General features: G+C 47.6%; 2 protein-coding genes across 6 annotated transcripts; both read right to left on the bottom strand.

Moving 5' to 3' along the window:
- Nucleotides 1-26,096: 26,096 nt before the first annotated feature.
- NDUFS5 (NADH:ubiquinone oxidoreductase subunit S5) lies at nucleotides 26,097-37,279 on the bottom strand. 3 transcript variants are annotated; one of them, XM_040974427.1, is made up of 3 exons: nucleotides 37,186-37,279; nucleotides 28,871-29,088; nucleotides 26,097-26,275 (listed from the first exon to the last, which is right to left on the bottom strand). In XM_040974427.1, the coding sequence occupies exons 2-3, from the start codon at nucleotides 29,084-29,086 to the stop codon at nucleotides 26,171-26,173; spliced, it is 321 nt and encodes a 106-aa protein (XP_040830361.1). In that variant the 5' UTR covers nucleotides 29,087-29,088; nucleotides 37,186-37,279; the 3' UTR covers nucleotides 26,097-26,170. The 3 variants fall into 3 exon arrangements, with proteins under 3 accessions (XP_040830361.1, XP_040830359.1, XP_040830360.1); XM_040974425.1 differs by lacking the exon at nucleotides 37,186-37,279 and adding an exon at nucleotides 30,226-30,283; XM_040974426.1 differs by lacking the exon at nucleotides 37,186-37,279 and adding an exon at nucleotides 30,104-30,201.
- Nucleotides 37,280-44,364: 7,085 nt separating this feature from the next.
- On the bottom strand, nucleotides 44,365-57,292 carry AKIRIN1 (akirin 1). 3 transcript variants are annotated; one of them, XM_040974257.1, is made up of 5 exons: nucleotides 56,934-57,292; nucleotides 52,202-52,342; nucleotides 47,735-47,869; nucleotides 46,419-46,490; nucleotides 44,365-45,849 (listed from the first exon to the last, which is right to left on the bottom strand). In XM_040974257.1, exons 1-5 carry the CDS (start codon nucleotides 57,148-57,150, stop codon nucleotides 45,839-45,841), a joined length of 576 nt encoding a protein of 191 aa, XP_040830191.1. In that variant the 5' UTR covers nucleotides 57,151-57,292; the 3' UTR covers nucleotides 44,365-45,838. The 3 variants fall into 3 exon arrangements, with proteins under 3 accessions (XP_040830191.1, XP_040830192.1, XP_040830193.1); XM_040974258.1 differs by lacking the exon at nucleotides 47,735-47,869 and having other exon boundaries at nucleotides 56,934-57,270; XM_040974259.1 differs by lacking the exon at nucleotides 52,202-52,342 and having other exon boundaries at nucleotides 56,934-57,270.
- Nucleotides 57,293-70,532: the final 13,240 nt, after the last annotated feature.

Here is a 70,532-nt window from a genome sequence, read left to right as displayed (position 1 = left end):
CCAAAAGCCGTAACGGCCATGACTGGTCCAGGCTGACGTCAGGGGCCTGAGCTTCCTCCCCATCTCTCATGCCTCCCAGGAGGGACCAGGGGCCCAATCACTTGGACCATCTTCTGTTGCTTTCCCAAGCAGGTTAGCAAGCAGCTAGATTGGAAGTGGAGCAACCAGCACTCAAACCAGCATCTGTATGGCATCACAAACAGCTGGACCACAATGGCAGCCCCTAAATTTATCTTTTGATTCCGTTTCTTCACGATCTTTTCAAAGTTCCCTTATATTCAAATTGAAGGATACCGAAAATATCTTTCTTTTGTTTGTTTTCTCTTTGACTAATTTGTATTTTGGGGTTGTACACTCTTCATGAAATGAGTTAGGAAATGCTTTCTCTCTTTTGTTTTCTGGAAGAGATTTGCAACACGACATTAATTCTTCTTTAAGAATTTGATAGAATTCCCAGCTGAAACCACTTAGGAATGAAATTTTCTCTTAAGGGAGGTTTTCAGCTATGAATTCAATTTTCTTAGTAGCAAAAGAAGTGTGAAAATGTTCTACTTCGTATTGGGTGAGTTGTAGTAGTTTTTAATTTTTTCAACAAATTGATCTGTGCTTTCTAGGTTGTCAGATGCGAGTTCTTGCCTTGCTCACAGTGCTCTGCTGTGCGCCCATGGGGTGTGTAGTGATGTATTCTGTTTTAGTCCTGATATTCATCCTTGGTGTCTTTCTTGCTCTCACTCTTGTTTTCTCTCTGTTAGTTTTGATAAAGGGGTGCTAAATTTACTGATCTTAAGCAACTAGTGTTTTGTTGTTGTTTCACTGGTTTTCCCTGTGATTCTTCTATTATGTGTATTTCTGCTCTTAATTATTTCTTCCCTTCTGCTTGTTGGAAGTTTGTTTTGTCCCTTTCTAATTTCTTGATGTGGGAGCTTATATATCGATTTGGGTCTTCTCTTTTTGTATTCATATGTCTATTTATTAAAATTATATGTCTTGTTATTTGAAAGGTAGATTTGCAGAGAGAAGGAGAGGCAGAGAGAGATCTTCTATTTGCGGATTCATTCCCCAAATGGCCACACTTGCTGGAGCTAAGCCTAATTGGCCAGGAGCTTCCACCCTCTGGGTCTCCTGAATGGGTGCAGGGGACCAAGGACTTGAGCCATCCTCCACTGCTTTCCTAGTTCTTAAGCAGGGAGCTGGATCAAAGTGGAGTAGCTAGGACTAGAACCAGCACCCATATGGGTGTGCCAGCACCACAGGCTGAGTATTAACCTGTTGAACCACCATGCTGATCCACTTTTGCTTTTGTTTCTTAACATTTTAATATTTGGTTTTATTTATTTTCATTTACTAAAAGAGAAAAGAACTGGCCTTGTGGCATGGTGAGTAGAGCTGCTACCCACAATGTAGGCATCACATATGGGCTCTTACTCAAGACCAAGTTGCTACACTTCTGATCCAGCTCTCTGCTGATGTGCATGGGAAAGCAGTGAAAAGTCGTTCAAGTGCTTGGGTTCCTACAAGACTCATGATTAGGCCTGGTTACACCCTGGCTATTGCAGCCATTTTTAGTGAGTAAACCAGCAGATGGAAGATCTGTCCTCTGTCTCTGTTTCATCCTCTCTGTGTGTAATTCTGACTTTCAAATAAACAAATTAAAAGAAGAAGAAGAAGAAGAAGAAGAAGAACGACTAGGCGCAATAGCCTGGTGGCTAAAGTCCTCACCTTGCATGCGCCGGGATCCCATATGGGAGCCAGTTCATATGCCAGCTGCTCCACTTCCCATCCAGCTCCCTGCTCATGGCCTGGGAAAATGGCAGAGAATGGCCCAAAGTCTTGGGATCCTGTACCCACGTGGGAGAACAGGAAGAGGCTTCTGGCTCCTGATTGGCTCAGTTCCAGCTGCTGCAGCCACTTGGGGAGTGAACCAGATCTTTCTCTCTGTCTCTCCTTCTCTATGTAAATCCGACTTTCCAATGAAAATAAATAAATGTAAGAAAGAAAGAAAGAAAGAAAGAAAGAGAAGAAAGAAAGAGAGAAAGAAAGAAAGAAAGGAAGAAAGGAAAGAAAGAAAGAAAGAGAGAAAGAAAGAAAGAGAGAAAGAAAGAAAGAAAGAAAGAAAGAAAGAAAGAAAGAAAGAAAGAAAGAAAGAAAGAAAGAAAGAAAGAAAGAGGAAAGAAGGAAAAGGAAAGAAAGAAAAGGAAAAAAAGGAGAGAGGACGAAGTTTTAGACCTGCTGGTTCATTCTCCTGAATGCCCACAGCAAGCATGAATGAGCCAGGCCAAAGCCAGGAATCTGCCATCCCACCCAGATCTCCCACGTGGGTGGCAGAGGCCCAAGCACTCAAGCCGTTGTCTGATGCCCCCCAAGAGGCATGAACTGAAGCTGGATTAGAAGCAGAACAGCTGGGACTCAGACCAGCGTTTCAGCATTGTTAATGACATCCCAAGAGGTGACTTAACTGACGTACCACAGTAACTGTCCCCTCTCCTCTTTTTACATGTGTGCGTGTGTTACCATCAATTTGTAGCACTGATTTATCTGCCTCATTATTTTAATGTTTTATTTTCCTTCAACTTGATGCATCTTTTACTTCCTCTGAGAATATGTCTTTGGCATATAGGTTAATTAGAAATGTGCTACTTATTTTTCAAATAGTATTCCTGGAGCTTATCTTTGTGTTATGTATTTCCAGTTTCAGTCTATCACGGTCCTAACACTCCCTATGATGTTAGCCCTTCTAAAATGCTTCAGATTCGTTTTATAACCTACGATAGGGTTGATCTTGCTAAGTGCAGCATGGATGCTCACACTGTGTTTCCGTGTTGCTGGATGGTGGACTCTGCAAACACCAATCGCCTCTTGTAGGTTGTGGTAGGACTGAGTTCTGTGTCCCTGTTGATGTTCTGTCTCTTCTAGTTTGATCTGTTACTCACAAATGGGTATTACCTATTTCTCTTTTCAGGTCTAGCTACATTTGCACGTATTTTGTGATTCTGCGTTTTGGTTTATACATATTTAGGTTGCTATGTATTCTTATGGATTGACCCTTCTTTCCTCATATAGTATCCCTTCCTTGCCCTAGTAATTTTCTTTGCTCTAAAATTGACTTAATCTTTTCATATTATAGTATATATTATAAATATCACATATATTGTTTCTGCTTCTTGTGATTATTTTCATTCATATCTTTTCAAATCCTTTTACTTTCAACTTACCTATAGGATTACATACACACACATTATATAATACATATAAATAAATCAAATATGTATTTGATTTATTTGAAAGGAAGAGTTACAGACAAAGAGAGCGAGAAAGAGGTCTTTGTCCATTGGTTCACTTTCCAAATGGACTCAACAGCTGGAGCTGGGTCAGACTGAAGCCAGAAGCCAGGCACTTCTTCCTGGTCTCCCAACTGGGTGCAGGGGTCTTCTGCTTTTTCCTGGACACATTAGCAGGGAGCTGGATTGGAAGTGAGCATCCAGACATAGAACCGGCACCCCTATGAGATGCTGGCACTGCAGGCAGCGGCTTAATCAGCTGTTCTAGACATCATGTAGCTGGATAATGCTTTTAAAATTCATTCTGCTAATCTTTTTCTTTTCATTGGTATCAGGCAATATAATTATGAACACATTAAGACTTAAGTGAAAAAAGAAAGACTTCAGTGGGTTCTGTTCTCTTTCATTCCTCTGTCATCTTTTTCCAGTATCCTGTAGGTTACAAATAAACTGTACAGCCAGACAAAAAGATTTTCTTTCTTTGTATCCTTGCTCTATACACTGTTTTCTACTTAAACGGTTTAAATTTATCTTTAAGCTTTTGGGATTATATAAAGAGACAAGCACCGGCCCTAGCTTAGTCTGCACCTCCACATCTTGCCCCCCGGAAGGACCTCGAGAGCAGTGGTGCAGCCGGCCCGCCACCTCCTCCGCTGGGAACAGCTCCTGCAAGGCCAGCCTGAGCCTCTGCTTGGATGGGTGTCACACTCTCCAGAAACGTGCTTGGGATGGCATGCCTGGCTTGCTGCTTTTCTTCCTCACTGATTGGTCCAAGCAGACACCACCCACATCTCCACACATGGAAACATTTCCATGCTGGCGACTGTATTCCCTGTTCTTTGAGAAGCTTTTTGAAGTCAGCCAGGTGCTTTCACGGGGACTCTATTCCTTCCTCTACTGCTCCTTTTTTTTTTTTCTCCATTTGAGAAACAAATTTTTTAAAAACCATGAGCCTTGCAATAGCTACATATGCTAATGAACAAAATGTAAATTTACAAACTGCTGAAAGCAATAACATCAATGTCACCAAGTTTAATATGGGATTGAAAAAGTTACAATTATCCAAACAGCATGGTGCTGGCAATATGATAGCCATTCAGATGAATGGAGTAGAATTCAGAATTGGGGCGTGGCGGTGTGGCCTAGTGGCTAAGGGCCTCGCCTTGAATGCACCCGGATCCCATATGGTCGCCGGTTCTAATCCCGGCAGCTCCACTTCCTCTCTATCTCTCCTCCTCTCTGTATATCTGAGTTTATAATAAAAATAAAATAAATCTTTAAAAAAAATCAGAATTGAAAATAAGCCCAAATATCTATGCTTAAATTTCCTTTTTTATTAATTTATTTTATCTTTGGTGTTGTTTATGTAATTGAGAAGAGTATATAGCCACATGGACACTGATAAGAGCGGGAAGGGTCGAGGTATGAGGGAACGTGGATGAGACAATTGCATCCAGTTGGTTTTTCTCTTTCTGTATTTGGAAGAAGGTGAGAAAGAAGGGGAGAGGGCCACTCACAGCCTAACTGCACTAGCACCCAGAAACAAAGGATGACCACTTAATGCCATCCCAGGGCCCTCAGTGTGGAACATGTTCTGAGGGCACTGCTTAAGTGGTTTCGATAGTTCTGAAGTGTTGCTGATTTCATTGCTCCAAGTCGAGGAAGTCCTTCCAAGGTCTATTGGCTGACATTGTCCACCCTAGAGGATCCACTCACCCAGATACTTGCTGTTGCAGCGTGGCCAGGAGTGCTGTCCAACTTGTTCTGCCCTCCATTCTCGGACATGGAAGGCCAGACATCCTCTGCAGGCTTCAATGAGCTGTCATATCCTCTATGTGGCATCTGGGCATGCTGCCCACTGCACAGGCTTTAGCAACTGAGAAGACCCAGTTTCGATACATGCATTCCACAGCCAGACCACAGGTCCTGTGATTTTCCCTGTGGTTGGAGTTTTGAGTCCAGTGGTCCAGTTGAGGGGTCCTCAAAGAAAACCTCATCTGAAGTGACTCCAGATCTGACACCAGGGTGTATCAGCCAGTGTGGGGTTCAGCTCAGTCACCCACAACAGCCTACACACAAACTGATGGTTGCAGTTGCACGTTCAGTTCTGTTCCCAGCCCCATCTCATATACAAACCAATGGATGCTGCAGTACAGCCCAACCCTGGCCACTGCATACTCAGCCCTCATGCACACATGTGAGAACTGCAGCTTAGAGTGGTCCCCAATACCCCCCGCCAGGCCTGACCCCAGACCTGGTTCCTGCCCATGCCGGTATGTGCAGCAGACTGGTCCAGTCCCTTCCGCATTCCTTTTGGCTTTTGTACACCAATGAGTGCTGCAGCTTAGCTCAGCCCAACCAACCCCACTTATGCCAGTGGGTGCTGCCACCTTGTCCATCCAGACCTGCCCCTAGCCCTGGTTCTCATGCTCAAAGGTGGGAGCTGTAGCCCATCAGAGGGGTGCCCACATTTTCCCTACTAAGCCTACTTCCAGCCCCAGATCTTATACTTTGCAGGTGGTGCTGCACTTTCCCTTGGCCCTTGCACTTTCCAGCTGATTTTGAGGCAAAGCCTGACAAGCCAGCACTTACTCTGGCTCATGTATGTGCCAGCAGATATGGTGGCCTAGCCCAGCCCAGCTTTCCCCCAGGCCCAGCTCACATGCAGGCTAATGGGTAAAGTAGCCCTGCCCAGCCTAGTCCACCCCTGGTGAGCTCTCATGCTCACCAGAAGGAGCAGCAGCCCAGCAGGGGAACCCCCGCAACGCCCTCCTATGTGGTTCATCGCCCTCCTTGGTGTCTTGTGTATACCAGTGGGTGCTGTGGTCCAGACTTTCATGGTCTGTCTTGCCTTGGCATTCACTAGTGGGTGTTGCAGCCTGGCTCTGCCCAGCTGGTCCCCAATTCCAGCTCATGCTGGGGGGGTGCTACAACCTAGCCCTGGCCAGCCCCTAGTCCCAGCACTAATTTGAACTTGCTGGTGTTGTGGTCCAACTTGGCCTGTCCTGCTCCCCATCCTGGTTCTTATTCCTGCTAATGGGCACAGGAATAAGAACTGGCCCTGCCTGGTCCACCCCTAGATGACCCACACATATGTCAGTGGATACTATAACTCCACTTGGTCTGGGGAGCTCCAGGCCTCAGCTCTTGTGCTCACCAGCAGGGACTGTGTCCTGATAGAGGCCACCTCCTAGTCCCAGATCAAGGTTAGTGCTTGGCCCAGCCTGACCTGGCCCACACTCAGCCCCAACTCTCATGCTCACTCGCAAGAGCTACAGCCTAGTAGAGGAGTTCCCCAAGTTCCCCCAACACTCTCACATCCAGATCTCACACAGTCAGCAGGTGCTAGAGTCCTGCCCAGCATAGTCTAATCTCCCAATCTTAGCCTTCATGAGTGCCGGTGGGTGTTGCATCCTGACCCGCCTCTACTTGGGTGCACCTGTGGATGCTATAGCTTGGGCCAACACAGCCTACTTGAAATTCCAGTTCCCATGAGTGCTGGTGAGCTTGGTGGTCATGTCCAGTTTGGCCCATCACCACCCTCAGCTCTTGGGCAGACCTGTGAGTATTGCAGTTCCACAGGGATGAGCCCACAAATCCCTCACAGAATCTGCCCCCAGACCCAGCCTAATGTGATCCATATCCTGCTCCAGTCCTCCCTAGCAGGTTCTGTGGCCCCATCCTGCCATGCAGATCCCCCAGCCCCAGCTTTCATGTGTGCCCATGGGCTACGATCAATGCCAGCTAGCCCAGACCAGCTCAGGTCTCCCACACAGGCAGATGTCCTCCGGCTTCCCTGCTCCCCATATCACCCAGTCTGAGCCCCCTCGTTCACCTGTGATTGCAGTGGGCTGGTCAGCAGACATCCCCCAGAAGTCATTCCTTACCCATAATGTACTTCCTCAGCAGTGCCCCCATCCATACATCCTCAAATCCTGCTCCCAGGGCAACTCACAGCAACCATATTCATGGCTGAGTCAGTGTGGGCCAGGGGCTGATCTGGTGGTGCGGTGTGCCAACCTGGGATGCCGCCCACCTGCCCTGGTCTGTGCCGCATTTTTCCCTTTCCTCTTGCCTGTTCTTTGGATCTGTGCTCATGTTCCAGTCCCCAAAGTCCTCTCTGAGTCAGCCCCCCAGGAATCACTCCTGGAGCTCCTCTGTGTCACCTTCAATCGCACCAAGCTCACAGCTGTTGGTCATCTCAGCCACAGCCTGATGGAGGCTTGCACCTGCCTCCTCCTCAATTTTTTTTTTTTTTTTAAGATTTACTTATTTTTATTGGAAAGTCAGACATACAGAGAGGAGGAGAGACAGAGAGGAGGAGTTTCCTGGAGTTGAGAAATGTTGCAGCTGCCTTCACGACAGCACTCAGACTCACATTTTTTCTTTTTAAGATTTATTTTGTTTTTATTCGAAAGGCGAAGTCACAGAGAGAAGAGAAAGTTCTTCCAACCGTTTGTGTGTTCCTCAAATGGCCACATCAGCCAGTGCTGAGCCCGTCTGAAGCCAGCAGCCAGGAGCCTCTATAGGTCTCCCATGTGGGTGCAGGGGCCCACCCACGGTCTTGGGCCATCCTCCCCTGTTTTCCTAGGCCACAAGCAGGGTGCTTGATAGTAACTGGAACAATTAGACTTGAACAGATATCAATAGGGCACTAGCACCACAGGCAGCTTAGCCCACAATGCCATGGCACCAGACCCAGTCTTACTTTCACCTTGTGTCAAGATTAACGAATAATTTGACCCACCCAGGAAATTCAATGTGTTAGTCAGATCCAGTCTTTTCTCTTGCTCCTTACCTAGAATTTTTCACATTTTAAAATTTATTTTTAATAATGCTTAATAGTTGAGAAGGATACACATCCATGTGGGCTTCTAATTAAGATGGGAAGGGTCAAGGCATGGGGGAACTTGAATGGGACAAATGTTACAGTTCTTTTTTATTTTCCTGGTCTGCTGGGGGTCGGGAGGAGGCACAGAATCACTTCTTGCTGCCAAAGTACACCTGGGGATGGAGGATAGTGTTAGAGACCCTGATGTAGGGGAAAATGTCCCAAGAATATTACTTAAGTGGTTTTTTAATAGTTCTGAGCCATACACTTGCTGCAAAGCTTGGCCAGGTTTGCTGTCCAACCCACCCTGCTCTCCATCCCTCAACGAAGCATCTGTTCTCTGTTGGCTTAGTGAGCTGGCTGTCATGTCCCTCGCACGCATCCTGGCATGCTGTCCACTGCACAGGCATCAGCTGAGAAGGCCCAGTCCCGATATATGCACTTTAAGGATGGACCCCACATCCTGTGATTTTTCCCTGTGGCTGGATTTGAGTCCAGCGATATCACTGGGCAGTCCTCCAAGAAACGTTACCTTGGGTGACCTCAGACTTGACTCCTGTGTGTGCCAGCTAGCCAGGGTCAGACCATTAATTACCTCCAGTTCCACCTCTGCTTTTCAAGTGGTAAGATTTCATCTTATTTAATAATCCAGTAATATTTCATTGTGGAGTTATACTAAATTTTCCTTTCATCATTTGATAGACACTTATTACATTGTTTCCATTTCCTGATCATTGTGAATGGTGTGGAAATAAACACGGGAGGCAGCGGTCTCTGATAGATGGATTTTCTTTCCCACTGACATACCTAGAAGGGAGATTATTGGATCACATGGTAGTTCTATTTTTACTTTTTTTGAGAAAAATCCATACTGTTTTCCACATTGCCAGCCCTTCCAACAATGCAAATAAGTCTCCATCATTGCAAATAAACTCTTAAAAAAAATTTACGTATTTATCTGAAATGCAGGGTTACAAAGAAAGAGAAAGGGGGAAAGAGACATTACATCTACTGTAAATTATCCAAATGGCCAATTTGGGGCTGGGCCAAACAAAAACTAAGCAGATGGGAACTTCTTCTGGGTTTCCTACGTGGATGCAGGGACCCAAGCACTAGGTCATCTTCTGCAGTTTTCTCCAGGCCGTTAGAGGGAGCAGAATCAGAAGTGGAGCAGGCAGGACTTGAACCAATGCCGATATGGAAGCTGGCATCACAGAAGGTAGTTTAACTTGTGATTCTACAATGCTGGTCCTGCAAGTAAACTTTTTTGCTTCAGTCATAACCATTGTGTGCTAAGACAAATGTGCTTGTGTGTGGCATTCAGTCCAGGTTCCTTAGAAGTTTCTCCATATTGGAGCTGGTGCTATGGCTCAATTGACTAATCCTCTGCCTGCAAGCACCAGATGCTGGCTGGTGTCCTAGTTGCTCCATTTCCCATCCAGCTCCCTGCTTGTTGCATTGGGAAAGCAGTAGAAGGTGGCCCAAGACCTTGGGATTCTGCGTCTGCATGGGATACCCAGAAGAGGCTACCTACTCCTGGCTTCAGATTGGCTCAACCATTGTGGCCATTTGGGGAATGAACCAGCAGGTGGAAGATCTTTCTGGGCTATTCTGGAACTTTCATTGTTCTTGTTGCCAGCAGTGATCCCGTGATCTCATTCTGCAGTTGGCAAGCAGCTACAAGCCCCGATTGTCCATCTTTGTGGTCAGTCCTTGACCTCCAGGCCCGTGATTCCACACCGTCTCCTGCTGGCCATGAGAGTGGTGGATTTTCTACGTGCCACAGGAACAAAATCCAGAATAAGAGAAAATGAGGCAATCTAGAGACCTGGCGTGTGAGGCTGCTGCTGGCAGGTCCAGCTCCTGGCTAACGTGCCTAGGAGGGTGTGGAGGATGACCCCAAGTACTTGAATTCCTGTCACCCACGTGGAAGATGAAGAAGGAGTTCCTGGCTCCTGACTTTGGCCTGCGCCAGCCCTGGCTGTGGCAGCCATCTGGGGAGTTAATCAGCGAATGAAAGATCTCATTCTGTTTTCAAAAAAACAAATCAAACTTTAAATAAAATAAGAGACTTCTCAGAAAATGCTGGGTAATGATTCTCCCTGGAAACATGTGGCTGGAGATGAGTACCTGCACCCCAATAGGTGGATGGGCCCTGGGTCCTCGACCCCCTTCATCCAAACTCCCTGAAGATCTGTACTGCTCCTTCTTCACACATCACCCAGGAGTCTGAACTTGCTCCCTCCGTGTGGGAACCTGGGTCTCTTCTCCAGGAAGCGCTAAATGTGATGACAGAGAGAGCCATTGACACGATTCTGGAACGGTTCTGCTACAACCACTGCCGAAATGTTCTCTGTCTCCCTGGACAAAAACCGAGCCTCGGCACACAGTGTTCTGAGCAATTACTGTGACAAAGAAACTGCGGTTCTCAGCGAGGAGCCAGAGCCTTTCTCCGAGAAACCTCTCATCAGGAGCCAGAGCTAAGTGCCCAGCCTGTTCCTGTGGGAGCACTGCAGAATGTGCCGGTTGGCTCGGACGGACAGGAGGTGGTGCAGAAGCCTGGCATTCTCAGAGGTCCCTGTGGGAGGCAGCGATGTGTGAAAGGGCCTGGGATGCTGCCTCCGGGCAGAAGGTGACCCCAGTCCTGCAGGACTTCCAGCGACCCCAGGAGCGACCCCACCCACCTAAATGCGTGGTTCATTTCTCGCAGATCACCGGGCCAGGTCATTTCTGCTCCGGTGTCTGTGGCTTGCAGGTAACGGGTATGGACGGGAGGCAGAGGAGGGAGGGGACGCCGGTTCTACAGACTCCAGGAGGGATAGATTTCATACACTTCTGAATAAAAAAGCACCTCTGTTTTCACAGTTTAAGTTAAGAGAGTGCAGCCTGTGCTGAAACCAAGAACTAAAAAAGAAAGTGGTAATTACAGTGAGAACTGTATTGAAAACCTGTTAGGCATTTTCTTTAAAAGTAGTTTTTTAAATCTCATTATTGACACTGTTTCTTTGTTCTCTTTCTCTCTCCTTTTCAAATACTTTTTAAGATTGTTTGCGTAGGTGAGAGGGATGCATGCCGATGTAGGATGCTATGTACACCAAGTGATCCTGCTCACAGCTGTTCCCAGCGACCTCTCTGCTTTTGCTTTGCCTGTTGTGCCTGGCACATGCCCTACCTGTCGCTTCCCGCCCCTGACATCGCTCTGGTTACAGCAAGTACTGGGCTCCCATGGGACTTGAACTTCACTCCTGAAACTGACCGAGTGCTCTTTGCATGGAATGATGATTCTGATCCCTATTTCAGCTCGCCCTGTGCTGGGTGCTCCACCATCCCATCATCTTTGCCTCATCCACCAAACTCAACAGAACATTTTTTTTTTAAGTTTAAAATTTATTTTCACCTACACAAAAGAGTTACAGAGAGAGATATCTCCCATCTACTTGTTCACTCTCCAAATACCCACAACAGTTGGGAGTTGTGCTTGGCCAAAGCCAGGAGCCAGGAATTTCATCGGAGTCTTCCACATGCGAGTTAGGGACCCAGATCCCTGAGCTGTCATCTGCTGCCTCTGAGGAATGCGCATTGGCAGGAAGCTGGATCAGAAGCAAGCTGCAACTCAGCCCTTGCAGACTAGCCCTCTTGTAGACTTTATCTCAGGACCAAGGATGCCTTTCAGGAAGACCTGCATGTGGGTAAGGCTGTGACAGCATTCAGAATTGAGACCTCTTCTCAGAGACGGGTCACACAGCCAGGAGGGGCTACCGTAGGGCCTGTTTGCCCTCCTTCTGATGCCCCCGTTCCCAATGCTTCTGGAATCCTCACCTTGGGGGACTGCCCTCAGCCTGGCAGCCACAGCCTCAGTTTGGTCCCACCCACTTTGCAGGTTTTCTCTCAGTTGCTGGGTCTTGCTGCTTCCCAAGCACAGCTTTACCTCTCTGACGCCGCCTGAATCACCTTCTCACAAGCTCACCAGTGTCCCAGGTTCAAGATGGATGTGGATTCGTATCTTTTAAGCAATATCTAAAATCCAACTATGTAGCCAGCACTGTGATGCAACAGGAAGTCCTATCTGGATCCCATGTAGGTTTCGGATTGAGTCCTGCTCCACTTTGGATCCAGCTCCCTGCTAACGCACCTGGGAAAGCAGTGGAGGATGGCCCAAGTGTGTGGGCCTCTACACTCACATGAGATCCAAAAGCAACTCCTGGCTCCTGACTTCGGACTGGCCCAGCTTCTTCGGCCGCTGTGAACATTTGGGGAGTGAACCATATGGAAGACATCTCTGCCTGTGTCTTTCGCTCCCTCTTTCTTCTGTAACTTTCATTTTATTTGAAAGGCAGAGAAATAGAGATCTTCCACCCCCAAGTTCATTCTGCAAATGCCCGCGATAGCCAGGACTGGGCAAGGTGAAAGCCAGGAGCCTAGAATCGCATCCTGGTCTCCCAAGTGTGTACCAGGCCCCAATGTTTGGGCTTTTAAGTGCTGCCTCCTTTGATGGGCATGAGAAAGAAGCTGGATTTGAAGAAGAGCTGGGACTGGAACCTGGCATGCCAATATGGATTGCAGGTGCTCCAACAGTGCCTAACGGCTATGCCAAATGCCCCTCCTCGCTTCCCATAAGGTTTCTTTTCAAACGAGTTAAAATTTACAAATAATCTGAATGACTTCCACATCCATGGGAAACTCATATTAATGACAAAACTATGTGTGCATTTCAAAGTTTTTTGGTACCAAAATGATTCCATTTTCCATTAACTTTCTCAAGTACCTTTGTACAGTTACATCTTTTTTTTTGCTTTCTCTGAAACAGAATGACAGAGAGAGCAAGAGACAGAGACAAAGAGAGACACATAGGAGCTGTTGCAATGGCATATCAGGTTAGTCCTCCACCTGCAGCACCAGCATCCTATATGGGTTCATGTCCTGGCTGCTCCACTTCCCATCCAGCTCCCTGCTTGTGGCTTGGGAAAGCAGTCGAGGACGGCCCAAAGCCTTGGGACCCTGCACCTGTGTGGGAGAACTAGAAAAAGTTACTGGATCCTGGCTTCGGAGAGGCGCAGCATCGGCTGTTGCGCTCACTTGGGGAGTGAATCATCAGACGGAAGATCTTCCTCTCTGTCTCTCCTCCTCTCTGTATATCTGACTTTGCAATAAAAATTAAAAAAAAATACATCTTAAAAAGAAAAAACAAAAATGCAAGTTGCTAACTCAGACATAAGTTACAGTAAAAGACAACTATAAAAGGGCAGGAATTAAAAAAAAAAAAAAAGGACTGAGGATCTTTGAGAGATGTTTGAGAAGTAGCTTACCAAAGTCATCTTTAATTTCTTTGGAATTTCAGGGGCTTCCATTTGCTGGTTCACGCCCCAAATGCTTGTAAGGTTCAGGCTTGCCAGGTCAAAGCCAAGAACGTGGAATTCGATCCAGGTCTCCACGTGGCAGCAGGGACCCAGTACTTGAGGTGTCATTGCTGCCTCTTCAGATTGCAGGCAGCTGGAAACTGGACCACTCAGAAGCAGAGAACCTAGGACGAACCAGGTACTCTGCCGGGGGCACAGCTATTCCAAGGGGAGTCTTAACGACTGCATCAGTTGCCCGCCCGTCTTCTTATCACATTATCAAAAGTCTCTCAAGGCCTTCCAAATATAAGTGGAAATACAAACCACACCATTCAGGTACTTAACAGCTGCCTGATACCAGGGACTTCATCAGCTAAGCCTCACTTTCTTACAGTGTAAAATGGGGCAACTGTGATGCACCTGTATTCGTGGGCCTCTGAATAGTACGTGAAGCTAGCTTAGGCATAAACAGATGTTACAAAAAGGAATTTATTGGTGCACACAGCTTCAAATGCAGAGACGGGGCTTCTCGTATGGAGATTTTGATGCAGTAGCTTACATATACAGCTCAGAGCCAGTATTTCTTTTTTAGTATTGATTTGAAAGTCAGAGTCACAGAGAGGGAGGAAAGGAAAGGAGGAGAGAGCAGGGCAGGGAGGGAGGGAGGAAAGGAGGGAGATCTTCCAGCTACTGGTTCATAGATGGTCGCAATGGTCAGGGATGGGCCAGGCCGAAGCCAGGAGTTTCTTTGCATCTCCTACATGCTGGAAGGTCTTCAGCTGCCTTCCCCAGCAAGTCAGCAGGGAGCTGGATTTGAAGAGGAGCAGCAGGCGCTTGAACTGGGGCCCGTATGGGATGCCAGCATATTAACAATACCACATCAGCCTCTTCTTTCTTTTTTGTTTTTTAAATGGTCAAGGTTTTTTTTTTTTTTTTGATTTATTTATTTTTAATGGAAAGTCACATTTACAGAGAGAAGGAGAAACAGAAATATCTTCCATTCACTGGTTCACTCCCCAAGTGGCTGATATAGTCAGAGCTGAGCCAGAAGCTTCTTCTGGGTCTCCTATGTGGGTGCAGGGTCCCACAGCTTTGGGCTATCTTCTACTGCTTTCCCAAGACACAAGCAGGGAGCTGGATGGGAAGTGGAGCAGCCAGGATACGAACAGGCACCATGTAGGATCTCAGCCCATGCAAGGCAAGGATTCAGCCACGTGGCTACTGGCTACTGTGCAAGTCAATCAGCCTCTTTTTTCTTTGTTTTTCTTTCTTTTCTTTCCTTCCTTCCTTCCTTCTCTTTCTCTCTTTCTTTTCATTCCTTCCTTCCAAGATTAATTTATTTTTATTAAAAAGTCAGATATACAGAGATGAGAGACAGAAAGGAAAATCTTCCATCCATTGATTTACTCCCCCAAATGGCTGCAATGGTTGGAGCTGAGCCAATCTGAACTAGGAGCCAGGAGCTCCTTCCATGTCTCCCACGTGGGTGCAGGGCCCCAAGGCTTTGGACAGTCCTCAATTGCTCTCCCAGGCCACAGGCAGGGAGTTGGATGGGAAGCGGGGCTGCCAGGCTTAGAACCAGTGTCCATATGGAATCCAGCACATACAAGGTGAGGCCTTTAGCCACTAGGCTACCATGCGGGGCCCGGCTTCTTATTTCTAAGATTTATATATTTGGAGCTCAGTGGCTAGGTCCTCATCTTGTAAGCACCAGGATCCCTCATGGGCACCAGTTTTTTTTTTTTTTTTTTCCTTGTTACTTCACTTCCCCTCCAGCTCCCTGCTTGTGGCCTGGGAAAGCAGCCAAGGATGGCCCAGAGCCTTGGGACCCTGCACCTGTGTGGGAGACCCAGAAGAGGCTCTTGCTCCTGGCTTCAGATCAGCTCATCTCTGGCTGATGTAGTCATTTGGGGAATGAACCAGCAGATGGAGAGTATTTCTGTTTCTCTTTCTCTCCAGAAATCTGATCTGCCTTTCCAATAAAATAAAATAAACTCCTAAAAAAAAAGATTTCTTTATTTGAAAGGCTATATGAGAGAGGTCTTTCATCAGTAGTTTACTCCCCAAATGGCTGCAATGTTTGGGTCTGTGCCAGGCCCAAATCAGAACTCGGGCCTTCCTCCTGATCTCCAGTGTATACAGGGATCCAGGAACTGGAGCTATTCTCCATTGCTTCCCCAGGTGCATTTTCAGGGAGTTGAGCTGCCAGTACTTGAGCTGGTACCTGTATGGGATGCTAGCATGTAAAGGAGTGGGTTTACCTGCAGTGCCACAGTGCTGGCCAGGGCCAGTTTTTCTGTCTTCCAACTTGGTTACTCCTCTCCATCTACTGCATGTAGTGTTGCATTGTCCTTCTCGTGATAAAGTAAATCCTTGATAAATATTTGTTGGGGACATAATGTCTAAGTCATCTATAAGCCTTAAACGTCCTGTGCACCAATGCAGAGGAAATAGCCGCCTTCTTCACCAGGAGTCCAAGCACATCTCAGTTCTCAGTTGAAAGCAGTGAAGTAGGCAGCTAGTTAGGTCAAGGCCAGTTGGACTTCTTACAGCCTGCACAGTGATGTTCCTCTCTCTAACTCCTGCTTTGATTTGCCTGTCTTCCCAGGATGCACCTGCCTCATCCATGAACAAGGCACATGCTAAGACCCCACCCAGCTTGTTTACTGGATTAAGGCACCACCCCTGACCTCACCCAAGACTGCCCACGAGGGGAAGTTCTTTCCAGCAGGGACCATGCTCAGACACCGCTGATGTTCTTTCTTGGCAGCCCTCTGGCCCACTCACGATGGGTGTGGAGCTGCCCACGGTCACGCATGAATGTATATTCATTTCCTCACTGTTAAATAATGCCTGTGTGGGAGACGAGATCCTGGATTAGAAATGAAACTCTCATGCTCACAGCAAGACTGGCTCCAATGTGTTCATGTTCCTGGCTGGGAAAATTCTTGAAAATGTAATAAAGAAAGGAAAATCCATAAACCAGATGAACACTTTGCTATTTTGCTAAAAGGGGCAGAGGAGCTGGGACTGACGGGGTAAGCCAGCACCTTTGACGGCGACAACCCCACAGGAGCACTGTTTCAAGTCTCAGCTGTTCCACTTCCAGCACAGCTCTCTGTTAATGGGCCTGTGAAGGCAGCGGGAGGTGGCCCAAGCACTTGTGCCCCTGCCACCCATGCGGGAGATCCCGATGGAGCTCCTGGCTCCTGGCTTCAGCCTGGCCCAGCCTTGGTTACTGAGGACATTTGAGGAAAGAACTAGCAGATGGTGATTTCAATCTCTCTCTCTACCTCTGCCTCTCCATGTCTGTACCTCTGCCTTTCAAACAGATTAACCTTTTCTAAAGATTGATTTATTTTTTGTTGGAAAGGCAGATACACAGAGAGAAGAAGAGACAGAGAGAAAGATCTATCTGCTGCTTCATTCCCCAGGTAGCTGAGCCAATCTGAAGCCAGGAGCCAGGAGTTTCTTCAGAGTCTCCCACCTGGGTGCAGTGTCCCATGGCTTTGGGCTGTTCTCGACTGTTTTCTCAGGCCACAAGCAGGGAGCTGGATGACAAGTGGAGCCACCAGGACACACACGGGCACCCATGTCGGATCCTGGTGCCTGCAGGGTGAGTATTTAACTACTAGGGTATCATGCCGGGCCCATAAATAAATCTTTTAAAAAGTAAAATAAACAGTTTTATGTGTAGCACAGTGTGCTGGGCAACTACCTCTGATTCCAGCATCCCACATAAGCACCACTCTGTGTCCCTGCTGCTGCACTTCTGAATCTGGGAAAGCAGCTGAAGACAGCCCTGTAAGCTTAAGTTTCTGCCACTCATGTGGAGACCTGGATGGAGTAGCAGCAGGCTTTGGCCTGGCCCAGCCTTGGCCTGTGTGGCCTTCTGGGGAGTGAAGGAATAGATTGAAGATACACTTCTTTACTAATCTGCTTTTCAAATAAATATTTTAAAAGCCTAAAACTATTCTTAAAAAAAAAAAACAAAAAAAAACGCAGGCTTGGGAGCAGGTGTTCAACATAGAGATGAAGATAGCAACATTGCTTTCTTAGACCTTCCTATCCTGGCAGGTAGCAGTGACGGTGCAAGTGATTAGCTGGGTGCCTCAAAGGGAGAGCCAGTCCTGGCTCCAGCCCACCCCCAGCACAGCCCCAAGCATCACAGCAGACAGGATCCCTCTCTTCATCTCACATTATGACAACAGCCACGGGCCCAGTGCAGTGGCCTAGTGGCTAGAAGAAGTCCTTGCCTTGAACGCACCAGGATCCCATATGGGCTCCGGTTCTAATCCCAGCAGCTCCACTTCCCATAGCTCCCTGCTTGTGGCCTGGGAAAGCAGTCGAGGACGGCCCAAAGCTTTGAAACCCTGCACCTGTGTTGGATGCCCGGAAGAAGTTCCTGGATCCTGGCTTCAGATCGGCATAGCATCGGCCTTTGCAGTTACTTGGGGAGTGAATCATCGGATGGAAGCTCTTCCTCTCTGCCTCTTCTCCTCTCTGTATAGCTGAATTTCCAATAAATAAATAAATCTAAAAAAAAAAGGGGGGGGGACAACAGCCACACAAAATCTGAACTCTGCTTGTTTTCATTCAAGCTGCTTAAAGAACAGAAACGCAGTAGAGGTGAACCCACAGATCATTCCCATTACTAGCTCACATTTCTGACCTACTTTCTTACCAAAAAAAAAAAAAAAAGAAGAAGAAGGCTAAGGCACAGAAGTGACCAACACCCTGGGACAGGAGGACAGGAGGCAGGGACGCTTGTCCCAGAGCTGTCTGTAGGCATCGGCTGTCAAGGAGAACTTTAACTATCAAGGCAACGCTTTCCAACAAGCACAGTTCAGTGTTCCTATCACTCATGTTTCAGCAATGGGATTTAATTTCCCTTTATTCTCAGCCCTTAGGTCTAAAAGTTAGCTTTGAGTGAAAGGGCACACACCTACTTTCAAGATTTAATTTTTTTTGATACTTCCAGTTGGGTTTTGGTTTTACAAAAACGTGTATGCACTGAATGTCATTTTGGATTTAGTAAAGCTTGTGCATAGAGAGTCCAACAGCACCTGACACGGGCTCACAGGAGGGGATCCTGCTTGGAAGGACCCCATCTGGCTGCTCCATCATGACTGAGGACTGATTTGTAAGTGGGTTTAAGAAAATGCTGCTTAGAGCCCAGCACCGTGACCTAGCGGCCAAAGTCCTCGCCTTGAACACGCCAGGATCCCATATGGGCGCCGGTTCTAATCCTGGCAGCTCCACTTCCCATCCAGCACCCTACTTACAGCCTGGGAAAGCAGTCGAGAATGGCCCAAAGCTTTGAAACCCTGCACCTGTGTTGGATGCCCGGAAGAAGTTCCTGGATCCTGGCTTCAGATCGGCATAGCATCGGCCTTTGCAGTTACTTGGGGAGTGAATCATCGGATGGAAGATCTTCCTCTCTGTCTCTCCTCCTCTCTGTACATCTGACTTTCCAATAAATAAATAAATCTTAAAAAAAAAAAAAAGAAAATGCTGCTTGATAAGGATTTTCCCTAAAACACTGGCCAGGCCCAAATCAGACACTAACTACCATCCTCCCACTTGGGACACCAGCACCCAGCGCACATATTCCATTCCCTTCTGAGGACATACACAGCTTCACCCCTCACAGCCGCTACTAACGACCACTGTGGGACCAATATGGACATATGGACAGTGTAATTAAGAAGGTAATTCCATCTACAATACTTCGGAATTAGACATGGAGGTAAAAGACTTGCATAATAATAGTACCACACATTTCTGAAAAAATAATTAAGGCAGGCAAATGAAAGACATCAGTATTTATGTATTAGAATACTGAATATTGGTATAATGTCAAAATCACCCAAACTGACAGACTTATTGCAATTCCTACAAAAATTGAATTTAAAATTTTTTTAAAAGGGCCCGGTGGCATGGCCTAGCAGCTAAAGTCCTCACCTTGAACGCACCAGGATCCCATATGGGTGCCGCTTCTAATCCTGGCAGCTCCACTTCCCATCCAGCTCCCTGCTTGTGGCCTGGGAAAGCAGTTGAGAAAGGCCCAAAGCCTTGGGACCCTGCACTTACATGGGAGACCTGGAAGAAGTTCCTGGTTCCTGGCTTCAGATTGGCATAGCATCGGCCTTTGCGGTTACTTGGGGAGTGAATCACCGGACGGAAGATCTTCCTCTCTGTCTCTCCTCCTCTCTGTATATCTGACTTTCCAATAAAAATAAAATAAATATTTAAAAAAATTTTTAAAGACTTATGTCACTAAAAGGCAGAGTTAGACAGTGGGGATGGAGAGACAGAGATATCTTCCATCAGCTGGTTGAGTCCCCAAATGGCTACAAAGATTAGGCTGGTCAGACCAAAGCCAGGAGCCAGAAACTCCATCCCATGCAGGTGGCAGGTGCCCAAGTACTTGGGCTGTCTTGCAATGCAGGGGTCTGGGTTGGAAGTGGAGCCACCAGGGCTCCAACTGGTGCTCAGGTGGGAAGCTGGCATCACAGACAGCAGCTTACCCCACGACATCAGAATGTTGGTCCAGGATATCTTTTTAAAAGATTTACTTGAAGCAGAGTAACAAGACAGGGAGAAACAGGGAGAACTATTCCACATACTAGTTTACTCTCCAGATGGTTGTGCAGACAGGGACCCCACGTGGGTCTCCCATATGGGTGGCAATGGCTCAAGTGGTTGACCATCTTCTGCTGCTTTCCCAGACACATAAGCAGGGAGCTGGATGAGAAGCAGAGCAGGTGGAACCTAACAGGTAAAACAATAAGTGGCTGATGTCCTGGGTGGTGGTTTAACCTACTACACCACTAGGCCAATTCCAATAGCTTTTGAAAAAGAAAAACCCGTTCCCCAATCTACCTCACATCTGAAAGGACCCTGAAAAACAAAAATACTCCTTGAAAAGAACACAGCCAGAGCTTGATCCGAAAACGTACTATAGTGCTAAAGTCATCAAAACAGTGCTACAGTAGCACAGACACACGCACTGGACAGAACAGAAAAATCCCTACACACACGGCCTAACGTTTCCAAACAAGGCTTCCAAGGCCATTGAATGGGCACAAGAACAATCCTCCAGGAAGGAAAAAAATGGTGCTCAGAAAACTGGACAAATAAAAGGGGACCCTCATCTAATACCACACACACAAATGAACTTAAAACTGCGGGGATAAGGGCTGGACGTAGCGCTTGGGACTCTGCTTGGGATGCCCACAGCCCGCAGGAGAGTGCCTGCTTCGCTCCTGGCTCCCCGGCTTCGGCTCCAGCTTCCTGCCAGTGTACACCGTGGGCAGCGGAGGATGGCTCACGCACTCAGGCCCTGCCACCGACACCAGGGGGCCAATGGCTGCAGGCTCATGAATTTGGCCTGGTCCAGCTCTGCTTGCTGAAGGCATTTGGGGAGTGAATAAACAGATGGAAGATTTCTGCTTGGTTTTTTTTTTTTTAAGGTTTATTTTTATTTTTATTGGAAAGGTGGATATACAGAGAGGAGAGACAGAGAGGAAGATCTTCCGTCCAATGATTCACTCCCCAAGTGAGTGCAATGGCCGATGCTGTGCCGATCCAAAGCCATGAGCCTCTTCTGGGTCTCCCATGTGGGTGCAGGGTCCCAAAGCTTTGGGCCGTCCTCCACTGCTTTCCCGGGCCACAGGCAGGGAGCTGGATGGGAAGCGGGGCTGCTGGGATTAGAACTGGCACCCATATGGGATCCCGGGCATGCAAGGCGAGGACCTTAACCACTACGCCACCGTGCCAGGCCCGATTTCTGCTTTTTAAAGATTTTAGGTGCCAATGCAGTGACATACCAGGCTAAACCTCCACCCACAGTGCTATCAGTTCATGTCCCAGCTAATCTACTTCCAATTTAGCTCTCTGGGAAGGCAATGGATATAGCTGACTGGGAAGAAACTCCTGGCTTTTTTCTTCTTTTAAGATTTATTTTTACTTTTTTTATTGGAAAGTCAGATACACAGAGAGGAGAAGTTACAGAGAGGAAGACCTTCTGTCCATTGATTCACTCTCCAAGCGGCTGCCATAGCTGGAGCTACACCGATCCAAAGCCAGGAGCCCTGAGCCCCTTCTGGGTCTTCCACACAGGTGCAGGGTCCCAAGGCTTTGGGCCATCTTCCACTGCTTTCCTAGGCCACAAGCAGGGAGCTGGGTTGGAAGCAGGGCTGCCGGAATTAGAATCAGTGTCCATATAAGATCCTGGCACGTGCAAGGTGAGGACTTCTAGCCACTAGGCTACCGGACCAAGCCTTGATCCTGGCTTTGGATCAGCTCAGCTCTGGTCACTATAGCTACTTGAGAAATGAACCAGCAGATAGAAGCTCTCTCTGCCTCTTCCTTTAACTATTTCAAGTAAAGTAAATATGTCATTTCTTAAAAAGAGAATTTGAAAGACAGAGAGAGAGAAGCCTTTTTTCTACTGGGTCCTTTCTGAAGCGGTCGTAACAGCCCTGCTGGCCCAGGCTGCAGTCAGATGCCAGGAACTGCACTCAGACGCCCTCGTGGGCAGCAGGAACTACCTGGGCTGTGCTGCTTTCCCAGGAACACAAGCAGGAAGCCGGATATGAAGAGGAACTGAAACCCACACTCCAACACAGGAGGTGTCTCAAGTAGCGGCTGTAGCCTCTGTGCTACAAGGCCCACCCAAGCCCTGAGCACGCCGCCTGTTTCTGCCTCCTAACTTCCTCTGCCTCTCAAAAATTCGAAAACAACAAAAACCCAGCACCTTTCTCACAGAGATGCAGGCGAATAGGATTCTGTCATCTGCAGTCACACGGCTAAGCCTGGACATTCAGTTGAGACAAGCAGAGCACAGAGAGACAAGGACTGGATGTCCCCACTGCCCAGGAGAGCACGCAGCGGTGGCAGAGGCGGCTGGCGGAGGCTGAGCGGCAGGAGGGGGAGCACGTTAGCGCTCTGCAGCACATTGGGGTGACTACAGCCCCTGTATGGGCCCCAGCTGGAGGCTCTGCCCAGGCTGCCCTGGACCTCAGCACGTGTTACCCTGCTGCCAGAAAGCAGCCAGTAGCTGGCGGGCATTCCGGGCCTGGTTAATGCCAACTCTGCTAACCACCCCGTGTGCCAGCACAGTTACCTATTTTCTTTCTTGTTTGTTTGTTTTTTGAACACACAAATATTTTTATTCTGTGGATACCTATTACAGAACTAATTATTATTATTATTTTTTTAAAGATTTATTTTTATTATTTTTTATTGGAAAGGCGGATATACACAGAGGAGAGACAGAGAGGAAGATCTTCCATCCGATGATTCACTCCCCAAGTGAGCACAACGGGCCGATACTATGCCGATCCGAAGCCAGGAGCCTCTTCCGGGTCTCCCACGCGGGTGCAGGGTCCCAAAGCTTTGGGCCGTCCTCGACTGCTTTCCCAGGCCACAGGCAGGGAGCTGGAAGGGAAGCGGGGCTGCCGGGATTAGAACCGGCGCCCATATGGGATCCCGGGCATGCAAGGCGAGGACTTAACCACTGCGCCACCGCGCCGGGCCCAGAACTAATTATTTTTACAATTCTGATCCTTCATCAGTAACAGACTTCATGAACATTCATATCCTTGGGATTTTTTTTTAAGAACTGACTTCTCTGCATAGAGATACTGCATGGATAAGTATGTTGCTTTTCTTTACAAGGAACAATATTACAAGCACAGAATTTATTGTCTTACATTAAACAAAACTATTTTAAATCATCTCCTCTGAAATATTCAGATAATAATTAACTTTCTGTATTAAGGTGTCAGTGGGGGGAGCCATTGAACACATATATACTAAGATATTCCAAGTGACTATAAAAAGAGTTGATCTTAGCAAAAATACCTCTTTGAAATTCTTACCAACAGTTCCTGGTTTAAGAGATGCTATGGATACTTCTGCTCCAATCAGTCCAAAAAGAACGGGCTGAAAAATATCCCAGGCAACTGCCACAATCTTTTCAACGTCTTCCCTATTCCGCCATCTTGATTCTCCGCAGTTACCTATTTTCTATAGATCCAGGCTAAATGGCACACCAGCTGGGGTCACCCTGCCACCAGCACGATGAGCGCGTTGGTGGAGAGCACATGCTCTGTGGGGGCTGAGGGGGAGGGCCAGGGCGGAATAAGGGCTTGTTTGGCACATATGATTCCTGGGGGCTTCCACAGTTAGGGACACTTCACCCGCAAGTAACCGAGCGAGCTGAGATACGGTGATCAGAAGGGGAACCCGGAGGGCCTCCTTGGGTCAGGCCAATCTGTAATCCCCTCACCTTTGTCATAAATACTAAATTTTTTAAATCCTGTAATAAAAAATTAAATATATATGTGTGTGTGGTGTGTGTGTATATATATATATATATATATATATATATAGTCTACTGCAGAACGAGGATTTTAAATGGTCTCACCATACAGGTAAGTATCTGTGGTGACAGACAAGGTGAGTCATGATTTGGTCATTACAAATGCACACCCATGTCAAAATATCATCTTACCACTCCACAAATATGTATTTATAATATAATGTGTTAATTAAAAACTAAAGAAAAAAATCTTAGTGGGGTTGGCATTGCGGTGCCATGGATTAAGCCACTTGTGACAGCAGCATCCCATACTGCAAGACCTGTCTTCATTTTCTGCCTTTCAATGAAATCAATCTTTTTCTCTAGAAATTCAGCAAACCAAAAGTTTCTTAACATGTTAATTATTAGTACTAATAACAGCTTATTAAACCAGTGGTATTGGGCCCGGCGGTATGGCCTAGCGGCTAAAGTCCTTGCCTTAAATGCGCCAGGATCCCATATGGGTGCCGCTTCTAATCCTGGCAGCTCCACTTCCCATCCAGCTCCCTGCTTGTGGCCTGGGAAAGCAGTTGAGAAAGGCCCAAAGCCTTGGGACCCTGCACTTACATGGGAGACCTGGAAGAAGTTCCTGGTTCCTGGCTTCAGATTGGCATAGCATCGGCCTTTGCGGTTACTTGGGGAGTGAATCACCGGACGGAAGATCTTCCTCTCTGTCTCTCCTCCTCTCTGTATATCTGACTTTCCAATAAATAAATAAATCTTAAAAAATAAAATGGTATTGTTTCTAACCAATTTATTTAAATATGGTCTTTTTGTAAGTTTTTCTTGCCCTTGGGTTAGAATTCATAGGCATTATAACACAATTGCCACCCTCCAGGATGACAGTAATACAACTTCTCTTTTAGATGTCTCTAAATGTTGTGGCTTAGTGAGGCAAGCTGCCACCTCCCTGTCCTTCTCTACAACTGTCTTTCAAATAAATCTCAATTTTTCCATATTAAAAAACAGAACAACAGATCTATCTGGTGGTTCAGTCCTGAATGCTGTAACAGCCAGGAGCCAGGAACTCCACCTGGGTTTCTCACACGAGTGGCGTGGCGGGAACTCAAGTACTCAGGGCCACTACGAATTCACAGGAAGCTGCACTGGAAGAGCAGGTGAGACTCGAACCAGACCCTCACTGAAGCAGCAAGTGTCACAAAGAGCAGCTGAACCCACTCAGTCACAATGTCTAACTCCCTCTGCACCTTCTTGATTTACTGGAAAGGCTGTTACTCGGAGAGGGAGACAGCAACCTTCCACTGTCCGATTCACTCCCCAGGTGGCTGCAACAGCCAGGGGCTTCATCCAGGCTCCCATGCGGATGTGGGGATCCAAGGCCCTGGGCTATCCTCTGATGCTTCCTGGTGCATTAGGAGAGCTGGGTGATAAATGGAGCAGCCAGGACTAGAATCAGTGCCTCCTGACCTGGGATACTCACAAAGGCTCCTCGATGTGGAACTGTCCAGCCGTGGTCGCTGCGGCCATTTGGAGAGTGAACCAGTGGATCAAAGACCTGGAAGATGTCTCTGTCTCTGTCTCCTAACTCTGCCTTTCAAATAAAAACAAATACATCTTACCTTTTTTTTTTGAAAAGCAGAATAAGAGAGGACGAGATCTGCCTGCAGGTTCACTCCCCAGATGGCTTCCACTGCCAGGTCTGAGCCGGGAGCTAGCTCCCAGATTCCCATAAGGGTGGCAACCAAGCACTTGGGCCCCTGCCTGCCGTCTATTCAGACGTACTACACTGCAGCTACTTAAATGAGTTAACATATTCAATATCCCTCACTCACAGTTAAGTCTTCACAAAACATTAATATCATTCGCTAGATTTTTTTTTTTTCTGGTACAAGCAGAGGCAATTTTTAAAACTTAAAAAGTAAACTGCAAGCCCGGGGCAATGACCTAGCGGCTAGTGTCCTTGTCTTGAATGCATCAGGATCCCATATGGGTGCTGGTTCTAATCCCGGAAGCTCCGCTTCCCATCCAGCTCCCTGCTTGTGGCCTGGGAAAGCAGTTGAGGACGGCCCAAAGCCTTGGGACTCTGCACTCGTGTGGGAGACCTGGAGGAGGTTCCTAGCTCCTGGATTTGGATCAGCGCAGCACCGGCCATTGCGGTTACTTGGGGGGGGGGGGGTGAATCATCAGACGGAAGATCTTTCCGTCTCTTGTCCTCTCTGTATATCTGATTTTGCAATAAAAATAAATTAACTGAAAAAAAAAAAGTAAACTGCAATTTCATTAAGGCATAATTAAAAAAAAAAAAATCAGAACCACCAGGGTGCCAGGTTGGTACAATCCTTTATTTTTACACACTGTGACAAAGGGGTTTGCAGTGGCGACGTGTCCCAGAAGCTCAGGGCCGAGGCTCCTCGGTGCCCAGGTGCTGGGCTGGAGGGGTGTACTTTCCTTCCTTTATCAGCTTATCCCGCTGCTGCCTGATGGCATGCATCCGTTTTATCTGTCAAGCAAAAGGCAGTTGGTCAGGGGAGCACCCGGCCCACAGTGAGGCCTCAGCGGGACGGCGGGCCAGGCTGGGTTTCATCTTCAACCCGGGGGCAGCTTGTCCTCCTGCAGGACCTGAGCTGTGGCCCACCTCTCCAAGCTTGTAACAAACACATTTCTAGCACACAGGGTAGCAATACCTCCTTGCAGCCTAAGAAACAAACGTCTTTAACATGTCCAGGGCAGACCCAGTCCCTTGATCCATGAATTCTGCATTCATGGAAACAACCAGTCAAGCCCCAACGATCCTGGGGATAGTCTGGGGGCGCTGAGCAGGCACTCCTGCTCCTGGTCATGACCCTCTACGCACTGCAGCAGGATGCCTGCTCACCTACTATGCACATCTCAAGACAACCCAGAGCTGACCACACACACTCTACCACTGCAGAAGAAACTGGCGCACCCCTGGGTGTCGATGTCCTTGGGGTGCGTCCTGCAACCAGTACTCCACAGACATCGTTATGACTGCATCTATAAGAACCTTTGTGAAATATTCTTGTGCACATGAAAGCCTTTATTTTTATTTTTTACTTTTATTGGAAAGGCAGATATACAGAGAGGAGGAGAGATGGAGAGGAACATGTTCCATCCACTGGAAATTTCCCAAGTGGCCGCAATGGCCGGAGCTGAGCCAATTCGAAACAAGGAACCAGGAGCCTCTAGCTGGGTCTCCCACACAGGTGACAGGTCCCAGGGCTTTGGGCCATCCTTGACTGCTTTCCCAGGCCACAGGCAGGGAGCAGGATGGGAAGCAGAACTGCAGGGATTAAAACCGGCACCCATATGGGATCCCAGCGCATACAAAGCGAGGACTTTAGCGGCTATGCTATTGCACCGGGATCATGAAAGCCTTTTAAGATAACAAAGACAGGGCCTGGCACAGTAGCCCAGCCGCTAAAGTCCTCGCCTTGCATGCTCCAGGATCCCCACATGCGCACCAGAACATATTCCAGCTGCTCCACTTGCCGTCCCCATCTCTCCAACAGGCTACATAAAAGCCAGGCTAAACAAAACTGTCAAAGCCACCGAGCAAACTGCCCCCTTGATCCCGTGACATAAACTGACTAATCCAATGGCATCCCAGCACAATGAGAGAAAAGGACAAATCCCCCACGGGGCTTACAGGGCTCCTCTGAGCTCATCTCGGAACCCTTTCCTGGCCCGCTCCCTTCCAGCTCAGGAACCCCTGCCCGGCTGCTTCCACTCTTTCATCCATGGGGCTCGCTGCTGCTGTTTCTTTATTTATTTATTTATTTATTTTGTATAACACAGTTCCATAGGCTCTGGGATTTCCTGTCTCCCTCATCAAGTGCCCTCCTGCCCCAAGATTTCCCCATGTACTACAATGGGTGCTTGCTTGCTTCTAGCAGGCTGCTCACACAGCTTCCTGTGTTATCTCTGTCTGATTTAAGGAGAATCCACTCAGATCCAGTCCTAGCACTATTTAACTGATTCATTTTTCCTGTTGTGTTTATCATGGATTGTGACGCTACATTTTCATGTTTGTTAATTTTTTAAGATTCATTTTTTATTGGAAAGGGAAATTTATAGACAGAAGGAGAAAGATCTTCCATCCACTGGTTCACTCCCCACGTGGCCGCAATGCCCGGAGCTGAGCCAATCAGAAATTAGGAACCAGGAGCCTTTTCCGGGTCTCCTATGGGTCCCAAGGCTTTGGGTCATCCTCTACTGCTTTCCCAGGTCACAGCTATGGGAAGTAAAGCAGCCGGGACAACGAACCAGTGCCCATATGGGATCCCAGTGCATGCACTTCCCATCCAGCTCCCTGCTTGTGGCCTAGGAAAGCAGTCGAGGACGGCCCAAAGCTTTCGGACTCTGCATCCATGTGGGGGACCCAGAGGAAGTTCCTGGCTTCAGATCTGATCCATTCTGGCTACTGTGGTCGCTGCAGGAATGGCTCAGCTGATGGAAGATCGATGTCACTGCAATTTTCAAATAAATCAACCTTTAAGCAAAAAAGCAAGAGATGTGCTGTGAGCTAGATGGCTGAAAGTTGGCCAGATATATAATCCACTCAGAGTCCCTCAGTGACACCTCTTGCAGAAGTCAATGCCAAGCCAGTACGTGCTGTTACCACAGGCCTTCCACATTTGGCTGACTTTAATCAAATACCAACAGCAAATATTAAACAGTATCTTTAAAACTTCTGATCCACAAAACTTCGTTAGAAATTTAACTGGTGGTTGGCACAATGGCTTAATTGGCTAATCTACTTCCAAGCACGGGCATCTCCTATGGGTGCCACCCACTTCCAATCCAGCTCCCTGCTTGTGGTCTGGGAAAGCAGTGGAGGCTGGCTTAAGTCCTTGGACCCCTGTATCCAGGAGGGAGGCAGGGAAGAGGCTCCTGGCTTCAGACTGGCTCAGCTCCAGCCACTGTGGCCACTTGTGGAGACAATCATCAGGGGGTAGATCTTTCTCTCTGTAAATCTGTCTTTCCAATAAAAATAAATTAAAAAAAAAAATTTAAAAAGGAGTAGCCTCAAAGAAACAAGGAGATAATTCCGCTCCCACATACACCATCTCCATACCGTTTTCTGCCGAAGCATACATTCCACGAGATCGTCATATTCGATCTTGCATTCCTTCTGTGCCCGGACACTTCCAATCCCATGGGCACACTCGATCCATTCCTTCTCAAAAGCGTGGCATCGAGACGGGATCTTGAAGGGCTGCTCCGCACTTTGGATTGTCAACCCTCGATCCAAGTTAAGGCCAAACCTCTTCTGCACGTCGAAGAAAGGCATGGCTGCACAGGGAGATGAAAACATCGTTAACGAGGCCACAGCACAGCAGCGGATCACAGGAGATCGCTTTGCACGCGCCCCGCGGCGCCGCAAGGCTGCTGCACACCACTGACCGTGTCCTCTCACTCAACTTTCCCACTCGGCACATTCGTCTAGTTCAAGGTAGATGAGCGACATCTCTGCTTTCCTAAGACTCAGGGAAAAGAGAATGAAAACTACACAAAGCACAAAACCCTCATCACGCCATTCTGTCAAAAGCTGAAAAAAAAAAAAAGTTGGACTAAATCATCACAACTCTTTGAAATCAACCTGGACAAATGACAAAAGAAAAAAGAAAGAAAACCACCTAGACACAAAACAGTCCCTTGCCTATTTCTACTCATTCTTTCTGGATCAAGCTGGCTGGTGGCTCTCCCGAGACGCCCCTCCGCACCCCGTGCTCCCCCAGCATCCCCAAACTCCAACCCGACTAGTCAGTCCCTTGGAGGTCTTGCCTAGAGGACCCGAGCGCGCTAACTGGCGAGACATGGAATCTTTAGCAACCAGAATGCGCAGCAATGAAAACAGGGTCCTCTTAAGCGTGTGACAGATGTGGGAAAACAGCCTAACATACACGGCAGGTGCATCATGATGCCGAATAGATAGACAACGACGGGGAGGGAGCTGCTCATATAGACAGAACACAGATCCACACGATCGCCAGGGCGCGGGGATGGACACCTAACTTCTGCAGTTGCCTCCCATTCTTTCAGGCACCTGCTGAGTAGTAAAGCTCCAGATGTTGAGATGGACGGAAGCACCCGCTCTGACCACACACACACACACACACACACACGGAACCCTCCAGAAGGAGGACAGTGGACTTTAAGCGGGGTCGCTGGTGCTGGGCAGAACCGGGCCAAAGAGCGCGGCCCTGAGCTGGAAAAGCACAAGCCGAGCGAAGCCGGGACGGGCGCCGGGAGCGCCGCGGGCTCCGAGGACACGAAGTGGGTGGAGGGGCCTAGCAAAGCAGCCGACCTGCCTCGGACTGCGGCTCCCTGGGGGAACCGGGCACCACGCCGGCCGAGAGCACACTCCGCAGGGAGACCTCCGCAGGAAGCGTCTCGGCCAGGGAGCCGGACGGACGAAGCAGGGCCTACCGTGCCGCCGCAGCAATGCCCTTGTCTCCGCACGACCGCCGGCCAGCGACGCCGACGCCTGCCGCAAAGCACGCCGCAGCGCGACGACGGCAGCGCGACGCCGGCAGCCCCGCCCCGGAAACCATAGAAACCGCGCCCTCTGCAGGCCCTCACTGGTAACAGCGCCCTTCGTCCGGGAGTTCCCGCTGCCTCCTCGCACTGTCCCTGGAAGTGTCAGGAAGGCTGTGCTTGGTCAGGGAAGAAAAGAGAAGGGGAACAAAGGAGAGGGGAGAAGGAAAGGGGAGACTTAAAAAAAGGTTTTGCCTTTAAAAATTTTTTTATTGATTTGAAACGCAGAGTTACAGAGAGGGAGGAAACGAGAGATTGTCCATCCGCTGGTTCACTCCCAGATGGCCACAGCAGCCCGCGCTGAGCTGATCTGAAGCCAGAAATTTCTTCTGGGACTCTCATGTGGTTGCAAGGGCCCAAAGACCCAGCCCCTTTTGGGGGGAAGTGGAGCAGCTGGGACTCACACTGATGCTCATATGTAATGCTGTCACCACAGGCAGAAAAGCTTAACATACTACATACACCAGGGACCCAGCCCCCCGCCCCAAGTTTTTTTGTTTTGTTTGCGTAGTAATAGGGATGCGCAGCCATGAGGACCACTGATTAGGGTGGAGAGGGTCAAGGCATGGGGGGAAGGTGGGTGGGTGGGACAAATGCTTCCTATTTTCCTTTTCTTCCCTTTTCTTCTATATCTGAGGGGTGTCCCCAGGACGGGGGATGAGAGAGAGGGCACTCCCCAACTACTAAACATCAGTACCTGGGGATGGGGGATGTCTGCTTGATATCTTAGGAACCCTGATGTTCTGAAGGTATGGAGTGCTTTTGCCGGTGCTGAGATGCTGTTGGTTTCGCTGCTCCAGGCTGAGAAAATCCTCCCAAGGTCCATTGGCTGACAGAGTGTACCGCAGTGCACCTGCGCACCCAGACACTTGCTGCCAGAGTTCAGCCATGAGAGTTGTCCAAACCAGATCTGTTCTCCATTTCCTGGCACAGTACTCAGTGTCCTCTGCAGGCCCAAATGAGCCAGTCTTCTTGTCCCCCATACACACCTGGACATGCTGTCCATTGCACAGGCGTAAGCAATCAAGGAGACCGGGTCCTGACACATGTATTCCAAGGTCAGATCCAAATCCTATGGTCCTCCCTGTGGCTGGAGTTTTGAATCCAGCAGCCTAGTTTGGGAGTCCCCCAAGAAACCTCAGCTGGTGTGTCCGCAGCCCTGATTCTTGCATATGCTAACCAGTACAGGGTCTGGTTCAGTGTGTCACCAATATTAGACTATGCACACAATAGGGAGACTGCTGAAGCAGAAATGCTGGCCACAGCCCTGCCCAAGGATGGCGGATCCCATGGACTGTGAGCACAAACCATGTGGGGACAAGCTACTTCCATGTGAATCTGCGAAAGCCTCAGTATCCTTACCAGTTAAAACATTCGTAATACCTACAGCATAAAATTGGTTTACAGATGAAAGCACTGAAGCCATGGCTTGCACAGTGAAAAGACGAAGCGGTCGCTGTCCTTTGCTGAACTTCTACAATTGCCCCTCTATTCTAGAACCTTCAGTGGCTTCCTTTGACTATGTCAGAGCCTCCTGAATGGTGCAGGGAGGGGAATGCAGAGGGTGACATATGATACACTGGGAGAATGGGAAGAAAATACTAGAGCATTTATATCTTAGAATTTCAACTTTCGGGCCTGGTGCAGTGACCTAGCAGCTGAAGTCCTCATGTTGAACAAGCCAGGATCCCATGTGGGTGCCAGTTCTGTTGTGCCCAGATTTTGAGATTCCCAGAAATCACCAGGAGTCTGAAGTTGATCCAAGAGCACAAGGATGGTTTATTCAAGCTCAGCACATCCGAGCCTGGGCTCTTGGTTGAGATCAGGTAGCAGCTGGCCGGCCGGGACTAACAGCCCTTACTGGAGTGTGGCCCTGAACAGCGCATTCTTAGTCTTTTTATAGGGGCAGTCCACATAGCTTGAAAAGGGGCAATTCATAATATCCTGCAAGGTGAGGGGAAATACCACACATTTCCTACCTGTCTTGCCAGGACAGCCCTTGCCTCCAGCAACTAAGGGAAGCACCCACAGCTTAGGTGGGCTTTGATTAGTAAGAATTGGGCCCCATCAGTGCTAAAGGTCACATAGGCTGCTAAAGGTCACATAGGCTGTTTGGCCTGCAAGTTCACACGGTTTCTTGGTTGCTACGAGCCATGAACAAATGGTTGCAATTTTGATACTGAGTTTCTTCAGTTAAAATCCTCCCAGCAGCCCCACTTCCCATCCAACTCCCTGCTTGTGGCCTGGGAAAGCAGTCGAGGACAGCCCAAAGCCTTGGGACCCTCACCCACATGGGAGACCTGGAGGAAGTTCCTGGCTCCTGGCTTTGGATCAGCACAGCACCGGCCTTTGCGGTCACTTGGGGAGTGAATCATCCTTCCTCTCTGTCTCTCCTCCTTTCTGTATACCTGACTTTGCAATAAAAACAAAATAAATTTAAAAAAAAAAAGAATTTTGACTTTCCAGCCAGTATATTCTGAAGAGATTTCATCGTATTTGGAATGGCAAAATTGGCAGCAATTCAGAACAGTTGAACTATCGAAACCACTTGAGCAGCGCCCTCAGAGCATGCCCCACATCGGGGACCCTGGGATGGTTGGAAAGCTGGATTTGGCTTCTCCCTTTGTCTTTCCCCTTCCCCAGAAACAGGAAGGAAAAAAGAGAATGTGGAAGGAAGCAATGGTCTTACCCACTTTCCTGTAACCCTTGACCCTTTGCACTCTAATCAACTATGAAAAGTGATGGCTGCCCCGGGCCCTGGAGGCGAGGGGCTGGTCTGCTCCAGACCCGGCATGTCGCCCGGGCTCCGACCCGGAACAGGAAGGGGCCACAGGAGCCAGTTACGTATTCAGCCTGGCAGGATTCCAGCTGACCAACGGCACCCCTGAACAGACATTCCTTACATAATTGGGGCATAGACAGCCCCTTGCCAGCCGACGTGTCTAGAGGAGTATAAAATTCAGCTGCCCCTCTTAGCTTCCTCCTTCCCTCTGCTCTGCGCGAAGGGAGCCCAGGAGCGGATTTTCCAAAAAAGCTCCCGTTATAACTATGGACAACTTGCAAATATTACTCTACTAGCGGGCAGGTGGTTGGCAGTCACCATCTAACAAAAAGATCAAAATATAAAAAAAATATTTTTTTAAAGAATTTCAATCTTCATTGTATAAGTATTTATAAATGCATAATGTCACTGCAGTTGCACATACAAATAACTTATGAGTGAATAAATATTTGGGGTTTGGACTGATTTTTTTTCTTTTTGAATATGAGCATCAAAACTTTTTCCTTTTTTTTGAAAAGTCCAGCCCGGCCTTCCTGTCTTTCTGACCTCATTGTCCAATATCCCCTGCCTGATGTTCCTACCAAGAGCTTCCAGTTCCACAATATTCCAGGAGACATTTCATGCCCAGTCTCTCTCTTTTAATTCCTTTCACCTGGGATGACAGCTTGCACCCCAGCCCTATTTTCATGTGCCAAACTCCTGCTCTGCTTTCAGTTTTTTAGATGGTTTCTCCACCAAGTGGGTTGGCTGTCCCTAAGCCCATCACCTGCTCTGGAAATGTTCCTGAGGTCCTAAAACTTACTGCTTTCATTCAAACACTCCAGTTCTTCTAAAGCCTGCTGTTATCAGTTGCTTATGTACTACGACCTGAGATTGGAGTTGGAATTCTGCTAGAATTTTCCTGAGCATCTAATGTCTAGCAAATATTGTAGGGTTAGGTTCTTCATAACTCCTGAGCACCAGGTAGTAGTGGCAAAGTACTAATCACCACGCTTTCTTAAAGATCATCCTTCCTGTTCTTAATGGTGTCATCTTCCCAGCTAGCCAGGCAGGAAATCCTGGGATTAGAATTCACTTTGGGGCCCAGCGAGGTGGCGCAGTGGTTAAGGTCCTCTCCTTGCATGCAAGGGATCCCACATGGGCGCCGCTTCTAATCCCGGCGGCCCCGCTTCCCATCCAGCTCCCTGCTTGTGGCCCGGGAAAAGTCGAGGACGGCCCAAAGCTTTGGGACCCTGCACCCGCATAGGATACCCAGGAAGTTCCTGGATCCTGGCTTTGGATCGGCATAGCATCAGCCGTTGCGCTCACTTGGGGAGTGAATCATCAGATGGAAGATCTTCCTCTCTGTATATCTGCCTTTCCAATAAAAATAAAATAAATCTTAAAAAAAAGAATCCACTTTGTCCTTTTCTTTCATCCACTAATTATTCACTTTTTAAAAAAGATTTATTTTTATTATTTTTTTTTTATTGGAAAGGCGGATATACAGAGAGGAGAGACAGAGAAGAAGATCTTCCGTCCGATGATTCACTCCCCAAGTGAGCGCAACGGCCGATACTATGCCAATCCGAAGCCAGGAGCCTCTTCCGGGTCTCCCACGCGGGTGCAGGGTCCCAAAGCTTTGGGCCGTCCTTGACTGCTTTCCCAGGCCACAGGCAGGGAGCTGGAAGGGAAGCGGGGCTGCAAGGATAGAACCGGCGCCCATATGGGAACCCCGGGCGTGCAAGGCGAGGACCTTAACCACTGCGCCACCGCGCTGGGCCCTAATTATTCACTTTTAATCCACTAATTATGGCCCTAATTCTGTTGAATGGGTCCTTCAACAAGTTTCTGTTTGACGTCTTCCCACGTTCCAGCTCCTCGTTTCATCCACTTGCATGATTAGACATCCTATCATACACACGTGCCAGCAGCATTCCCCAGACACCTCCCACTGCACCAGCACGAAGCGTGCACCGTGGACGCCTCCGGGCCCAGCAGGACTCCCTCTAAGGAAATTATAACAAATGCATCTAGACAAGTGACAAATGACACTTGATTTCAGGAACAGGGATGGTGGGAGTGGTGGGAAATTAAAAATGAAAGGTGTCAAGGGCTACTCAATTCCATCGCCTTTTTTTTAAAAAAAAGATGTATTTTCATTTGAAAAGCAGATTTCTTTTTTTTTTTTTTTTTTTAAAGATTTATTTTTATTATTTTTTCATTGGAAAGGCGGATATACAGAGAGGAGAGACAGAGAGGAAGATCTTCCGTCCGATGATTCACTCCCCAAGTGAGCGCAACGGCCAATACTATGCCGATCCGAAGCCAGGAGCCTCTTCCGGGTCTCCCACGCGGGTGCAGGTTCCCAAAGCTTTGGGCTGTCCTCGACTGCTTTCCCAGGCCACAAGCAGGGAGCTGGAAGGGAAGCGGGGCTGCCGGGATTAGAACCGGCGCCCATATGGGATCCCGGGCGTGCAAGGCGAGGACCTTTAACCACTTGCGCCACCGCGCCGGGCCCGAAAAGCAGATTTCACAGAGAGAGACAGAGGGGAGGAGGAGGCAAGAGAGAGAAGAGATCCTCTGGTTCACTCCCCAAATGGCTATAACAGAGCTGAGCTGATCTGAAGCCAGGAGCCAAGAGCCTCTTCAGGTTTCCCATGCTCTGAGCCATCCTTCCCTGCTTCCCCAGGCCATTAGCAGGGAGCTGGATGGGAATCGGTGTAGGATTAACTTGCTGCACCACCACACCGGCCCAATTCTGTCTTCTTATTGCTATGAATCAGAGCCCCGCATTGTCAAATGCTCGGCTTTTACAAGAGAAGCTAGAAATCTGTTATGGCTTAACTGTGAAAACTCACACTTTAAAATACACAGCAACTTACTTTTTTGTTTGTTTTTCATGCTGCTTAGGGCTGATGGTTTTAGTACTGCAGGTTAAGCCAGCCTCCAACACGGGCATTCCCTATGGACACGAGTTTGAGTCCCAGACGCTCCACTTGTGATTCGTCATGGGCAAAGGCTGACGGCCATGCTTTGGGCGCTGTCATCATGTGAGAGACCCATATGGGTCTCCATAATGAATTTCCAACATCCTGGCTTCCTGTCATTTCTGGAGTGAATCAGTAAATATGAACTCACCCTATTCCCCCTCTTTCCTCGGTAACTCTGCCTTTAAAATAAATCTTGGGCCCAGTGCGATAGTGTAGTGGTTAAAGTCCTAGCCTTGAATGCGCCAAGATCCCATAGGAGCACTGCTTCTAATCCCAGCAACCCTTGATACCCATCCAGTTTCTGTCTGTGGCCTGGGAAAGCAGTGGAGGATGGCCCAAAGCCTTGGGACCCTGCACCTGCATGGGAGACCCTGAAGAAGTTCCTGGCTTCTGGCTTTGGATCGGCACAGCACTGGCCGTTGCACTCACTTGGGGAGTGAACCATTAGATGGAAGATCTTCCTCTCTGTCTCTCCCCCTTTCTGTATACCTGCCTTTCCAATAAAAATAAATCTATATTTTTAAAAAATCTTTTAAAAAACCTAGTTAAACAAAGACAAGAGTAGAAATGGAGTTGAAGTTGCCACATTGAAGTAAATACATTTGGAGTCCCGTGCAGGCAGGCAAAGGCCAGTATTTTGAATTCTGATGACTTAGTACCTGGTTTTGCTCCATTCTTACTCATTTTCCTGTTGGTACTTTAGTAAAAGTTAGATCCAATCCTTGCGAAACCACTTCCTGGGCCCTTCCCACCTGCCGCAGCCCTTGGGGCGTTCTTGGGACAAGGTGCTCGTGAGGAACCACGCATCTGCCCCGCCTGGGCTGGGTGTGAACTGACCCTTCAGGGTCTGGCTTCCCACCAGTTCCAGATCCCTGATCCCGGCGTGTACCATCTTTCCCGGCCTCCAGGATTTTCCCTTAGCTTCTAAGCTTTGTAAAAGAGTGAACTCTTCTGCCAGAAACGACCCCGCCCACTGGCCGGCTGCCCCAGCTGAAGCCCTAATATTTCCTGATCCATTTTCTGAGGAAAACGTTGCGAAATCTTCGGGCAGTAGGCCGTTATGAGGCCCCACTGGCCGTGGAAGGTTCCACTACGTACAGTGTGGACACACCGGCTGTCATTCCCCTAATCGCCTCTTTGAACGAGACTACGACTCCCAGAACCCCACGCGGGAACCGAGCCTGTGCCGTTGCCATAGTGCCCGTGGGCGGCTGCTTCGACGTCACAAGCGAGCTCAAGAGAAGTGCTTCTATGGGAGGGAAGGTTTGTCTCCGGTTCTCCCGTCTCACGGCCTCGTTTCGCGGTTTTGCTTCGTGGGAATGTGTGTTTGTAATGAAACTAAAGGATGTTATGCTCCGCGTTTCCGCCGGCCCCCGGCTCCGGTTCAGGACACGGTGTGCCAGCAGAGGACGGCCTGGACATTTTACTCCGGGTCCCCAGGCCGGCCCTGTGTGCAAACCTCGACCTCAGTGAACTGTGTAGCGCAGCACTTTGCGGGGAGCCGGTGAGTCTGCAAGCCCTGCCCGCTCCCGCCGAGCCCCGGTGATTGTGCTTTAGGACAGAGAGGCAAAGCAGCCTGACCGGGCCTGGGATAGAATGCAAAGCAGCGTCCACTAACAAAGCGTGCCATCTGGCGGTAGGGGGAATAGCATGTTGGACCAGTAAGTCAGGAATCGGGGAGGTAAACCGAACTTGGGAGGGCGTCTGACACAGGCTCCTTGCGGTCGGGGAAAGTGTCAGGGAAGGCTACCTTCCTGCAACTCCCCTCATTCCGAGTGCGTGAAGCACACACAGCCTGAAGCTCTGGCCACATGCTCTTTTTTTTCATTTTTATTGGAAAGTCAGATATACAGAAAGGAAGATCTGTCCTGATTCACTCCCCAAGCGATCACTATGGACAGAGCTGAGCCAATCGAAGCCAGGAGCCAGGAGCTTCTTCCGGGTCTCCCACGTGGAGGACAGCTTTGGGGCGTCCTCAACTGCTTTCCCAGGCTGTACAAGCAGGGAGCTGGATGGGAAGTGGGGCTTCCAGGATTAGAAGGGGCACCCACATGGGATCCTGGCGCATGCAAGGTGAGGACTTCAGCTGTTAGGCTAAGGACCTGGCCCCCTGGCTGCATATACTCAAAATCAGTGAACGGACTGGAGTCCACATTCCCAGACACAGATCAGCACAAACTGGCTAGAGAGACCTGCAAGAGCAGCTGAGCAGCCCATTCGCCTGGTCTCTGCAGATCATGAAACACCCAGGAGCTTGGTCACAGTCCCACCCTCTAGACTCCAGGCTGCCCCGTGGTTTACACTGGTTGCTGAGAGCCTGCGGAAGGCTTACATAGGCTTGACCTGGGAGTTGAGAAGACCAAGAATGGGTTAACACGTTACACAACTTTATGATACTGAGTGATAATGGTTTTTCTTTTCTTTTTTTTTTTTTTGAGATTTATTTATTTTTATTACAAATTTAGATATACAGAGAGGAGGAGAGACAGAGAGGATGATTCACTCCCCAAGTGAGCACAACAGCTGATGTTTGCGCCGATCCGAAGCCAGGAACCAGGAACCTCTTCCGGGTCTCCCACAGGGGTGCAGGGTCCAGCCGTCCTTGACTGCTTTCCCAGGCCACAAGCAGGAACCTGGTTGGGAAACAGGGCTGCCGGGATTAGAACCGGTGCGCACACAGGATCCTGGCATGTTCAAGGTGAGGACTTTAGGCGCTAGGCCATGCCGCCGGGCCCGGTAATGGTTTTTCTTAACAATCCATTTAGGCAGCAGTTGGTTCCTTTTTTTTCTTTTCAGTTTTCATTTGGAAGGCAGATTTACAGGGGAAAGTTATCTTCCATCCACTGGTTCACTCCCCGGGTGGCTGCAGTGGTCAGAGCTGAGAGCCAGCTCAAAGCCAGGGGCTTCTTTCGGTCTCCTATATGGTTTTAGGGTCCCGAGGACTTGGGCCATCCTTGGCTGTTTTCCCAGGCCATAAGCAGGGGCTGAATTGGAAATGGAGCAGCTGGGATGAGAACCCACACCCATATGGGATGCTGGCACTGCCAAGTGGAGTATCAGCCTATTGAGTCACCATGCCAGCCCCTTTCTTCACTTGTAAATCTTGGAGTTAATATTCACTAGCTTGCCCGTCTTGCCTCAGAGAATGTAACTCCAAAGCAGGACCCTTGTGCGTCTAGTTCAGTTACAACACTTTCAGTGCCTAGAACACCTGGCAAATAGTGGGTGTTCAGCAAACGTTTATTGACTAACTGCCTTGAAGGGAACACAAAGGCAATAGCAACCTTTACAGTAAGCACATAAGCATGAGATTCCAGAAGATTTCAAGGGAGCAGCATAAAAAATATTGCTTGAATCAGTGCTGGGGAGTGTTGAGGAAAGTTCTTCAGTTGTCCCAGCAGGAGACAGACCCACATGGAGTAGGTGGATTAAAGGAGTTCCCGGCACTGTGAAGAGCCAGTAGTGGCTAGGGGATCTGGGTTAGGTGAGGGCAGAGACGAACCAAAAGGAAAAGGATCTTTGGAAAGTTTATCTACTAGGAAGAGAAAAACAGCAAGATTGACAAGCTATAATCTACCTTTCCAATAAAATAAATAAATCTTAAAAAATACATTTTTTAAAAAGAATTATTTATTTTTATTGCAAAGTCAGATATACAGAGAAGAGGAGAGACAGAGAGGAAGATCTTCCGTCCGATGATTCACTCCCCAAGTGAGCACAACGGCCGATACTATGCCGATCCGAAGCCAGGAGCTTCTTCCAGGTCTCCCACACAGGTGCAGGGTCCCAAGGCTTTGGGCCGTCCTCGACTGCTTTCCCAGGCCACAAGCAGAAAGCTGGATGGGAAGTGGAGCTGCCGGGATTAGAACCGGTGCCCATATGGGATCCTGGCACGTTCAAGGCAAGAACTTTAGCTGCTAGGCTACCACACAGGGGACCCACAGTAATACTCAAAACTTTTTCCTTGATAGATTGTAACCCTTTTCTCAGGTGTTGAGATGCAACTGGCTGTTTGTTAATTCTCAGTCAGGCACTAGGGATGTTAAAAACTAAGGTTACTCACATCACTTTTCTAGTTTTAAAAACTCAAATATTGGGATGCGTGCTTGGCTTAGCCTAACAGTTCAGACATCTGTGTGTCCGAAGTTCAAGTACCTGGGTTTCACTTGGCTCTAGCTTCCTGTTAAGGTACACCCTGCCAGTGACAGTGTTAGCTCAACTCACTGGGTTGCTGTACCCATGGGGGACCCTGAGTGCAGTCCCTGGCTTGCACGTTTGGCCCAGCCCAGCCTTGGCCCCTGCAGGCATTTGGGGAAGTGAACCAGAGAATGGGGAATCTGCTTCCCTGTTTCCTCCTTCTCAACTAAGTGAATAACAAAAATTTTAAACTTTTAAACTCTAAAAAGGAAACTTTAGTCATGCTTATTGAACTGAGAACTACTCCGAACCAACATGACACCCTTCCCTACTTACTCCCTTAAACATCATGTCTCACTGGGCACCAAGGCTGACTTCATTGCCGAATCAAAGCTCTGATGAAACATGGAATACAAAGGCATTTCCACTTCAAGAAATGGATTCTGAGCAAGCTACTAGTAACTATAGTTGTCTAACAGGCAATGCAAATAACATTAAAAAAAAAACACTAAAAAAACCCAGGAGGGTTGGGAGAGGGGTGGGGAGAATCCCAGTGCCTATAGAACTGTGTCACACAATACAATGTAATTAAAAAAATAATAATAAATAAATAAAACAATTTTAAAAAGGGGAAAAATTGATTGGATAATATTTGTATGAGAACAACTGAATGGATACCTTTTGTATAACTGACTGGATATCATTTATATGAGAACAGTTGAGTGGACAGCATGTGAATGAGAACACTTGGTGGAATATACAAGACAAAAGGAGTTTCAAATAAAAGTATAGAAACAGAAAACAAAAAACAAAACCAAACAGATTTACTTATTCTTCTTGGAAAGCCAGATTTAGAGCAAAGATTCTCCCTCCTCTGGTTCACACCTCAAGTAGTTGCAAAGGCTAATCCGAAGCCAGGAGCCTCTGCCAGGGTCTCCCACGTGGGTGCAGGGTCCCAAGGTCTTGGCCGTCCTACACTGCTTTCCCAGGCCACAAGCAGGGAGCTGGATGGGAAGTGGATCAGCTGGGACATGAATGGGCACCCATATGGGACCCCGGTGCATGCAAGGTGAGGACTTTAGCCACTAGGCTATGGTGCCAGGCCTCATAAATGTTATTTATTTTTTTTAAGATTTATTTTATTTTTATTAGAAAGTCAGATATAGAGAGGAGAGACAGAAAGGAAAATCTTCCATCCATTGATTCACTCCCCAAGTGACTGCAACGGCTGGTGTGGCACAGATCCAAAGCCAGGATACAGGAACTTCTTCCAGGTCTCCCACATGGGTGCAGGGTCCCAAGGCTTTGGGCCGTCCTCGACTGCTTTCCCAGGCCATAAGCAGGGAGCTGGAAGGGAAGTGGAGCTGCCGGGATTAAAACCAGCACCCATATGGGATCCCGGTGTGTTCAAGGTGAGGACTTTAGCCGCTAGGCCATGCCGCTGGGCCCAAATGTTACTTTTCTTAAAAACATCAAAAGTCTAGCTAGCTAGTGAAGAGCAACCAAGCCAAGTCTAATAAATTAAGAGCCAGTTAGCACTGCAGTGAAATTAGGGTGAAGCTCAGGACCCAGAGCTAACCTAGCACCCCTAAGGCATGTGCTGATGTAAACACTTCTGGACACCAAGGCTCAAAGCCCAAGGCGGGAACTCCCACCACACACCAGCAGGTGGGACCTTGGAGCAGCTTCACAGTAACGGTGAGCCAGCAGCAGCCTGTGTGCCATCCAGACCACCCCAAGGGGGCCTCGCCTCCCTGGACTAAGGTGGTTAGGAGTCTCCTCAGCACAGGCATCCAGAAATCCTTCCTAAATGTGGATTGTCATCGTTTTCCTGTTTATTCCTACACTTTCTCAAATACACTGCTCACAGCTGAACTGGGAACCCTAGGAGATAGAGTACTGTGACAAAAATGGTAGACCCATGAATCACGGATATTGAAATTATTAAAGTACTATATTCTTCCTAACAAAGTGATCATTATTTACATGAAAGTATGGTTTGTTATGGGTTGAAGACTTCCTCCTGGAGACAGAACCATATCCAAGTCCAAGTGTAATTGTTGCTCTACAAAACATAACTCGCCAAAACTGTTCCTAATGGAATCTTCCGGGCTGAAGTGAGGTCTGTTTTTTTTTTTTTTTTTGGTAAGATTTTTGTTGTTTTAATTAGAAAGACAGGTGTACAGATCTTCTGTCCGTTGGTTCACTCCCCCAGCGGCTGCAATGGCCGGAGCTGCATCTATCCAAGGCCAGGAGCCTGGGCCTCTTCCGGGTCTTCCACAGGGTCCCAAGGCTTTGGGCCATCCTCGACTGCTTTCCAGGCCACAAGCAGGGAGCTGGATGGGAAGTGGAGCTGCAGGGATTAGAACTGGTGCCTACATGGGATCCCGGGCGCATTCAAGGCAAGGACTTTAGCCACTAGGCTACCATGCCGGGCCTGAGGGCTGTTTTTAAAAGAGCATTTCATGACATATTTAAGCCCATGCTATATTCTGATAAATTTTAAATTCCTGTTTGTATTTAGTTTCAAAATGAAATATGCCAATGTATTAGCTTTCTGCAGTAGTGATGTAAAAGCTAAAACAAACTACTTAGGAAATAATACTGTGGTATTTCCGAGGCTCAAGCCCCAGCCACAGCAGCTCCATTGGCTGCACGTCAGGTGAGTAGCAGATGCCAGCGGTGCAACACCCGAGGGAAGGCTCCGCGATGCACAGATCAGCTCCCATCAGCCTTGCAGAGTCGATCCAATGGCAAGAACTGCCTTTTGAGATACACTAAGGACTTCGCCCTTGGCCCACCTCCTAAACACCACTAAGTTTCCCTGTTAGTACCACTAATTTATGATTTGTGGGTTTAAATGCTGCATGGAAACTAAAACATACTCCAAACCGCAGAACTCTCCGACATTCTGAATATTTTTCTCCTTCCCAGAACAGCATGCTTCCTGCCCCATCTTCGACAATCATTGTTCCAAGATGCTGTTCATCCACTTGCAATTTTCCTCTGGAAGCCAAGGATTTTTTTTTTCACCACACCTCAATTGAGAGCATGACTGTCCTGGGAATGAGTCTGCCCTTGTTCACCTTGTCTTTCTCACAGTGGCAAGCTTCCGTACAGGGTCTGACAGGGCTTTCAGCTTTTGGGTCTTTGTTGTCACAGATGCAAATGAGTAGGTGGAGCAGTATTCCCCCCACCAGGCCAGCTACAGAATGTAATCCCACTCCAAGACATCACTGCCTGCCTGTCACTCATCTGTTTCCACGAACACTGAAGAGACTGATGTGGGGGTTTCATGCTGTCCATGCTAGAAAGTCAATCATTACCGTCAGGGAGCTTTGGGGCTTCAGATCTGATGAGAACCACTAACACAGCACTGTGCTTTAGTGTCTTACGGTGTCCTGAATACTCTGTTCATGTGGCCTAGTACTTGGATTTAAACATAAACCCCAATGACATACACACAACACCCCCCATCCTCCATTTTACAGGCAAAGAAACCAGTGGAGGTAAGTGTGGCACCAAACTAGAGCCAGATGGCGGACGAGTCTCCTGGGCTCCAGCAGTCCTCCGCAGTGGGCAGACAAGCTCCACCACATACAGCAGGCTTGCCCAGATCCCACCCCCCCCGCCCACCCAGGGCCCTTGGGGGATACTGGTGCTGCAGGCAGCGTCTGTTCTCTGATGACCAACACTAGACGGTAGGTCTCAGATGAGTTCTTCAAATGTGGCCATAACCTGTATGGCCTTAACCTGTATTCCAGAGGGCAGTGAGAGGGTGCCATTTTCCTTCCCGAAGCCTTTGAGTAGGAATGCAGAGTTGAGCTGTCCAGGAGTAAGGCAGCACACCACACTGGTGTATAAAACTTCATGTCTAGTCCACTTGCAATTTTGTAAAGTTCCCACAGCTGCCACTGTTCCTCTCAAGAACCACCACTACTCTGGACACGAGGAGATAGAACAAACTGCCCCTTCAAATAGGAAATAGAAACATTCTTCAATTATTGAAAGATCACAGCTGAACTCTGAAGACGCCTATATAAATCTTCAATGTAATGCTCAGCCAGGGCGATGGCTATTACACCTCAGGCAAATTATTTGAATTAAATGTATGACAGTATTAAGAAGGCAAGGTAAACAAATAGCTTAAGTATTTTATTTGTTTGCAACTAAGCTTGTTAACACTATATAATGAAAATGTACAAAGAATAAGGTTGCAGTTTTTGGTTAGATTTAAGTCAAAGACATTCATTAATAAGGAATCTCCGAATGTGAATATTCCAGAAATTTCTCTAAGCCATCTGATCAGAACAACTGTCTTACTTTGGAAGGTACTGGCATACATCTGAATTAAACCCAACATTTTTCAAAATAAGCCCTAGTTAAAAAACAAAAAAACTACTCTATAGTCAAACTAAAACAGTTTTAATAGAACTTTCCTTTCCAGAAACAATATTAATGGAAACAAGGCATTTTGTAAAATGTGGTCCTGAACAAGTCACAGTAAAAAATAAATGTATACTTAACTTCCACCTCCTCAAACAGAGGCTATTCTCTGTTCCTCGGCCTTGGAAACAAGGGCCAGAACAGCCTGTAAGCCGTGTCAGGCAGTGGCTGCCGACCAAAGCTCAAGCAGTTGAACATGGACACCTCCGAACAATCCGCGGATCCTGATCCAGGGATCCAAATCCTACCTTTAAGAACTGGAACAAAGGTGAAGTGAGTGGCTCCTCCCAGGCAGCAGTGCTGCGGAGCTGGCTCTGTGCTCACCTGTGGTGCTCCCACACCGCGGAGGTCTTTTCCCTTTACAGGGGTGCTGTCCAAGGAGCGCTTTAGTTGTGTGAATGAGGTGAGCGCCGACTCCATTTCGGTATTTTAAGGCTTGGAGTCAGGATATTTTTCTAACACAGCTAGGCAGAGTCCATGCGTCAATGGCCTGTCTCCGGTTTGTTCTAATTTCTCACCACGCATGTGTAGATCTAGGACCATAGATCTCCACTCCATCGTCATAATCACATCTAATGTCCACCCGAAGTTATGACTCATACTCTGTGCCTGGAAACAGTCCCTGTGTTTAACAATAATACCTACACATAAAACAACCCACTGTTACAACTTATATGGTCACAAAACATTAATGATCTTCTGTAGACCAAGCCAATGTTTTTAACCATAATTGTCGTGCATCAGATTCACAGCCAGAATCCCCAAGATTAAAAAGTTTGCACAATACAAATAATAACTTAAAATACACGCGCACACACACACAAACACACTCTCGCACACACTTCTTACAGAACTGTGCTTGGGGAAACTCCGTTTGTTGAGTGCCACTGAAGGCATATTTTGCTAAACTGCTGCTCCAGGTATTTTTGTTTGGAAAATCTATCACAGTAGGGCACAGCTGTTTATTGGATGAGCAGAAAAGAAAGATATGCTTGTGGCAACCAGAAAGTTTTAGGTCTTTCAAGTTGTATAAAATGGACCTGCAGAAACATTTAAGTGTTCTCAGGATGCGAAGTTGGAGCTGAAATGTGATATCAAACCAGTTGCAAAAAGTGTACAGCAGCCATCTTTTGAGGTCAAGCCTGGTACCCAGATACGCACAAAAGCTTCAGGACACATCTGTAAGGCAGAGACAGGAGAGTAAAAATACTAAGTGTGACGCCATGTATGTGATAACAGCATGGAGAACAGGGATTACAATGGAAGAAACCTGGCTCAAGTGCAGGCAGATACATGGCTACTTGGTATTTCTGAATCGGCTGCTGCAAATGTTTACATTCAAGAAGCCCTTGTCACATACCTGATCACATATACTTGTCACATACACTCAAAAATCAACAATAGAAATAATGTTTTAAAGAAAAGCCAGCACAGAGCCAGACCATCCCCTTAATTTAATCATAAACCACCAGCTTTATGAGCTCAGGCAAATTATTTACCTTCTGAAAGGGCTATTCTCACTTGTAAAATGGGGGCAATCATAGTTTCTCATTCACAGGACTACTGTGAAGATTATACACGCTCTGGGAAGAGCTAAAGGGCAAGCACAGTGCCCAGTGCAATAGCTACGAATACTTAGCTATTATTGACTCCACCGCAGCTGTGTGTTCTCAGGAGACAAGCTATTTAGTGTCAAAATATTGCCCTTGAACTTGGAAAAAATTCCAGAAAAATTTGGCAATACTTACAGCTTGTTGGCCTTGTCCCGTATCGTCGCATAATCTGATCATGTGTGAATTTCACAAACGATTCATATTGTTCTGTGAGGAGGAAGGGGAAGGACCGTGTATTATTCTCTGCAGAAACAGGAATCAAGGACGGACACGAAAGCCCAGCTTCACAGTTCCTCTCCCCCAGGCCCTTTTCATTCAGGTTACCTGTTCCTGTGCCTCCGCTTCCATCCCAGACCAAATCCCTGGCTCCCAGATTTGGTTCCTGATCACAGTATTTTCCTAATAACGTCCCTAATGCTAAGCCCATGCCTCATCAACAGGTTATGAAACTTCAGCAATCTCCAGTGGCTACAAAGCTTTACAAAAATTGACATGTAAAAACTGCCAATATTTATGCGTTATCACATGTGGCAAAGTTCTGAAACTTTTGCCTTGCTATACATTGCCATATACATTGAGTGAAAAACATGCTTAGCAGAGGTAGGATGGCCAGAAAGCTATGGGAAAATCTGACATCATTAATTGCTGACAGGTCTACAGAAATACTAACTTACAGCAAGAAATTGGGCAGATAGGTTAGAAAACGGCCTGATGCTGGTGAACGAAGTCACTGCGAGCCAGGTCATCTGAATGATTGCAAGTGTGAGGGGAGCGACATCCCAGAGCTGCTGCTTGTTTGAGAGTATTACCAACAGACAGCCTACTGTGAGGGAGCACGACTCGGCTTAACCCAGCAGTTCCGAAAAGAAAAGCAGATTGTTAACATTCCCAGGAACCGAGATGTAGGGCATCAGCTTAGGAAAACAACGCTGTGCCAGGAAGTAGCAGCTGCTGAAAACCTCTGATCCCAGCACTTTCCTTTCTCATTAAACAAATACTACTTGTTATTCCTGATTCGATCTCTCTCCCTACACACACACACAAAAGCTCGTGCAGCACTCACTCTCTCTCTCGTTGTCGTCACCACTGCCTTTGCTCTTACCAAGGTGGGCTCTCCCTGCTTTAACTGCATCATAGCTCCTGATCACAGGATGCCCAACTTCCCAGAAGCACAAAAGGAGCCCCACAAGGAAGCCTGAACACACTGACAACATTAACCTCCTGTTGGGAGCTTAGCACTATATCCCAACACCTGTTTACTCATGAGTTAGCCCCAATGGCTTACTTGCTGCCTTCCCTATAATGTATAAGTAACACGTTTAAAATCACTGAGAGTAACTTCAATCCTCACCACTTAATTCTGCTGAAGGAAGCCCTCTAAGTTACTTTACTTGGCATTTATTCATTCTGAACTCTGACCAACATCAGCACACCCAACGCCCAAAGCCTACCTGCTAGTTTGGTATTGAGGATTTGCTCATATTCCTCCCGAATTTTATCTTCATAGTCTTTTAGAAGACGCTCACATATTATTCCAACTTGTCGGAGGGTAAAGGTAGGTTGGTCCTTCTTCATCCAGGAAGAACCTGACCAAAAAGAAAATCCAGTTCACGTATTATATTCTAATTCTAATTGGGAATCAATACCTTCATATAAACAGTCCTCAAGACATTAATTAAAAACCAGAAAAATTACATTTTTCATTACATGGAATATTTGCAAAAAGTTCTCTCAGTTTCCACTATTTGTTCTAATAAGCAAAATCAAACATAACCTGGGAGGTAAGAGAAACAGCATGTTTCTGGGTGTGCCCCACAACTTGCATACAGAAAAACAGTTGTGGTGCCACAGCCACCTGGGTCCAGACTAACATCCATTTCTCTAAAATAAACAAATAAACATTGATTGAAGGCAGAGTTACAGAGACAGGAGAGATAGAGGTCTTTCATCTGGTTCACTCCCCAAACAGGTACAATGGCCTTGCGCCACCTGCTGCTGCTTTCCCATGCACATTAACAGGGAGTCGATCGTAAGTGGGGCAGCCAGGACACTCATCTGTCACGTCAGCACTGCAGAAAGAAGCTTAACTCGCACGGCCACAGTGCTGGCTCCCAACATTCATTTCCTAAAGGACAAGATATAACTGATATAAAACCTTTAGCATGAATTACAGAAACCCAATTCACTGCATGACACCTACTTAAATTGTTGGAGACCTTCTAAACTCATGTTTAACCAAGGAGGAATATTACATGCAGAAACTCAACAAAAACAGATACATATTTTGGCTTGAGAACCCTTCAAACTTCATATGTGATTCTAATAAGAAGTTTGAGGGAGTGAACAAGCAGACAGAAAATCTTTTTTTTTTCTTAAAGATTTATTTTTATTATTTTTTTTATTGGAAAGGCGGATATACAGAGAGGAGAGACAGAGAGGAAGATCTTCTGTCCGATGATTCACTCCCCAAGTGAGTGCAATGGGTCGATACTATGCCGATCCGAAGCCAGGAGCCTCTTCCAGGTCTCCCACGCGGGTGCAGGTTCCCAAAGCTTTGGGCTGTCCTAGACTGCTTTCCCAGGCCACAGGCAGGGAGCTGGAAGGGAAGCAGGGCTGCCGGGATTAGAACCGGTGCCCATATGGGATCCCGGGCGTGCAAGGTGAGGACCTTTAACCACTTGCGCCACCGCGCCGGGCCCCAGACGGAAAATCTTTATCTTTGTGCATCTACCTTTAAGCCTTAGGAAACCAAGGGCTTATGTAATATAAAAACCTTCACCAAGCACACTGCTGTGGTGCTGTGGGTTATACCACCACTTAGGATGTAGGATAAGTAATCTCCCATGTTGGAGTGCCTGGTCAAGTCCTGGCTTCTTCACTTGCAACCCAGCTTATCATGAATGGCTCCTCTGGGAAGGCAGCAGGTGTTCCCGAGTCCCTGTCACTTTTATGGGAGGCCCTGCCAAGGTCCCAGGCTGCTGGCTCTGCTCGGCTGTTACAGGCAGCCGGGGAGTGATTCAGCACATAGATCTCGCTCTACATCTCTCCTTCTGCCTTCCACACAAATACATTTTTTTAAGAAGTGAGTGAAGACCTTGAAGGCCATCAAATCCTCTGCAACAAGTCCAAGCACATTCACCATGAAGAATGTCTGAAGAATGGAGACAATCAGGCACTGTGAGTCTCTCCTTGATTCTTTCAGATTCTAGGTTTAAGGGCGAAACATTCATAAAATAACAAAGCTGGAAACGAAAATATCCACTGGAATGCTACAAGACAGGGAAATCTAGCATGAGAAATCAGAACTCTGTGACAGGACACCCTGGATGTCCTTGTCAAGATCCGTTACAACCACTGTTCCTTTCGCAGCAGAGGCTGTGACAATCCAAACTGCACCATGCAGACTCCTTGGTGGCCTCAAGCTCAGATATGATTCTGCTCTGCCAGCCACAGGGGGAACCTGCTCTGGGGCTGGCAACTAGACAACACATTCTACAGGGAGCTTCCTGATCAAGATTGAGGCAGCAGACTTGGGGTGGCCAGTTCCAAGGTGTGCCTCTAGGATTCAACTAGAACTGTTTGGTCAACCTTGTTTGTGTCTAAGTGGCTAAAGAGTTGAGAGAGAGAAAGGGAGAGATATATCTTCCATCCACTTTTCACTTTCGTAATGGCTGCAGTTGGCTAGTCCAAAGCTGGGAGCCAAGCGCTTTTGCCATCCTCCACTGCTCTCCCACGCTATTAGCAGGAAGCTGAATCAGAAGTGAAGCAGCTGTGACTCGGACCAATGCCCATATCGGATGCTGGCACCGTGGAAGGAAGATCAGCATACTATATCACTGTGCCAGATCCCATACAAATAGTTTTAAAACCATACAGGGGCTGGTGCCATGGCTCAAAAGGCTAAATCCTCTGCTTTCAAGTGCTGGCATCCCATATGGGCACCAGTTCGTGTCTGGCTGCCTGACTTGTGTAGATCCCTGCTGATGGCCTGAGAGCATGGAAGATGGCCCAAGCCCCGAGATCCTGCATCCATGTGGTGGACCTGGCGCAGGCTTGGTGGGCTTGACTTCCAACACATCAGTACCCTTTTCTATAGCTAAAGTGTATAATGCTTTAAGCATTAACCACATATGGTTATTTAATCTTAAATTTACACAAAAACAGAATTTTGTCTCAGATGCAGTGATTACACGTCAGCTGCACAGTGGTGACATTTGGTGGCTCTTGTGTTAGGCATTTCCATCATTTAATGAAGTTGTGCTGGGTAGCTCTGAGCTGTAGTGTCAGTGCAGTGAGAGGTGGCCAAGGAGGATGAGCTCAGAAATGGAATGGAATCTCTGGATTGGAGAGAAACTTCACGGTGACGTAGTGAACTTACCTGATATACACTTATCAATAACAGTACAGTGTGAGGAACCAGTGCCCTGACCACACCCACATGGAGATCGGGAAGAGACTCAGGCTCCAGATCAGCCAAGCCACTGAGGCCATTGAGGGAATGAACCAGCAGATGGAACACCTCTCTCTATCTCTCCTCTGTGTAGTTGTCTTTCAAATAAAAACAAAATATTAAAAAAAGAAAAAAAAAAAGAAGGGCCTGGTGTGATAGCAATAGCTCAACTGACTAATCTTTCCCTTGTGATATGGGTGCTGGTTTGTGTCCCGGCTGTTTCACTTCCTATCTAGCTCCCTGTTAATGGCCTGGAAAAGCAGTGAAAAATGGCTCAGTGCTTGAGAACCTGCACCCCTGTGGGGAGTGAATCAGCAGAGGGAAGGTCTTTTTGTCTCCTCTTCTTTGTAAATCTGCCTTCCCAATAAAAATAATCTTTTTTAAATTTATTTTTTTTAATTGGAAATAAAAATATACAGAAAGGAGGAGAAACAGAGAGGAAGCTCTTTGCATCCATTGATTCACTCCCCAAGTGGCTGCCACAGCGTGAGCTGAGCTGAGCTGAGCTGAGCTGAGCTGAGCTGAGCTGAAGCCAGAAGCTTCTTCCGGGTATGCCATCCAGGTGCAGGATCCCAAGGCTTTGAGCCGTCCTCCACTGCTTTTCCAGGCCACAAACAGGCTGAATCGAAGTGGAGCAACTGGGACATGAACCAGTGCCCATGAGATCCCAGTGTGTGCAGACGAGGATTTAGCCACTAGGCTATCACACTGGGCCCAGATAGTTAATTTTGTATGAAATTTATCTCGGTGAGTTTTTGTGTTTTGTTTCCTTATAACACCAAGAGCCTGGCTCAAGAACCATACCCCCTCCCTTTTTTTTTTTTCCTTTCTAAGGATGTGTATCTTTGTTTTTTTTTTTTTTTAATTGGAAAGGCAGAGTTAGAGACAGACATCTTTTTCATGCATTGGTTCATTCCCCAAATGAATACAACAGCTAGAAAGGGGCTAGGCAGGATTGGAGCTGGATCAGAAGTGGTGCTGCCAGGACCTGAACCCCAGCACTCCTGTGGGATGCTGGCCTTGCAAGGAGCTGCTTAACCCTCCGTGCCACCCCGCCAGTCCCTCCACAGCCTCTGAGAGCAGCTCCATGGGAATGGATGACGGCTAGGCACTTTGATGATTACAGGTAGCAAGCCTCAGTCTTCTTATGACATTTCCATAATTAATTCTGAAGTAGTAGAACACGAGAGGCAGGTGCATCAAGGACTGGCTAGATACTTTAGTCGGCCGTAGCAAAAATTACGTTCTTGGTTTACACAAAAACAAGTTGGTTCAAAGCGTTAAATGACTTAGACAACTCTCAACTCTAAATCAATCTTGGGGGGAAAATCTCCTATCTGTGAGTAGTGATATGCTGCACCTGCTTTCCTGGTTTTACTGCTTCAGAGAGCAATGCCAGTCTGGAAGCCGTCACGATCAGTACCGCTTCAAAGCCCTGAAGTACCTGCACAGACACGCCGGTGCTTACCTGGGGAGCTAGGTGCTGCGAGCGCTGCCGAGTGCGGCTGACTCTCCGAGGTACAGGCTTCACTCTGATTAAGAACAACTTCTAGATGTCTCCACCTCTGGTAACGACTATATTCTTGCTTTATGTTCTGGAAAATTTGCTCTAATAAAGAAATAAACATACTTGAGTATTTATGTGTCATTCCTTCAAGCTTTATCATTTTACTTGAAAGTTAAAGAGACAGAACTTCTATCTGCTGGTTCATTCTTCAAATGTAGTAACAGCAGCTGGGAGCCAGGAACTCAAGTGCGGGAACCATAGCCTGCGGCCCCCAGGGTGTTCATTAGCTGGAAGCTGGAATTAGAAGCAAAGCTGGGGAGCAGGTGCCCTGGCATGGCAGTATAAGCCTCTGCCTGCGGCACCAGCATCCCATATGCGTATACTGGTTCCTGTCCCAGCTGCTCCACTTCCCTTCCAGCTCCATGCTTGTGGCCTAGGAAAGCAACAGAGGATGGCCCCACGCCTTGGGCCCTTGTGCCCAAGTGGGAAACCTGGAAGAGGCTCCTGGCTTCAGATTGGCTCACCTCCAACCACTGAGGCCATTTAGGGAGTGAACCAGCAGATGGAGGAACTCTGTCTTTAATTCTCTCTGTAACTCTGGATTTCAAATAAAAATGTTAACGATAATAAGAGCACACTGGCTTAACTGGCTAGTCCTCCACTTCTAAGCGCTGGCATCTCATATAGGCAATGGTTCATGTCCCAGCTTCTGCACTTCTAAATCAGCCCCTCACTGGCTTCAGATTGGCTCAGCAATGACTGCTGTGGCCATTTGGGGAGTAAACCAGCAGGTGGAAAATCATTCTGTCTCTCCCCTCTGTAAACCAGCCTTTTCAATAAAAATTAACCTTAAACAGAAACAGTAACAATAAAAACAAAACAAAACTGTGGTGCTGGAATTGGAACCCTGGCACTTTAATATAGGATATGAATGTCCCAAAGCAGTGCACCCAACACCCTCACCCTCCTCCTCTTCCTCTAATTTTCCTGGAAGTGGGAGACAAGGAAGGGCTGTCACTGGGGTTTAGATATTCTCTTTAGATATTCAACCTCTGCGTAAATGCTTATACTGTACAAAGCACTCTAACGTTCTTACAGTGTGCTGTTACCGTCCGACTACAACCGTGTATACAACTGAAGCTGTTCTGGCATAAGCCACTCAATTCACTTGCTTCCCTGTGGCAATGAAGACATCAGTCATTTGCTAAACTAACCAGTACAATTTACAGTAAGAATGAACTTCCCTTTACCTTATCAGGAGTTACCTTTGATCTGTTAGTTTTACAATTTTACAAACTAGGACATTAAGTGATGGTCTCTTACACCTATGGCCTCCTGACAGGGATGCTCCAGGAAGCCAACAAAAATGACTGCTCCCAGCTGGGCGCTGGTCAGGAGGGCAGCAGTGACTTCCTGCTCAGAATTGGTGGTCAAGGCTTAGAGGAGGATTTTCTGACCCCACAAGAGGAATTGTTAGCACTCACATTCCTGTTCTGGCTCAAAGTACTCAGATACCAGGTTTTCCAACACAACTATGGGGAATCCAGAAAACACTACTGACAATAAAGAATCTACAGATACGGCAACATAACTATATTCACTTCTCAGATGAGTCTTCCAATTAAAGAAAATGGTATCACGGATTTAAATAATTCTAAAGTAGACTTTTTTTTTTAAAGTCATTGCTGCCCTCCTGACGAGTAGGAAGTGTTAACGATACCAATTTGCTTATTAGCTATGTGACTGTAACCTTGGAAGCCATTCAGTCTAGGTTTTTGATATAAACGTCAAATGCCCATCTGATTAGGAAGCAAGAATCAGAGATCATGATGCTATATTCCAGGAATGGCACGGACTAACAGCAGCTACACACACAGCCCAAGCAACCCAACCATCTACACACAGGAGCAACAGGAGATTAGCAAGGCTTTCCTGCTACCAGTGCTGGGGTGACACTTCAGATCCCTGAATGTATGAAGTGTTCATTTCATGTTTAAAATCAATTATTCCTCAAGCACATCCTTGGCAGCATCAATATCAGGATGTAACGCACTGCAAAGATAGGAAGCAAGGAACAACCAGGACGAGGACAGGCTCAGGAGAGGAGCTGCTCTGGGACCAAGCTCGGCTGTCTCCTGGTCGGCAAAGGGAGCGAACGCAAAGACGCCACTTTGAGGGTGGCAGAGGGCAGCCAGCTCAGAACCTAACCACTCTACATCCATCACAGGACAAACAAGGAACCAGATGTGCCACAGAAAACTCCATTTCTTTAAAAAGGAAAAATGCAAATTTGTTTTTTTAAACAGGATCATTTGAATCCTCGCCTCCCATTATCAAGGCTGTATCGGGCTGAACCCATTTTCAAACACCACAGGGGTTTCTAGCCCCTGCAACTCCAAGACTACCACGTCCTGGCCTTCTGAGACCTGCTCTCTATCCAGTTCCGTCTTGCTAAGTTGGCATTACTCTCCTTTCTTTAACGAGGGAATTTCTCAGGCCTTTGCTGCAGCAGTTTTCTTTTCCTGAAATGGGATGTGCTTTCCCCCAAACACTCAAGACTTGGCTGAAACGCTACCCGGGCCCATACGCAGGATTCCCACGCCGGGATCAGTGAGCAGCCCGCAGCTCAAGTCTCTCAATGTTGATGCTACCGGCACACCCCACCCCTCCAGTCGGGTATCCTCCTAGCACCAACACAAATGGAAGCCAGTAAAAGCTTTCATTTCATAGGTTTTTTTCGCCCCCCACAGAATGTGCTACAGTGGACATCTTGTTTTGTTTTTTTTTTTAAGCAAAATAAAAACAATTTCTTGGCTATTTCAGACATAAGTCTGTGTCCCTTGAGATAATAAATGAGATGTCACAATGAACTGACTTAAACTTACTCTTCCATTAGCTGGGTTTATCCTTTCTATTTGAAGAGGAACTAAATTTCTTTCATTCTGTTTTTAATGCACAAGTCATCTTTCATTTAAGCTAAAGCATCCAATCAGCAACCATTAACACTTTGCGCTCCTTTCATGACAGGACATTTTGATTAGCATTAATAAACAATTAGTCACTCTATTTAACATAAAGGACCAAGAAACTAGTTTGCATGGTCTCTGAAAAAAAAAAGAGTGTACTTAAAAGATTTAGAAAACAGCAGCTCCATTGTAATCCCCAGCCACAGCCAGGCTTCCAAATACAAATACATTCACCAGTCACTTGGGCGGGATCTACTGGAATGCGGACTGCCACCGGAACTAAGCTGGAGGGGCATCTAAGGAAATTCAACATCTACATAAAGCACATTATTAGACTTCTAAAAGCCTCTTCAAAGCCATCCTGACAGGGACTCAGATCCCCCTTCTGCACAGGAGGAGGGACTCCCCCAGGGATACACTGTTCTTGGGTATTTGCAGGTTCAGTGGCAGGAAAAAAAAAAAATCCCTGCCAAAAGGACACCTCCGCCTCGGGCCTGGGAGGGCTCATTACAAAGAACCTGCGGCAACAGCATCCAGTAGGTGAGGCCCAGGAGGAGCTCCCTGTGGGGCAGGTGGGGCAGCTGGGGCAGGGGTGGGAGCTAGGAGAATGGACTCCAGTGGGATCAGCAAATAGAGGGGGAACATCCTGTGACAGGCACAGCAAGTGGGGTTCCCCGGGGGAGGAGGAGGAGATGGGGGTTAGGTTTTAGAAACCAAGAGACTGCTGAGGACACAACGTTCTGATTTCCAGGAAAAGACGGTGAACACAAGCAAGCAGGAATCCTCCGTGAGGAAGAGAGCCCCAAATCCACCCTGTGCACAGGCAGGAGGAGGTGAAACCCAACGCTACTGGGACCCGAAGCGGGGCGAGGAAGGAAGGATGCGCTTAGGCTTGCAGAAGCACACAGCAAGGAGTGACTCGCCCCCAATCCCTTTCGGGAGCTGCTGTCACACCGGCACTCCCCTCTCCTCGGCCCGAGTGGAATGTCTTCCAGGAGAGCCTTTCTAGCCTGGACAGCGGAATTCCTGCTCCCAGAGCCTCTGTATGTTCAAGAATTCTCGAATTCTAGCCAGCGATCTACCGACTTCAGGCCATATATGGTGCAAGACAATAGCCATACAATAAAAGAACATGGCCAGTCGTTGATTTAGAAACGGATCGCGCTGAAATCAGATCCCACGACTCCTGCGGCAGCCTCTGCTCCCTCAAGACTTTTGGAAAGCCAGGTCTCCCCTACAAGCCTCGGTACACTGGGCGGAGCGGCTCACACGCCCCTTTCCCAGGAACGCGCCCCCAGCCCCCACTCCCAAGGCCGGTTCGTGAGCAGAATCCAATTTTCCATGGCCCAGTGGGTCTGCAGGGCGGCTCAGTGCAGGCCTGGGCAGCAAGGCAGGGACGACTCCGGAGCCAGGAAGGGTCCTGGCATTCCCACCCCTCCTCTGGGTGCCCACCCTGCGCAAGCTTCCCAGCTCCAGGAAAAATAAAATAAAAACCGACCCTTTGACCCCAGTGCCCCTCCCGGGTACCTCCTACCCCCGGAAGCAACCAGGCCCAGCTGCACCCCGGTTCCCTTTTCTAAAGGCGATGAAGGGGGCCCGTGGGTGAGCCGGTCCAGCGTTCCTAAATCCACCCTCTCCCATTCCCACCACCGCCCTCCACCCCCACCCCACCCCCCAAAATATGCCGGGGCCTGGCGTCGTGCCAAGCCCGCAGCAGCACAGGTTACCCGGCGTTGGGAGGCGCCGCTCGCTGCCGGGCGGGGCGGGCTGCTGCAGAGTCGGCGCGGGGGTCTGCGTCAGGAACGGCGGCGGCTCCGCGCCCGGGGGCCTGAGGCCCGGAGTGGGGCCGGCCAGAGGGGCGCAGCGCCGCCGCTTCGGGGAACCGGGGCTCAGCAGCGCCGCCTCGAATTCCATGGGCCGCTTCAGCGTCGCTCCGCACGCCATGCCGCTGAGGGGGCCAGAGGGACCCGGCACGGACGCACAGGTAACTGCAGCCCGACCTCCGGTTCCTCAGCGGGGCTCGCAAGCCCAGCCGGCTCCAATGGCGCCTCCAGCACCCGGCAGCGCCGCTGACCCCGCCTCCTGTGACGTCACGGGCGTCGGCCGCTGCCCGGCGCGGTGGTGCGGGGGGGAGAAGCCGGAAGGAGGGCCTTCCCGGGAGGTCTGTCAGCGGCGGCCGGGGCCTTCGCGTCCCCTTGCTGCGGAAATGGAACAGTCTGGGCGGAGAGCGCGGTCACCAAGCAACAAGGGGAAGGCCCCCCACCTCCGCCCCTCGGGGCGCGCCCCCGCGGCCCCGCGCCCCCGCCGTCGTGCCCCCGCCGTCGCGCCTGGGTGGGCCCTCAAGGCTTCGCACCTGCGCGGCGCGGGCGGAGGGGGAAGGCGGAGCCGGGGGGAGGGGGCCTGGCGGGAGGGCGTGGGGACCGGGAGCCTCCGGGTCGAATCAACTCCTTGTGGGCCACTCTTATCTCTGATGAAGGGGTGATTTTAAAAGGTCGTGAGGGACATTTTCCGAGCCGCTGAGGGAAGTCTGCGCTTCAACTTAACCGGTTGCCCGAGGAGGGGCTCTAAGGAATCCCTGCACCCCTTGAAATTGGGCAAGACGTGTGAGGTGAGGGGTGATTATGGAAGCATTTTGGCGTAGATAACCCCATACGTTAATGAGCTCATCAAGAGGGCCTATTGTTGAAAAGGGGGACGAACCCAAAACAGCCCTTCTAGGAACCCTGTCCCAGGGTTCAGAAACTGAGCTGACAGCAGGCTGCCTGGCCACGGCCAGCTGTGAACTGCTCTAGAGAAAGTTCGGAGAAGTGAATGTGTAACTGGAGGATTCTGCTTTCAGAAACCCCTTACTTGGACTTCCCCTGGGAGCCGGTTCCGGGCTTTTAAACACATCAGAGGGATCCGTGATCCAAAGCAATGGGAAGCCTTTCTGTAACTATTCATACATGTGGAGTAAGGACCAAGAAGGCTGGGAACTGCCTCAGCACAGCGCTGGAGGTTTTCTGGAATAGTCCAAGGTGCAGACGCCCCTGTAACAGCCCTTAGGCTAAATCATTGTGCTTCTGTACTCCAGTTACAGAACAGGGCCTAATGCCTCAGTCCCATTTTCCCCCTCCACTTTGTAAGAATTTAATTATCTGAAAGACAAAGCTATAGAGTCGAAGAAGGAGGAAGAAATGGAAGAGGTCTTCAATCAGGTGATTCACTTCGCAAATGGCTGCATCTGTGGGGCAGGGCTGAGATCAGGACCAAGGAGTTTCATCTGGTCTCCCTCATGGGTATAGGGGCCTGAAGGTTTGGGTCATTTTCTGCTGTTTTCCCTGGCGCACGAACAGGGAGCTGAAGTGAGGCAGCCGGGACTCCCAACTGTTGCCCATATGGTTTAACCCACCACACCACAGCGCTGATAACGCACGCCCACGTTTTGTCCATTCAGTTTCTCCAGATTCTTTAGAGATCATAACAGGTAAGATTTTTTTTTTTTTTTTTGAAAAGCAGATTTCGGAGAGAAGGGACAAAAAAAGATCTTTCATCTGCTGATTCACCCCCCAAATTCACAATGGTTAGAGCTAGGAACTTCTTACCAGTCTTCCACCTTGGTACAAAGGACCCAGGAACTTGAGCCATTCTCTGGTGCTTCCCAGGCTATAAGTGAAGAGCTAGCTGGGTGGGAAGTGGAGCAGCCACCTGAACTTGAACCAGCCGCAATGGGATGCTGGTGCCGCAGGGGCAAGCCTAGCTTACTGTGCTACACTGCCAGCCACAAAGTCATGTGTTTTGGCATATATTTATTTATTTATTTTAAAAATTTATTTATTTTTATTGGAAAGTCAGATATACAGAGAGGAGGAGAGACAGGAAAAATCTTCTGTGCAATGATCCACTTCCCAAGCGGCCGCAATGCCTGGAGCTGAGCTGATCCAAAGCCAGGAGCCCAGATCCTCTTTCAGGTCTCCCACACGTGTGCAGGGTACCAAGGCTTTGGGGGCTGTCCTCAACTGCTTTCCCAGACAACAAGCAGGGAGCTAGATGGGAAGCAGGGCTGCTGGAATTAGAACCAGTGCTCATATGGGATTCCAGTGCTTGCAAGGTAAGGACTTCAGCCGCTACGCCACTGTGCCAGGCCCTGGCATTTATTTTTATAAAATAGCAGAAATAATTCTAAACTGACTAAACATACCAAGTGTTAAGTTTTTCTCATCCTTTGTGTACAAGACCCTAAAGGAGATTTATAATAGGCGGAAAGACTCAAGGTAGAATATTAGATGCCATTGCTGTAGAGTAGCAAACTAGGCTTCTGCCTGTGGTGCCAGCTGCTCCACTTCTGATCCAGCTTCCTGCCTGGGAAAGCTGCGGAGGGTGTCCCGAGTGCTTGAGCTCCTGTGCTCACAAGGGAAACCCAGATGAAGCGCCTGGCTCCTGGCTTCAGATTGGTTCAGTTCTGGCTATTGCAGCCTTTTGGGGGAGTGGAACAAAAGATTCTCTCTCTCTCTGTAACTCTGTCTTTCTAATAAAAGTAGACAAATCATGAACAACAAAAAAGCATTAAGGCAAATGAAAAAGTAGATGACAATTATCCTGGAACTAAACATGCTGTGTCTATATTTGAAATTTGGCTCTGAGCTTCCTGGGTTGCCAGGGCAAAATGGGAAAAATCCATATTGAATAGATTTAGCCATCTGAAAGCATCATGGCATCAGAGGAGATGGACCATAAATCTTGTTTTGTTTTATTTTCTGTTTCACTCAGGCTGCAGGTACTTTCTCATGTGACTTTCTTACGAAGCAATAAAGGATCTAGTGAAGCAGCCAACAGGATCTGGCGTAAAATCCATATGGATTTTTTTTCCACTTATTTTCTTTTTATTCTCCTGGTCTGTTGTGGGGGCTGGGAGGGGGACTGCTCCTTGCTGGCCACTACATCAGCATCCAGGGAGAGGGGACAGTCATTTGATGATGCCTTAGAGACACCCATGTGGGAAAGATTGTTCTGGAGAGGTTCTCTGAGTGTTTTTCACAGTTCTCTTCTTAATTTTAAAAAAGATCTATTTATTTTTATTGAAATGACAAATTTATACAGAGGAGAGACAGGAAGATCTTCCATGCACTGGTTCACTCCCCAAATGGTCACAACAGCAAGCCAGAGCTGATCTGAAGCCAGGAGCGTCTTCCAAATCTCCCGTGCTTTGGGCCGTCCTCCACTGCTTTCCTAGGCCATAAGCAGGGAGCTGGATGGGAGGTGAAGCGTGCTGTCCACAGCACAGGCGCCAGTAACTGAGGAAGCACAGTCCCAATAAACACACTGCAAGGTTAGAGCGCACATATTGCGATTTTCTCTGTGCCTTTGGTTTGAGTCCAACTATCTAGTTAGGGAGTTCCCCAAGAAACCTTGCCTGGGTGACGTAAGACTTGATTCTTGTGTGTGCCAGCTAGTGCAGAATCAGGTTCGGTCTTTCAGCCACACGAGCCAACCACCTACAGGTAGATGCAGCTGCCCGGTCAGTTGTGCCCCCAGTCCCATCTTTCAAGGGAGCTGATGGATAGATATACTGCAACCCAGCCCAGACCAGCTCATCACAGGCCTGGTCTTCATGCACACTAACAGGTAATGTGGTCTAGTCGGGGCAACTCCCAATAACCCCTACCAGGCCTGCACCCAGCCTTGGTTTTTGTGTGTGCTGGCATGTGTTGTGGCACTGTCCTACATCCCGTTTAGCACTCATGTACACCCATGGGTGCTGCAGCTTAGCTAAGCCTGGCCTGCCGCAGCACGCAGGTCGCAGGTATGCTTTTGGGTACTGCTGCCTCGACCAGCCTGGCCCGCCCCCAGACCCAGCCCAAATGGTGACTTTCAGGTGCTGCAGCCATGCCCAGATTAGTCTGTCCTCAGTTCCAGCTCTCACATTTACCAGTGGAAGTACCAGCCAAGCAGTAGAATCCCCAGAGCTACCTTACCAGGCCTGCCCCAGCCCTGGGTCTTGCATGTGCCAGAGGGTGCTGTAGCCCAGGCTGAGATGACATGCCCTCTGTCTCATCATCCAGCAGCAGGTGCTGCAGTCTACCTGAGTCTGGCCTACTCCCAGTCCCAGCCCTTGTATGAACTGGCAGATGTTATAGTCCAATCTGGCTGAATATTTTTTATGTCATAAAAACAAAAGATAAAAAGAACAGCCTAATGATGGTTATTTTTTTTTAAGGGACTTATCTAATATGGTCCGAACAAAATTGCTCACTTTTGGTATAAACATGTCTGAGGATAGAGGATTCGAAAAGTAAATCCCTTGGGTAGATATTTTATTTTATTCTTATTTTTTTGGATTTATTTACTTTTATTTGAACTGCAGATTTTACAGAGGAATAAGGAGGGATGGGGACGAAGGCCTACCATCCACTGTTTACTTTCACAAATGGCAGCAATGGCTACAGCTGAACTGATGCAAAGCTGGGATTTTGTAGCTTCTTTTGGGTCTCCCATGCAGGTGCAGGGTCCCAAGGACTTGAGCCATTCTCTGCTGCTTTCCCAGGCCATAAGCAGGGAACTGGATCAGAAGTGAAGCAGCCAGGACACAAACTGACACCCATATGTGATGCTGACATCACAGGGTTGAGGATTGGCCTGTTGTGCTACCACACCAGCCCTGGGTAATCATATTAAATAGCACTTCTTTTAGCAAGGGTATTGTAAAGTGCTTTGATAGTCACCTTCTTCCCTGTGATCCTTTAGCACTTTGAGTGTGCCTTGTAATATCCGTGTTTTAAAAGAGGAAGTTGTAATTTATTTATATAGGACTGTGCTTCAAAACTATAAATTCCTTGAGAATAATAACCAGGCCCTGTTCGTCTGTGTTTCCCCATCCCATCGTGTTTGAATATAGTAGGGGTAGGCACAAAATAAATATTGGTAGAGTGAATATATGGCAGTTGTTCTGTCTTTAAAAGCTGACAGTCCACATTGCTGAATGAGGGTGGATTCAGATGATTCAGAAACCAAACAAGTAGGTGGTGTATCCTAGTTCATGTTGCAGGTGGCAGTGGCTCAAGCAGAGTGATGTCCTTGAGGGAGACAGATAGGTTGCTTTAAAAAGACCATTTGGTGTGGTTTCATCTTATGAGGTCCCGTAGTCTAGGTCTCTCTTGTGTTGTGTATCCAGATATTCCATGTGTTCATTACTGAGTATCTTCTGTGCGCTAGGCCTTGTGCTACCATGCTGTCCTGGCTGAGGACAGATGAAAAGCAGCTGGCTGTCTCACTTCCTAGGACATCTACTCCTTTAGGGGATGACAGACATTGTTCAAATAATCACAAGCTAATTGCAATCTTGCAAGTACTAAAGAGGAAAGGGGCCAGAGGTGATGAGTGTGTACAAATGGAGGTTTTAACTTGGCTTGGGGAATGGTGAAGAGCCGTCGAATCAACAGGTGTTAACTAGGCAAAGAGAGGGTGGGGACCTCTAGGAGAGGGGGCAGCTTACACAAGCATAAGGATAAGTCATCACAGTGCCAGGTTTGAACACCTAGCTCTGCTTTTGACTCCAACTTCCTGCTAATGTACATCCCGAGAGGCAGCAGTGTGGAAGACCTGGAGGAAGTTCCTGGCTCCTGGCTTCAGATCAGCACAGCACCAGTTGTTGCAGTCACTTGGGGAGTGAATCATTGGACGGAAGATCTTCCTCTTTGTCTCTGCTCCTCTCTGTATACCTGACTTTGGGATAAAAATAAATCTTTTTTTAAAAAGATGAAAGAACTGAAACTTAAAAAGAAACCTACTTTGGTGAAAAAACTTCAAATCCTTGCATAGTTTTTTAAAAACGCTTTTGTTTTTAATTTGAAAGGCAGAGTTAGAGAGAAAAGTAGTGATAGAGAGAATGGTATGTTTCATTTGCTAGTTCACTGTCAAAGCAGCTGCAACAGCCAAGTTGGGCTGGTCCAAAGCCGGGATTCAGGAGCTGCTTCCAGTTCTCCGATGTGGTGTGGCGGCCCAAGCAGTTGGGCCATCTTCACTACTTTCCCAGGTCATTAGCAGGGATCTGGATTAGAAGTAGAGCTGCTGAGACTGTGCTGCGATGCTGACTTCACAGAGGCTTATTCTGGTATGCTACAGCACCAATCCCAGAAGTTTTCTTCTGATGCACATTTATTTCCTCAAATATTTTGGCACATCCTCATCTCCGTACCCATATAATGTTGATAGATTCTTTGGAAATACATAATATGAAGGTTAAAATAAGAATAACTGAACTGGAAGTCATTTGAAAAATGACCTCAGAGTACCAAATCATCTGTACAAAACTCAAACTGAGGTAGGAGAGAAGCAAGAGAAAGTTCGTATTGGAGGAAATGGGGATATGAAATTATTCTGAATATCCTATCAAGGAAAAATAAGGAAGAAGTGGGGGAAATAGGACTCTTTAGTGAAATTTGTTCTTTTTTTATATAGTATTAAAAAAAAGGTGTGTGAGCACAGGGAACAGAAAAGGAACCATAACTAAAATGGAGAAGTGTCGTAGAAATTAAAAAAAGATTACAAGGAAAAGGGGATGGGGCAGTGTTCAGCCTAGCAGTGATGGAGCCATCTCTCCCATCTCAGAGCCGTTGAATTTAAGTCCTGCCTCCAGCTACCTGCCAATTCAGCCCCTGGGAGGCAGCAATAATGGCTCAAGTAATTGCCTTCCTGCCACCCACAGGGGAGATGTGGATTAAGTTTGTGGTGCCAGCTTCAGTTCCAGCCTGAAGCCACTGGAAAGCCCTGTCCTGACAGCTGAGAGCTGTCTGCTCCTTCTTTCAAGTAAACGGTTGTTTGAAGGAACAGGCATCTGGTGTAGAGCTTACCGTGTAGCTCAGGTTGCCCTCATCCATGTCGGAGTGTCTGGGTTCGCGTCCCGGCTCTGCTTCGGACTCCGTCCACTGGACAGCAGCTGGTAAGCACACACATCCTTGAGTCCTTGTAAACCCTACGAGAGACCTGCATTTGAGTCCCAGGCTCTTGCCTTTGGCCTTGTCCTACGTCAGCTGTGACAGGGGTCTGTCAGGTCTCTGCTCACCTTCTGCCCTTCAAATTAATGAAATAAATATAATTTTAAGGCAGAAAATGAAAGAAGAAGAGAGAAGCTGGCCAGCTGGGGAGTGAACCAGCCAATGGACGATCTCTGCTTCTCCTTCCCTCTCTCTGTAACTTTGCCTTTCAAGTAAATAAATAAATCTTTAAGAAAAGAAAGCAAAAAAGAATCAGCTGGCAGGCTTCAAACATAAAGACAAAATAAGAAAATAAAGTGGCTATTGCCTGGTTTTATAGTTTATGCGATGTATATGTATTGAAATACTGAGTTATAGCCCATAAAGGTGTATAAATATACATACTAATAAAACAAATTTTAAATAAAATAATTCAAGGGAAACTAGTCATTTGTGGAGCCTACTGTCTATCACATGGGAAAGCATTCCTTTTCTTTTCATAAACACATGAATCGCGTATGCTAAGGTCACAAAGAAAACATGCAATGTTTTATAAAAAGTAACTTTACAAGATACATGCTGTGATCATAATCTTAAAAAAATCAAGATAATAATAAAAAGATGACAAGAAACCCTTGAAACACATGAAATTAATGAATGTATCTCTAGATAACATTTAGATGAAAGCGGGCACAAAAATTGAGAATCTAAAGTGTCTAAAAAGCAACAGTAAAGAGAATACTTTGGATTGAAACATGTAGAACAGAGAAAAAAACTATTTTCAGAGTAAATTTTATAGCCATAATGTTTTTATTATTCAAAACAACATTTGAAAAGAATACTTAAAACTCACTGTTAGAAGTTAAAGAATAAAATTAAGGGCCCAGTGTGGTGGCCTAGAGGCGGTTAAGGTCCTCGCCTTGAACACGCCAGGATCCCATATGGGCGCCGGTTCTAATCCCGGCAGCCCCCACTTCCCATCCAGCTCCCTGCTTGTGGTCTGGGAATGCAGTTGAGGACGGCCCAAAGCTTTGGGACCCTGCACCCGCGTGGGAGACCTGGAGGAAGTTCCTGGCTTCAGATAGGCTCAGCTCTAGCCATTGCGGCCGCTTGTGGGGTGAATCATTGAATGGAAGATCTTCTTCTCTGTCTCTCCTCCTCTCTGTATATCTGCCTTTCCAATAAAAATAATAAATAAATCTTTAAAAAAAGAAGTTAAAGAATAAATTAAATGAAACCAAGAGGTTGTTAACAAAGATAAAATAAAATGCACAAAATTAGAAAAAATGCATCAATCTGAAAGCCATGCACATTTTTTAAAGTCTATTTTTTTTTTAAAGATAAATTTGTTTTTATTAGAAAGGCAGATTTTACAGAGGAAAGAGATAGTGAAGGTCTACCATTCATTGGTTCACTCCTCAAATGGCTGTCATGGCCAGAACTGAGCTAATCTGAAGCTGGGAGCTTTTTCCAGGTCTCCTATGGGAGACTGCCCCTGATCTCTGCCTGCCTAGCCCACATGGCCTGTTCCCTGGGCAGGCGGCAAGGGCGATGCGCTGCACCCCAGTCTCTCTTCCCTACTCTGCTAGGACTTCCTTTGTAAACAACTCTAGGAAGTCAAATGTTGCATTCATTCTGCTTTTCAGCAGGTAAGATGCAATTTCCTGTGCTTGCTGACCTTTAACTTCATTAGAGGGTCCAGAGAGATAGATACTTCTGTTAGCTAGTCACAACGTTGTTGTTATCTGGAAGTACTGTTGCCACCACCCTTCTGCCTGCCTGCTTCTCCTATATAAGCTTGTGACTTAAATAAATGAACATCCTTCACCACCAGTTTGTCTCCAGTGTTTCTGTTTCCAAGTAGAGCACTGTTGCCTCAATCCTTGGTGGTCTTGGGGCCTGCTGGAAAAAGACCCCCCAAGAGTCTCCTATGTGGTATAGAGTCCCAAGTACTTGAACCATCCTCTATTGCTTTTTCCAGGCCATAAACAAGGAGTTGGATCAGAAGTGGAGCAATGAGCACATGAACTGGCATCCATATAGGATGCTGGTACCACAGGATGAAAGATTAGCCTTTTGTATCGTTGTGCCAGCTTCTTGTTTTTTTTTTTTTTTTTTTTTTTTAAGATTTATTTACTTATTGGAAAGTCAGATATACAGAGAGGAGGAGAGACAGAGAGGAAGATCTTCCGTCCGGTGATTCACTCCCCAAGTAATCGCAACGGCCAATGCTATGCCAATCCGAAGCCAGGAACCAGGAACTTCTTCCGGGTATCCCACACAGGGGCAGGGTCTCAAAGCTTTGGGCTGTCCTTGACTGCTTTCCCAAGCCACAAGCAGGGAGCTGGATGGGAAGTGGAGCTGCTGGGATTAGAACCAGTGCCCATATGGGATCCTGGCGTGTTCAAGGCGAGGACTTTAGCTGCTAGGCCATGCCGCCAGGCCTGTGCCAGCTTCTTAAAGCTATATATTTTTGAGAAGGGCAATAAACTAGATGAGCTCCCTAAACATCTCACCAAGAAAGGAAGACAAAAAGTTTAATCTTAGAAGTGAGAAAAAAAATTATAGCTACAGGAGAGATGACAGGATTAGATGGCACTTCGAGGGCTGGGTGGGATGGCCTACCTAGCTAATCCTCCACCTCCAAGTATCGCATCTCATAAGTGCACCAGTTTGTGTCTCAGCTTCCCATCCAGCTCCCTGCCTGTCGCCTGGGAAAGCAGTTGAGGATGACCCAAAGCCTTAGGACCCTGCACCTACTTGGGAGACCTGGGGGAAGTTCCTGGCTCCTGGCTTCGGAGCACCTCAGCTCCAGCCATTGTGGCCATTTTGGGGATGGGAGATCTTTCTGTCTCTCCTTCTCTCAGTGAATCTGTCTTTCTACTAAAAAATATCTTCAAATTAAAAAATAAAAATATGTCCTTTCAGCTACAAATCCACCTTCATGGGAGACATTCTGTAAAAGAAAAGGACTGGGCTGCATCTATGAGGATGTTCATTGCGGCACCATTTGCAGTGGTTAAACACTAACATTAAAGAGAATTTCATCATCCAAGTTATGACTGAATGAATTATAATAGACTTAATGTAGCTTTAAAAAGAATGAGGGGTAGGCGGTCATTAGGACGCAAAGCAATGAAGCTGTTGTTTGGGCTGCCCGCAGCTCTTATTGGAGTGTTTGGTTGGAGTTCCAGCTCCTCTGTGCTTCTGACCCAGTTTCCTGCTAATGCTCCTTGGATGCAGCAGATAATGGAGAGCAGCTTGAGTTTCTACCATCCACATGGGAAACCTGGATGTTTCTAGCCCCAGATTTCTGCATGACCTACTCCTGCCTGTTGCAGGCATTATGGGAATGAACCAGAAAATGAAATATTTGTGTGCGTGCATGTCTCTTTCCCTCGCTCTATTACTCTACCAAATAAAAAAATAAACACCTATGAAATAAATAAATAAGTAAATAAATCTTTTGAAAAAGGGAGCAGCTGGGCTTTGGAAACAGTATGTGGGATGCCTGCATTCCATCCTGGATTGCCCAGGGTTGACTTTTGCTTCTGCTTTCAATTTCAAGCTCGCTACTAATGCACACCCTGGAAGGCAGCAGATAAACAGCTCAGGCATCTGGGGCCCTGGCACCTGGCTTCAGCTTGGCCCAGTCCTGGCTGTTGTGGGCATCCAGGCAGTGTAACAGAGGATGGAAACCTCTTTTTGTCTCTTCCGGGATCCCAGAGGCTGGAAGGGGGTGGGGAGGAAGGAAGGAGTGGGGAGAGAAGGAATATCAAAGGGATACACATGTACATGGTGGGAGTTGAAAAGAGAAAACCAAGGAATGGAGAACTCATGTGATTATGGAAGACTTAGCATTAGTAAGGAGTAAGGTCAGGATTAAAGACGTCTGACAAGAGGTGGCAGTTCCTCATCCCTGAGTGCTGGGACGTGTGGAAAGTCATGAGTGGTTTCCCCCTTTCTCTCTCCCCTTCCCCCCAAAACAACAAGAAGAAATGGCAAATTTGGAAGCAATGAGTACACTCAATTTTCCCTAAACCTCGATCCTTCCCACCCTGATCCACCATGTAATTATTATAAAAAATAAAGTTTATTAAAAAAAAAAAAGTCTGGGTTCAGAGTCCATGAATTCAATCACTATACTTTGCCTCTTTTGAGAAAGTGAATGGAAAATTGGTCAAGAATAACAAGAACAGCATGCAACTAAATGCCGTGAAGGTCAAAGGTGCATAGAACAAAGGTGGAATAATGATTTAGTAACAATTGGTTGGGATATTTCCAACTCCTGTCACCTTCCTTATCACCCACAATTATGTCTGCTAAGGCAAGCTGGGGGACTTCCCTCCCTGGTACTCAACATGATGTGGACCTGGCTCTTCTCAGGCCACCAGAGGTCACTCCATCTTCCTTTGGTGGAGGATTGGCTGCAGGTAACACAGTGCCTTGGAGCTGCCTTCCCTTCCTGGCTTGTTCCTGTGCCAGCACAGCTCTGACTCCACTGCAGCTGGTGCAGCCAGTATCGGAGATGGAGACGAGGAGGTCCTTCTGTTCACTGCTAAACCGCAGAGGCACATGGTTCAAACACAGAGGCGGGCTCAAATATCAGCTAGGTTATGGACTACTTTGGATTTTTTAAAAAAGATGTATTTATGTTTTTGAAATGCAAAGTTAGAGTTACACAGAGAGAAAGCAGGAGAGACAGAGGGAAAGAACCTCCAGTGGTCACAACCACAAGAGTGGTTCCAGGATGAAGCCACGAGCTCTCGGGTGCAGGAGCCCAAGCACCTGGCTTGTTTTCCATTGCTTTTCCAGGTGCAGGAAGTGGACTGGAAGTGGAGCAGCCACTTAAGCCACCAGCCCATAGTGCTGGCTCCCGTCGTGTGTTTCTTTGTAAGCTATTGTCTCAGTGTCCTCATTGTAAAACGAACCTGCAGAATGGATTGACTGTCAGAATTAACTGAGATAATAATAAGATTGAATGGGTTAGCAGAGCTAAATTCAGCACAAACTTAGGATGTTTACTCAAGTTCTGGTACTTATGATCAGCGAGTTTTTCTCCAATTTTCAGCTGATGGCTTTTCTTCTCACTGTTCACTGTGGGCTGCCAAGAAGGAAAGATGTGGGGCAGAGAACCGGTGCAGTGCTGGATTGGAAGCTGGAACTGGTGCTCATATGGGATGCTGCATTGCAGGTAATGGCTTAACCTGATGTGCCGCAACATCAGCCCCTAAATGAGTTTTTCATTTATGATATTTTCTACTTATTACCAATACAGTTTAAAAATTTTTAATTGGGTCCAGTGCGGTGGCCTAGAGGCTAAAGTCCTCGCCTTGAATGGGCTGGGTTCCCATATGGGCGCCAGTTCTAATCGCAGCAGTCCCACTTCCCATCCAGCTCTCTGATTGTGGCTTGGGAAGGCAGTCGAGGACGGCCCAAAGCCTTGGAACCCTGCACCCGTATGGGAGATCCAGTGCAGGTTCCAGGCTCCTGGCTTCGGATTGGCACAGCACCAGCTGTTGTGGTCACTTAGGGAGTGAATCATTGGATGGAATATCTTCCTCTCTGTCTCTCCTCTCTATATATCTGACTTTGCCATAAAAATAAATAAATCTTAATTTTTTTTTTTTAAATTGAGACCAGAGAGCAGACACAGAGAGGGAGAGGGCTACCATCCACTGGTTTACTCCTCAAATGCCTATAATAAGCAGAGGGCTGAAGCTGGGAGCTAGAAACTCCATCCAGGGCTCTTACAGCAGTATTTGGGTGGCAGCAACCCAAATACTTAAGAGTCCACACTAGCAGGAAGCTAGAATCAGGAGCTGGAGCTCCAGGGTGGATGTGGGCATGCTAGGCAGCATCTTAAAAGCTGGGATGAAAGCCTGCCATTTAGCTGCCTTGATGAGGATGCAACCCCATCTCAAGTCACTGATTCTATCTGTACTTACCACTACAGTACTAGAATGGATACAACTTGAGACAAGCCAAATAAAGGGATATAATGAAAAGAGGCCTTAGAAAATTTGGCACGAGAAGTCTCTACAACAGTCCTCTCCTTGGGGAATCAAAGTGCCTCATCCTCCTAGCACAGTAGTGTGTCAGCAGGAAGCTCCACCAAGCTTTAATGTCCGGAGTTCCTACTGAGCATTCATTGTGTAAGCTTGGCTGATGAGCCACTGGTTGGCTCTCAACCATCAATTGAATTCAATGTCTTTTCCCCTTCCTTCCTCAGAGATTAGGTTGATATTTTATTGGTGTAAATAGTACCTCCTTGTGATTTTGATTGGAATTTCTTTGATAACCAATGATGAATGATAGTGAGCATTTGTACAGGATCTTACTGGTTGTTTAGATATTTTCTTTGGAGAAAGAATT

The sequence above is a fragment of the Ochotona curzoniae genome, unplaced genomic scaffold, assembly GCF_017591425.1.
Source record: "Ochotona curzoniae isolate NIBS_2020 unplaced genomic scaffold, NIBS_Ocur_1.0 contig_2404, whole genome shotgun sequence".
In the NCBI taxonomy this organism is placed as follows: domain Eukaryota; kingdom Metazoa; phylum Chordata; class Mammalia; order Lagomorpha; family Ochotonidae; genus Ochotona; species Ochotona curzoniae.
Note: the sequence above shows the minus strand (reverse complement) of the source record. Positions and strands in the feature narration are given on the sequence as shown.

What these genes read in the sequence shown, in the direction of transcription:
- AKIRIN1 (XM_040974257.1), bottom strand. Translation starts at nt 57,150, where the DNA reads ATGGCGTGCGGAGCGACGCTGAAGCGGCCCATGGAATTCGAGGCGGCG. An exon ending in CGCAGCACCTAGCTCCCCAG is followed by an intron (nt 47,870 to 52,201) that starts GTAAGCACCGGC and finishes CTTTTTGGTCAG; the next exon opens with GTTCTTCCTGGATGAAGAAG. An exon ending in CCTCAATACCAAACTAGCAG is followed by an intron (nt 46,491 to 47,734) that starts GTAGGCTTTGGG and finishes TCCTCCTCACAG; the next exon opens with AACAATATGAATCGTTTGTG.
- NDUFS5 (XM_040974427.1), bottom strand. Translation starts at nt 29,086, where the DNA reads ATGCCTTTCTTCGACGTGCAGAAGAGGTTTGGCCTTAACTTGGATCGA. An exon ending in GTATGCTTCGGCAGAAAACG is followed by an intron (nt 26,276 to 28,870) that starts GTATGGAGATGG and finishes TTTGCTTGACAG; the next exon opens with ATAAAACGGATGCATGCCAT.